Raw genomic sequence first — 60,895 nt, 5'->3', positions numbered from 1 at the left:
GGTCCCGAGGGCCTCGGGTGAGTTTCGGATGGTTAACGGATCAAGTATTGAACTAGAACAGCTGCTGCAATTTCCTTCTGTTGGAAATTTTGCTTCTGCCCAGAAATCGAAGCCCAGATCGGGCTCAGGATCGAGGGCCACGATCGAAGCCATGATTGAGCCCAGAGTCGAGGACCACTATCGAAGCTATGATCGAGCCCACGGTCGAGGGCCACGATCGAAGCCCGGGTCGAACTCATAATCGAAGGCCATGACCGAGGCCCATGATCGGACCCCATGATCGGACTCCCCATGATCGAGGCCAGGATCGAACTCCCATGATCGAGGTCCAGGATCGGACTCCACGATCGAGTTCAACCTGGACAGATCCGTAAGTTATAAAACAGGGGGGTTTCGCCCCATTCGCCATTTTTAACAACTTGGAGCTTGAGCAGAGGTGATTTTTGATATATCTTCAAGAAAAAACATTGGGGTAAGTGTTCTTAACTCAATCTTGGTTAGATTACCCGAATCCATCACTATTTTTAACACTTAATTAGTAATTTAAGTTGGAAAATTTTGAAAAAACCTCTTGGTTAGATTTGTCGATTTGAGGGTCGAATCGTTATAGGAATTTAGTCATTTTGGTATGGTTAGACTCGTGGTTGAATGAGCATTCATATTTCGTAACTTTCGTCGGATTCCAAGATGTGGGCCCCACGGGCCATTTTTGAATTAATTTCGGATTTTTATTGAAAAATATAGTATTTTCTTATAGAATTAATTCTATAATTTTTGTTGACTGTATTGAATTAATTATGACTAGATACGAGTCGACTAGAATCAGAAAAGCGAGGAAAAAATATACTACTTGATTAAATTTAAGCAAGTCGAGATAAGTGACTTGTCTAACCTTGTGTGGGGGAAATTTTCCCTATGATTGATATTAATGTGATTTTTAAATTGTGTTAAAAGTCATGTACACGAGGTGACGAGTGTGTACACGGGCTAAATTTGAAGAATTATATCTTTTAAATTGTGTAAATCATTGTTGTGCATTTATTTAAATATTCTATGTTTTTTATATTCTTCATCATTGATTAAATGTTTATATTTTAAATTTGTTTGATCTTCTCCTGCCAATTGTTTTATCTATTTAGTTGGAACTTGGTTTCTTTTATTCTGTGCATTATTTGAAGGTTGATTTTCTCTAAATTAAACATTATTAATTTGAAGTATTCGGCATTTTTAAACTTGATATTGAAGCAACGTGTTAAAGAATTTAAAATATTATTTTCCTGAATTATTTACTCCTGGATATTTTTGTAATATTTCCGTACTGATTGTGATGGAGCAGTGAGCTCTTTATTGTGGAAAAATATTGTTGTTGAATTATTTTGGCAAGTTAAATTATTGAGCACTTGAGGTGCAAATTGTGATATTGATACGCATGTGGTGGTATAAGGAAATGAGATATTGTGAATTTATTTATGATTTGGAACTACGAGGCGGTACCTCGGGAGTACCCTTGTTGATATTGATTTATGGCCATAGTTGCTTTCGATTAATTGTTGTGATTTTCATAAAGTTGAAGAAAATTCTGTTTTGAATCCACGAGATATTATTTGCAATTATTTAGTGTCATTAAATGTGACATACCATTTGATTCATTTCCAATGTCATTTTATTTTACTACATTGATAAACATTTTACCATGCCATTATTATATTCCAGTAGGGCCTCACCTGACCTCGTCACTACTCTACCGAGGTTAGGCTTGGCACTTACTGGGTACCGCTGTGGTGTACTCATACTACGCTTCTGCACATCTTTTTGTGCAGATCCAGGTACATTTTACCAGACTAGACGTCAGTGAGTTACCTGCGCACGAAGACTTCGAGGTATATCTGCCAGCGTCCACAGACTCCGGAGTTCCCTTCTATCATTTTATGTTGCTTCCTTATATTTTATTTAGACCTTGACTTATAGAGACATTGAGAATAAATTCTTAGAAGCTTGTGACTTATTTCTACCGGGCTTTGGGAGTTGTAATCATTTGAATTGTAGATTATTTATTTTCATATATTTATAATTATTCTGCATTGATAGGCTTACCTAGTCTTAGAAACTAGGTGCCATTACGACACCCTACGGAGGGAAATTTGGGGTCGTGACAAGTTGGTATCAGAGCACTAGGTTCATAGGTGTTATGAGTCACAAACAAGTTTAGTAGAGTCTTGCGGATCGGTACGGAGACGTCTGTACTTATCTTCGAGAGGCTATGGAAATGTTAGGAATTTTTCACTTCTTTGATTCCTTATCGTGCGCCTTTGTTGATTTCAAGGTTCTTAACAATTGTCTTTCTATTCTCTTACAGATGGTGAGGACACGCACAACTGGGTATGATGATCAGACACCCGCGCCCCCTGTTGGATTCGCAAGAGGCCAGGGTCGGGACAGAGGCCGAGCTAGAGGCCGAGGAAGACCACGTGGTGCAGCCAGAGCATCTGCACGAACTGCAGCACCAGAGCCACCAGTAGCTCCAGTTGGAGAGTAGGCACCTGAGACGCCTGTTACTACTCCTGCACTTCAGGAGACTCTTGCCCAATTTTTGAGCATGTTTGGCACTTTAGCTCAGGCAGGATTAATTCCACTTGCTTCTGCCACATCTCAGGCTGGGGGAGGAGCACAGACTCCTGCCGCCCATACTCCAGAGCCACATACCCAAGTTGACCATGCCCCAGAGGTTATACCAGTGCAGCCAGTTGTCCCAGTTTGGCCTGAGATTAGGACAGCAGTTTCAGAGGGAGAGCAGCTCAGGCTCGAGAGGTATAAGAAGTACCACCCTCCCACTTTTAGCGGTCTAGCTTCAGAGGATGCTTAGGGTTTTCTGGAGGAATGTCACCGTATCCTTCGTACTATGGGTATTGTGGATTCCAGTGGAGTTTCTTTCACGGCATTCCAGTTTAGAGGAGCAGCCTACCAGTGGTGGCGGGCATATGAGTTGGATAGTCCGGCTGAGGCAGCTTCACTTACTTGGACTCAATTTTCAGATATGTTCTTGAGGGAGTATGTTCCTCAGAGTCTTAGGGATGCTTGGCGCGCAGAGTTTGAGCAGCTGCGCCAGGGTTCTATGACCGTGTCAGAATATACGGTCCGATTCAGTGATTTGGCTAGGCATGCACCAGCCTTAGTTGCTACTGTTCGAGAGCGGGTTTGTTAGGTTTATTGAGGGTCTTCACCCTAGTATCAGATACAGTATGGCCCGAGAGCTAGAGATGGATATCACATACCAACAGGTGGTGTCAATTGCTAGAAGATTGGAAGGTATGCGGACTCGTGAGAGGGAAGAGAGGGAAGCTAAGAGACCCCGAGATTCTGGCACATATAATAATTCTCGTGCCCCAATTGCAGCCCGACATGGTAGAGGTTACGTGAGTCATCCTATTCATTCAGCACTTCCAGCTTCCGGTGGTATTCCGACTACTCCCAGACCTCAGGTTCCATATTATGCACCACCAGTGTCTTCTGTACCTCATGTATGGGCTGCTTTCAGCGGACAGTCTACTCGATCAGGCCTGAGCCAGTCCCAGCAGCCACGTCCTCCGAGGGCTTGTTTTGAGTGTGGTGACACTCGCCATATTATGAGAGATTGCCCCAGATTTAGGAGGGGTGCACCTCCACAGATTTCTCAGGCCCCACCTATTCCACAGGGTCCTCCGGCTTCTCAGGCCATGATTTCTGCACCAGTTGCCACTCCACCTGCACAGCCAGCTAGAGGTGGAGGTCGGACAGGTAGAGGTCGCCCTAGAGGGGTAGGCCAGGCCAGATATTATGCCCTTCCTGCTAGGACAGATGTTGTTGCATCTGATTCTGTTATCACATGTATTATTCCGGTCTGTCATAGAGATGCGTCAGTCTTATTTGATCCAGGCTCCACTTATTCTTATGTGTCATCTTATTTTACCCCGTATTTGGGCGTATCACGTGATTCCTTGAGTTCTTCTGTTTATGTATCTACACCCGTGGGTGAATCTATTATTATGGATCGTGTGTATCGGTCGTGTTTAATTATTATCAGTGGTTTTGATACCAGAGCTGATTTATTATTGCTCAGTATGGTGGATTTCGATATTATTTTGGGCATGGACTGGTTGTCGCCCTATCATACTATTCTTGATTGTTATGCCAAGACGGTGACGTTGGCTATGCCAGGTCTACCACAGCTAGAGTGGAGAGGTACCTCAGATCATGTTCCTAGCAGGGTTGTTTCATTTCTTAAAGCTCAACGAATGGTTGAGAAGGGGTGTGATATGTATCTAGCCTATGTGAGAGATGTTAGTATTGATACTCCTAATGTGGAGTCAGTTCCTGTAGTAATGGATTTTCCTGATGTATTTCCAGCGGATCTTCCGGGTATGCCGCCCGACAGGGATGTTGACTTTGGCATTGATTTGTTACCGGGCACTCAGCCCATTTCTATTCCACCATATCGTATGGCCCCAGCAGAGTTGAAAGAATTAAAAGAACAGTTACAGGAGTTGCTTGATAAGGGTTTCATTCGGCCCAGTGTATCGCCTTGGGGTGCTCCTGTCTTATTTGTAAAGAAGAAAGATGGTTCTATGCGGATGTGTATTGATTACCGCCAGTTGAACAAGATTATAGTGAAGAACGGGTATCCATTGCCACGTATTGATGACCTATTTGATCAGCTTCAGGGCAGAGTGTTTTCTAAGAATGACTTGCGTTCAGGCTATCATCAGTTGAAGATTCGGGAGCCAGATATCCCGAAAACTGCTTTCAGGACTCGGTACGGTCATTACGAGTTCCTTATAATATCTTTTGGGCTGCCAATGCCCCAGCAACATTTATGCACTTAATGAATAGTGTATTTCAGCCCTATCTTGATTCTTTCGTCATTGTGTTTATTGACGACATTCTGGTGTATTCCCGGAGTCGGGAAGATCATGAATAACACCTGAGGACTGTGCTTCAGATTTTGAGAGAAAAGAAGTTATATGCAAAATTTTCAAAGTGTGAATTCTGGCTTGATTCAGTGGGATTTTTGGGTCATATAGTTTCGTGCGAGGGGATCAAGGTAGATCCAAAGAAGATTGAAGCAGTGCAGAGTTGGTCCAGACCGTCCTCAGTTATGGAAATCCGGAGTTTCCTTGGTTTGGCAGGGTATTATCGCCGATTTGTAAAGGGTTTCTCTTCTATTGCTGCATCTATGACCAAATTGACCCAGAAGGGTGCTTCGTTCAGGTGGACTGAGGAATGTGAGGAAAGCTTCCAAAAGCTCATGACAGCTTTGACTACAGCCCCAGTATTGGTATTACCTACAGGTACAGGATCTTATACTGTGTATTGTGACCCGTCGCGTATTGGTCTCGGCACAGTGTTGATGCAAGACGGTAGGGTGATTGCTTACGCGTCTAGGCAGTTAATGGTGCATGAAAAGAATTATTCTGTACATGACCTGGAGTTAGCAGCTATTGTTCATGCCTTAAAAATTTGGCGGCATTATTTGTACGGTGTCCATTGTGAAATCTACACCGATCACCGGAGTCTACTGCATCTGTTTAAACAGAAGGATCTTAATTTGCAGCAGCGGAGATGGTTGGAGTTGCTTAAGGATTATGATATCACCATTCTCTATCATCCGGGGAAGGCCAATGTGGTGGCCGATGCCTTGAGTCGTAAGGCGGAGAGTTTGGGCAGCTTAGTATATTTACCGGTAGCAGAGAGGCCTTTAGCCATGGATGTTCAGGCCTTGGCCAACCAATTTGTTAGATTGGATGTTTCCGAGCCGATTCGGATTTTGGCTTGCGTGGTTTCCTAGTCTCCACTTTATGATCGTATCAGGGAACGTCAGTATGATGACCCCCATCTACTTGTCCTTAAGGATACAGTTCAGCATGGTGATGCCAAGGAAGTCACTATTGGAGAAGACTATGTACTACGGATACAGGGCAGGCTATGTGTGCCTAATATGGACGGCTTGCGTGAGTTGATTCTCCAGGAGGCTCACAGTTTGCGGTACTCCATTCATCCAGGTGCTGCGAAGATGTATGAGAACTTGAGACAGCACTATTGGTGGAGGCGGATGAAGAAGGACATAGTGAAGTATGTATCTCGGTGTTTAAATTGTCAACAGGTAAAATATGAGCATCAACGACCGGGTGGATTACTTCAGAAGTTAGAGATTCCAGAATGGAAATGGGAGCGGATCACTATGGATTTCGTTGTTGGGCTCCCACGGACTCAGCGGAAGTTGGACGCAGTTTGGGTGATTGTGGATAGGCTGACCAAATCAGCTCCTTTCATTCCTGTGATTACTACTTACTCTTCAGAGCAGCTGGCTCAGGTATATATTCGCGAGATTGTCAGACTTCACGGTGTACTAGTATCTATCATCTCTGACCGGGGTACACAGTTTACCTTACGGTTTTGGAGGGCAGTACAACGTGAGTTGGGTACTCGGGTAGAGTTGAGTATAGCATTTCACCCTCAGACGGACGGGCAGTCCGAACGCACTATTCAGATACTGGAGGATATGCTTCGTGCGTGTGTGATAGATTTTGGGGGTGCTTGGGATCAGTTCTTACCACTTGCGGAGTTTGCTTACAACAACAGTTACCAGTCAAGCATTCAGATGGCTCCGTATGAGGCCTTGTATGGTAGGCGGTGCCGGTCTCCAGTGGGTTGGTTCGAACCAGGCGAGGCTAGACTTTTGGGTACAGACTTGGTTCAGGATGCCTTGGAAAAGTTTAAGTTGATTCAGGATCGACTTCGTACAGCCCAATCTAGACAGAAGAGTTATGCGGATCGGAAGGTTCGTGATGTTGCATTCATGGTTGGTGAGCGGGTATTGCTCCGGATTTCGCCTATGAAGGGTGTGATGAGGTTCGGGAAGAAGGGCAAGTTGAGCCCTAGGTATATTAAGCTTTTGAGATTCTTGAGAGAGTTGGAGATGTGGCTTACAAACTTGCACTACCACCTAGTCTTTCTGCGGTTCATCCGGTATTCCATGTTTCTATGCTTCGGAAATATCACGGCGATCCGTCTCATGTGTTAGACTTCAGTTTGGTTCAGTTGGACAAGGATCTATCTTATGTTGAGGAACCAGTGGCTATTTTAGATAGGCAGGTTCGAAAGCTGAGGTCAAAGAATATTGCTTCCGTAAAGGTTCAGTGGAGGGGTCTTCTGGTCGAGGAGGCGACTTGAGAGGTCGAGAATGATTTACGTAGCTGTTATCCACACTTATTCACCAGCTCAGGTACTTTTTCTAACTCCGTTCGAGGACGAACGTTTGTTTTAGAGGTGGAGAATGTGATGAACCAAAATGTCATCTTTAAATTTAATGATTAATTATGTGATCTAAGCACTATTTACCATTACTCGACTTGCGTGTGCAGTCCGTAAAAACTTTCCGGAAAGTTTTCAGGTGAAAAATGGATTAAAATGTGAATTAGATGTTTAAAACATAATTGAGTTGACTTTGGTCAACATTTTGAGCAAACGAACTCGGATCAGTGTTTTGACACTTCTGGTAGGTCCATATCGTGAATTGGGACTTGGGCGTATGCCCGGAACCAAATTCCGAGGTCCCTAGCCTGAGATATGGAATTTTGATGAAAATTTTAAAGTTTGAGTTCAAATAGTGACCGGATGTCGAATTATATGCAAATGACCCCGGAATAGAATTTTGATGATTCCAACAGCTCCGTATAGTGATTTTGGACTTAGGAGCGTGATCGGAATTTCTTTTGGAAGTCCGTAGTGAAATTAGGCTTGAAATGGCTAAAATAGGAATTTAAAGTTTGAAAGTTTGACCGGGGAGTTGACTTTTTGATATCGGGGTCGGAATCCAGTTCTGAAAATTTTCACAGCTCCGTTATGTCATTTGTGACTTGGGTGCAAAATTTTAGGTCAATCGGACTTGATTTGATAGGTTCCGGTGTTGGTTGTAGAAATTAGAAATTTCAAAGTTCATTAGACTCGAATTGGGATGAAATTCATGGTTTTAACACTGTTTGAGGTGATTTGAGGATTCGACTAAGTTCGTATGATGTTTTAGGATTTGTTGGTATATTTGGTTGAGGTCCTGAGGGCCTCGGGTGAGTTTCGGATGGTTAACGGATCAAGTATTGAACTAGAACAGCTGTTGCAATTTCCTTCTGTTGGAAATTTTGCTTCTGCCCAGAAATCGAAGCCCAGATGGGGCTCAGGATCGAGGGCCACGATTGAAGGTACCGTTGTGGTGTACTCATACTATGCTTCTGCATATCTTTTTGTGCAGATCCAGGTACATTTTACCAGCCTAGACGTCAGTGAGTTACCTGCGCACGAAGATTTTGAGGCATATCTGCCAGCGTCCGCAGACTCCGGAGTCCCCTTCTATCATTTTATGTTGCTTTCTTATATTTTATTTAGACCTTTACTTATAGAGACATTGAGAATAAATTCTTAGAAGCTTGTGAGTTATTTCTACCGGGTTTTGGGAGTTGTAATCATTTGAATTGTAGATTATTTATTTTCAGATATTTATGATTATTCCGCATTGATAGGCTTACCTAGTCTTAGAAACTAGGTTCCATCACGACACCCTACGGAGGGAAATTTGGGGTCGTGACATAACCGAAATTCTAGATATTAGCCTTATAATCCTATTAGTTTTAGGACATAATACTACGTGTTAGGAATCCTACATGACTAACTTTAGGAATTCTATTAGTATAAATATTTTCGGGTTGTCTAATCCATATAAAATTCATATTACCAATTTAATTTAAAAACGTATTATAATGTCCTATTACTAATTTAATTTGAGAATGTATTATATTGTCCAAATCCATTAAGAAAAATGAGAGCATATATTATTATAAAAGCATAAATACAATATTAATATATCAAATTGTCCTAAAATATTAAACGGAAGAACTCATAAGGAAAGGACATAACTGCAATAATCTATTTTTTGGACTACAATATCTTCTATGCTAATTTTAATTTTCGGGTTGTCTAATCCATATAAAATTTCTATTACCAATTTAATTTAAAAATATATTATAATGTCCTATTACTAATTTAATTTGAGAACGTATTATATTGTCCAAATCCATTAAGAAAAATGAGAGCATATATTATTATAAAAGTATAAATATAATATTAATATATCAAATTACCCTAAAATATTAAACGGAAGAACTCATAAGGAAAGGACATAACTGCAATAACCTATGTTTTGGACTACAATATCTTCTATGCTAATTTTTAATATTTAAATTTTTAAAATTAATAAAATTTTGTCTATTAAATTCTTTTTAAAAATATGTAGGAAGGTTTAATAAAATCAATTTTATAAGAATCCTCCGTATTGGCAATACATTACCACTACATAATGTCCAATACGAAGAAAAAATAAAAGTAATATTAAATAGAACACATAAAGAGTTAAAATTGAGAGAAAAAAATACCCCCACGATAATATATTTATATATTATATTTGAACTATTTTTCTACTCAAATAATATTTTTTTTATCAATTTGTTATGTAATATTAAAAAATACTCAATTATTAAACAAAAATTAAGAAAATATTTCAGAATATAAATTTGTGAGAAAAAGAAAAAAATGGTTGGTAAGAGTCAATACCACTAATGATTCTATCAACATAAAGATCTAAAAGTGAAATGTCATATCAATTTTTTACTCTTTGAAAATAAAATTTATGGTGGATAATATTATAATTAAGATTAAATATTTAAAACAAGAGATGAACTAATATTAAGATCTGAATCAACATAGAATAAATTATTTTTTATGTTAATATCAAATAATTAAATCGTTGAATTAATTATTTAGCAAGAGAATCTAATTCAATTATTTTTTGAATTCATCATATGAGTAAAATTCTTATTCAAGTTAAAAAAAATCGCCGGGTACATAAATTTATTTCATAAAAAGAGTATTAGAACACAAAGTAAAAAATGTTAATATATTATTAAGAATCAAAATGATATACAAGTGTCTGAGGAAGCACAATCAAAGCTAAATCCTAAATAAGAACAAGTTTTCAAGACTATTTTATAAAGAGTTGACTCTAGTATAACTGGATTATTCTTTGAAGATGCCTCCGACGGAATAGAAAAAATATTTCTATGTCATGCATTACTTGCAAATATCATATCAACATGCATGAAACTGTTAGGAATAATAACAAGTGGTGTACAAACAATGATTTTATTGTGAGACCACCCACTTTAGATTTGATATATCTCTTCAAACAACATAAATAACCATCACAAATATATCAAAGCAGCGCAATTATGCTAAATTTATAAGGAAAGCAAAATTAATAATAAGGGATGAAGCACTTATAGTTAAGTGTCAAACGATCGAAATAATTGCATGGAGTTCTAGAGATATATTTGTGATGACCCAAAATATCATCTTTAAATTTAATAATTAATTATGTGTTCTAAGACCTCAAAAAGCACTATTTATCATTCCTCGACTTGCGTACGCAGACCGAAAAAATTTTCGGTAAGTCTTTATGTGAAAAATGGATTAAAATATGAATTAGAGCTTTAAAACTCAACTGAGTTGACTTTGGTCAACATTTTGAGCAAACGGACTCAGATCAGTGTTTTGACAGTTCCGGTAGGTCCGTATCATGAATTGGTACTTGGGCGTACGCCCAGAATCAAATTCTGAGGTCCCTAACCCGAGATATGGAATTTTGATAAAAAATTAAAAGTTTAAGTTCAAATAGTGACAGGATGTAGAATTACATGTAAACGACCCCGGAATAGAATTTTAATGATTCCAACAGCTCTGTATGGTGATTTTAAACTTAGGAGAGTGATCGGAATTTTATTTGGAAGTCCGTAGTGAAATTAGGCTTGAAACGGCAAATAGGAATTTAAAGTTTGGAAGTTTGACCGGGGAGTTGACTTTTTGATATCGGGGTCAGAATCCAGTTTTAAAAATTTTTACAGCTCCGATATGTCATTTATGACTTGTGTACAAAATTTGAGGTCAATCGGACTTGATTTGATAGGTTTCGATATCGAATGTAGAAGTTGGAAATTTTAAGTTTCATTAAGCTTGAATTGGAGCATAATTCGTGGTTTTAGCGTCGTTTTATGTGATTTTAGATTTCAAATAAGTTCGTATGATATTTTAGAACTTGTTGGTATATTTGGTTGAGTCCTGAGAGCCTCAGGTGAGTTTCGGTTGGTTAACGGATCAAAAATGGGACTTAAACAGCTACTGCAAAAAGCTGCTGCAAATTTTCTTCTGCTGTGCAATCGAGCCCAAAAATCGAAGGCCAGAAATCGAGCCCAGAAATCAAGCCCAAAAATCGAGCCGAGGATCGAAGGCAGGCTCGAGATCCATGATCGAAGGCAAGGCTCGAGGGCCATGATCGAAGGCAAGCTCGAAGGCCAGTGATCGAAAGCCACTGATCGAAGGCCCAGGATCGAGGGCTATGACCAAGGCCAGTGATCGAAGGCCATAAAGTTCGAATCCATGATCGATAGCCAGGATCGATGGCTGTGATCAAGCCCCAGGGTCGAGGGCCATGATCGAAGGCCATGACCGAGGTCCATGATCAAGGGCAATGATCGAGGACCATGATCGGACTCCCCATGATCGGACTCCTATGATCGAGGTCCAGGATCGGACTCCATGATCGAGGTCACCCTGGACAGATCTGTAAGTTATAAAAACAAGCGGGGGGAGGGGGGCTTCGTCCCCTTTCGCCATTTTTAACAACTTGGAGCTTGAGCATAAGCGATTTTTGACAGATTTTCAAGGAAAAATATTGGGATAAGTGTTCTTAACTCAATCTTGGTTAGATTACCCAAATCCATCACTGTTTTTAACATTTAATTGGTGATTTAAGTTGGAAAAATTTGAAAACCCTCTTGGATAGATTTGAGGATTTGAAGGTCGAATCGTTATTGGAATTTAGTCATTTTGGTATGGTTAGACTCATGGTTGAATGGGCATTCATATTTCGTAACTTTCGCCGGATTCCGAGACATGGGCCCCACGGGCCATTTTTGAGTTAATTTTGGATTTTTATTAAAAAATGTAGTATTTTCTTATAGAATTAATTCTATAATTTTTGTTGACTGTATCGAATTAATTATGACTAGATACGAGTCGACCGAAATCGAAAAATCGAGAAAAAAGCATACTACTTGGTTAAATTGGAGTAAGTCGAGGTAAGTGACATGTCTAACCTTGTGTGGGAAAAATTTTCCCTATGATTGGTATTAATTGTAATGTGATAAAAGTCGTGTACACGAGGTGACGAGTGTGTACACGGACTAAATGTGAAGGATTATGTTTTTAAATTATGAAGATCACTATTGCATATTAATTAAATTATTAAATCTTATTATATTCACCATCATTGATTTGATTTGTATACTTTAAATTTTCTTGACCTTTTCCTGCTAATTGTTTTATCTGTTTGGCTGAAACTTAGTTTTTTTTATTATGTGCATTATTTGAAATGGATTTTCTTTAAATTAAATATTATTAATATGAAGTATTTGACATTTTAAATTTGATATTGAAGCAACGTATTAAAGATTTTGAAATATTAATTTGCTAAATTATTTATTCCTGAATATTTTGTAAGATTTTTGTACTCATTGTGATGGAGCCGTGAGCTCTTTATTGTGAAAAAATATTATTGATGATTTATGTTGGCATGAGCCGTGAGCTCTTTATTGTGAAAATATATTATTGATGATTTATGTTGGCATGAGCCGTGAGCTCTTTATTGTGAAAAAATATCGTTGTTGATTTATTTTGGCAAATTAAAATATTTGGGCACTTGAGGTGCAAATTGTGATATATTGTGATATTGATACGCATGCGGTGGTATAAGGTCTGGGTTTTTAAACACATGCGATGAGATAAGAGTGGCTTGATACGCGTGGCTAGTAGGGGGAACTACTAGAAGTCATACGGTGTGATAAGGATGGCTAAAACGCGGGATGCTATTTCGGAAAAAATGATTTCTTTAAAATTAAATGTGAAGGCTCCCGCGGTGATATAAGAAAATGAGATATTGTGAATTTATTTATGATTTGGGACTACGAGGTGGTACCTCGGGAGTGCCCTTGTTGATATTGATTTATGGCCGTAGTTGCCTTTGATTATTTGTTGTGATTTTCTTGAAGTTGAAAGGAAAGTTTGTTTTGTTTCCACGAGATATTAATTGCAATTATTTGGTGTCATTAAATGTGACATACTATTTGATTCATTTCCATAGTCCTTTTATTTTATTATATTGTTAAACATTTTACCATGAAGTTATTATTTTCCAGTAGGGCTTGACCTGACCTCGTCACTACTCTACCGAGGTTAGGCTCGGCACTTATTGGGTACCGCTGTGGTGTACTCATACTATGCTTCTGCACATCTTTTTGTGCAGATCCAGTACATCTTACTAGCCTAGACGTCAGTGAGTTACCTGCACACAGAGACTTCGAGGTATATCTGCCAGCGTCCGTAGACTCCGGAGTCCCCTTCTATCATTTTTATGTTGCTTCCTTATTTTCTTTAGACTCTGTTATATAGAGATATTAAGGATAAATTCTTAGAAGCTTGTGACTTATTTCTACCGGGTTTTGGGAGTTGAAATTGTTTGAATTGAAGTTTATTTATTTCAGATGTTTATTATTACTCTGCATTGATAGGCTTACCTAGTCTTAGAGACTAGGTGCCATCACGACATCCTACGGAGGGAATTTGGGGTCGTGACAAGTTGGTATCAGAGCACTAGGTTCATAGGTGTTATGAGTCACAAGCCGGTTTAGTAGAGTCATATGGATCGGTACGGAGACGTCTGTACTTATCTTCGAGAAGCTATGAAACTGTTAGGAAATATTCATTTCTTTGATTCCTTATCGTGTGCATTTGTTGACTTCAAAGTTTTGAACCATTGCTTTTCTATTCTCTCACAGATGGTGAGGACACACACAACTGGATCCGATGATCAGACACCCGTGCCCATTGTTGGAGCCGCAAGAGGCCGGGGTCGGGGGAGAGGCCGAGCCAAAGGCCGAGGAAGACCACGTGATGCAGCCAGAGCACCTGCACGAGCTCCTGCACCAAAGCCACCAGTAGCTCCAGTTGGAGAGCAGGCACTTGAGACGCTTGTTACTACTCCTGCACTTCAGGAGACTCTTGCCCAGTTTTTGAGCATGTTTGGCACTCTAGCTCAGGCAGGGTTAATTCCACTTGCTCCTGCCACATCTCAGGCCGGGGGAGGAGCACAGACTCCCGCCACCCGTACTCTAGAACTACGAGCCCAAGTTGACCATGGCCCAGAGGTTATTCCAGTGCAGCCAGTTGTCCCAGTTCGACCTGAGATTAGGACAGCAGTTTCAGAAGGAGAGCGGCTCACGCTCGAGAGGTACTAGAAGTACTACCCTCCCACTTTCAGCGGTTTAGCTTCAGATGATGCTCAGGGTTTTCTGGAGAAATGTCACTGTATCCTTCGTACTATGGGTATTGTGGATTCTAGTGGGGTTTCTTTCATGACATTCTAGTTTAGAGGAGCAGCCTACCAGTGATGGCGGGCATATGAGTTGGATAGTCCCGCTGAGGCATCTTCACTCACTTGGACTCAATTTTTAGATATGTTCTTAAGGGAGTATGTTCTTCAGAGTCTTAGAGATACATGGCACGCAGAGTTTGAGTAGTTGCGCCAGGGTTCTATGACTGTGTCAGAATATGCGGTCCGATTCAGTGATTTGGCTAGGCATACACCAGCCTTAGTTGCTACTGTTCGAGAGCAAGTTCGCAAATTTATTGAGGGTCTTCACCCTAGTATCAGATACAGTATGGCCCGAGAGCTGTAGATGGACATCACATACCAACAAGTGGTGTTAATTGCTAGGAGATTGGAAGGTATGCAGACTCAGGAGAGGGAAGAGAGGGAAGCTAAGAGACCCCGAGATTCAGGCACATATAATAATTCTTGTGCCCCAGTTGCAGTCCGTCATGGTAGAGGTTATATGAGCCGTCCTATTCATTCAGCACTTCCAGCTTCCAGTGGTATTTCGGTTACTCCCAGACCTCAGGTTCCATATTATGCACCGCCAGTGTCTTCTGTACCTCCTGTACGGGGTTCTTTCAGCGGACAGTCTAATCGATTAGGCTTGAGCCAGTCCCAGCAGCCACGTCCTATGAGGGCTTGTTTTGAGTGTGGTGACACTCATCATATCATGAGGGATTGCCCCAGACTTAGGAGGGGTGCACCTCCACAGATTTCTCAGGCCCCACCTATTCCACAGGGTCCTCAGGCTTCTCAGGCCATGATTACTGCCCCAGTTGCCACTCCACCTGCACAGCCAGCTAGATGTGGAGATTGGACAGGTAGAGGTCGCCATAGAGGGGGAGACCAGGCCAGATATTATGCCTTTCCTGCTAGGACAGAGGCCGTTGCATCCGATTTTGTTATCATAAGTATTATTCTGGTCTGTCATAGGGATGCATCAGTCTTATTTTATCCAGGCTCCACTTATTCTTATGTGTCATCTTATTTTGCCCCGTATTTGGGCGTAGCACGTGATTCCTTGAGTTCTTATATTTATGTATCTACACCTGTAGGTGAATCTATTATTGTAGACTGTATGTATCGGTCGTGTTTAATTGTTATCAGTGGTTTTGAGACCAGAGCTGATTTATTATTGCTCAGTATGGTGGATTTCGATATTATTTTGGGCATGGACTGGTTGTCGCCCTATCATGCTATTCTTGATTGTTACGCCAAGACGGTGACGTTGGCTATGCCAGGTCTACCACGGCTAGAGTGGAGAGGTACCTCGGATCATATTCCTAGCAGGGTTGTTTCATTTCTTAAAGCTCAACGAATGGTTGAGAAGGGGTGTGATGCGTATCTGGCCTATGTGAGAGATGTTAGTATGGATACTCCTACTGTAGAGTTAGTTCCTGTAGTAAGGGATTTTCCTGATGTATTTCCAGCGGATCTTCCGAGTATGCCACCCGACAGGGATATTGACTTTGGCATTGATTTGTTACCGGGCACTCAACCCATTTCTATTCCACCATATCGTATGACCCCAGCAGAGTTGAAAAAATTAAAAATACAGTTACAGGAGTTGCTTGATAAGGGTTTCATTCGGCCCAGTGTATCGCCTTGGGGTGCTCCTGTCTTATTTGTAAAGAAGAAAGATGGTTCTATGCGGATGTGTATTGATTACCGCGAGCTGAACAAGGTTACAGTGAAGGACAGGTATCCATTGCCACATATTGATGACCTATTTGATCAGTTTCAGGGTGCCAGAGTGTTTTCTAAGAATGACTTGCGTTCAGGCTATCATCAGTTGAAGATTCGGGAGCCAGATATCCCGAAAACTGCTTTCAGGACTCGGTACGGTCATTACGAGTTCCTTATAATATCTTTTGGGCTGCCAATGCCCCAGCAACATTTATGCACTTAATGAATAGTGTATTTCAGCCCTATCTTGATTCTTTCGTCATTGTGTTTATTGACGACATTCTGGTGTATTCCCGGAGTCGGGAAGATCATGAATAACACTTGAGGACTGTGCTTCAGATTTTGAGAGAAAAGAAGTTATATGCAAAATTTTCAAAGTGTGAATTCTGGCTTGATTCAGTGGGATTTTTGGGTCATATAGTTTCATGCGAGGGAATCAAGGTAGATCCGAAGAAGATTGAAGCAGTGCAGAGTTGGTCCAGACCGTCCTTAGTTACGGAAATTCGGAGTTTTCCTTGGTTTGGTAGGGTATTATTGCCGATTTGTAAAGGGTTTCTCTTCTATTGTTGCATCTATGACCAAATTGACCCAGAAGGGTGCTCCGTTTAGGTGGACCGAAGAATGTGAGGAGAGCTTCCAAAAGCTCAAGACAGCTTTGACTACAGCCCCGGTATTGGTATTACCTATAGGTTCAGGGTCTTATACTGTGTATTATGACGCGTCGCGTATTGGTCTCGATGCAGTGTTGATGCAAGACGGTAGGGTAATTGCCTACGCGTCCAGACAGTTAACGGTGCATGAAAAGAATTATCATGTACATAACCTTGAATCAGCAGCTATTGTTCATGCCTTGAAGATTTGGCGGCATTACCTATACGGTATCCATTGCGAGGTCTACACCGATCACCGGAGTCTACAACATCTGTTTAAACAGAAGGATCTTAATTTGCGCCAGCGGAGATGGTTGGAGTTGCTTAAGGATTATGATATCACCATTCTCTATCATTCCGGGAAGGCCAATGTAGTGGCCGATGCCTTGAGTCGTAAGGCGGAGAGTTTGGGTAGCTTAGCATATTTACCAGTAGCAGAGAGGCCTTTAGCCTTGGATGTTTAGGCCTTGGCCAACCAGTTTGTTAGACTGGATGTTTCCGAGCCGAGCCGAGTTTTGGCTTGTGTGGTTTCTCAGTCTTCTCTTTATGATCGTATCAGGGAGCGTCAGTATGATGACCCCCATTTGCTTGTCCTTAAGGATACAGTTCAGCACGGTGATGCCAAGGAAGTCACTATTGGAGATGATGATGTATTACGAATGCAGGTGAGGCTATGTGTGCCTAATGTAGATGGTTTGCGTGAGTTGATTCTCTAAGAGGCTCGCAGTTCACGGTACTCCATTCATCCGGGTGCTGTAAAGATGTATCAGGACTTGAGACAACACTATTGGTGGAGGCGAATGAAGAAAGACATAGTGGGGTATGTATCTCGGTGTCTGAATTATCAACATGTAAAATATGAGCATCAACGATCGGGTGGATTGCTTCAGAAGTTAGAGATTTCAAAATGGAAATGGGAGCGGATCACTATGGATTTCGTTGTTGGGCTCCCACAGACTCAGAGAAAGCTCGATGCAGTTTGGGTGATTGTGGATAGATTGACCAAGTCAGCTCATTTCATTCCTGTGATTACTACTTACTCTTCAGAGCAGCTAGCTCAGGTATATATTCGCAAGATTGTCAGACTTCACGGTGTACCGGTATCTATCATCTCTGACCAGGGTACACAGTTTACCTCACAGTTTTGGAGGGCTGTACAGCGAGAGTTGGGTACTTGTGTGGAGTTGAGTACAGCATTTCACCTTCAGAAGGACGGGCAGTCCGAACAAACTATTCAGATACTGGAGGATATGCTTCATGCGTGTGTGATAGATTTTGGGGGTGCTTGGGATCAATTCTTACCACTTGCGGAGTTTGCTTACAACAATAGTTACCAGTCAGGAATTCAGATGGCTCCGTATGAGGCCTTGTATTGTAGGCGGTGCCAGTCTCCAGTGGGTTGGTTCAAACCGGGCGAGGCTAGACTATTGGGTACAGACTTGGTTCAGGACGCCTTGGAAAAAGTTAAGTTGATTCAGGATCGACTTTGTACAGCCCAATCTAGACAGAAGAGTTATGCGGATCGAAAGGTTCGTGATGTTGCATTTATGGTTGGTGAGCGGGTATTGCTTCGGGTTTCGCCTATGAAGGGTGTGATGAGGTTCGGGAAGAAGGGCAAGTTGAGCCCTAGGTATATTGGGCCTTTTGAGATTCTTGAGAGAGTTGGAGAGGTGGCTTACAGACTTGCACTACCACCTAGTCTTTCTGCGGTTCATCCAGTATTCCATATTTCTATGCTTCGGAAATATCACGGCGATCTGTCTCATGTGTTAGACTTAAGTTCAGTTCAGTTGGACAATGATCTATCTTATGTTGAGGAACCAGTGGCTATTTTAGATAGGCAGGTTCAAAAGCTGAGGTCAAAGAACATTGTTTCCGTGAAGGTTCAGTGGAGGGGTCATCCGGTCGAGGAGGCGACTTGGGAGACCGAGCATGATATGCGTAGCCGTTATCCGAACTTATTCACCAGCTCAGGTACTTTTTCTAACTCCGTTCGAGGACGAACGTTTGTTTTAGAGGTAGAGAATGTGATGACCTAAAATGTCATCTTTAAATTTAATAATTAATTGTGTGTTCTAAGATCTCAAAAAGCACTATTTATCATTCCTCGACTTGAGTGCGCAAATCGCAAAATTTCCCGAAAAGTCTTTATGTGAAAAATGGATTAAAATATGAATTAGAGCTTTAAAACTCAACTGGTAGGTCCGTATCGTGAATTGGTACTTGGGCGTACGCCCGGAATCAAATTCCGAGGTCCCTAACCCGAGATATGGAATTTTGATGAAAAATTAAAAGTTTAAGTTTAAATAGTGACAGGATGTAGAATTATGTGTAAACGACCCCGGAATAGAATTTTGATGATTCCAATAGCTCCGTATGGTGATTTTAAACTTAGGAGAGTGATCGAAATTTTATTTGGAAGTCCGTAGTGAAATTAGGCTTGAAACAGCAAATAGGAATTTAAAGTTTGGAAGTTTGACTGGGGAGTTGACTTTTTGATATCGGGGTCAGAATCCAGTTTTAAAATTTTTTACAGCTCCATTATGTCATTTATGACTTGTGTACAAAATTTGAGGTCAATCGGACTTGATTTGATAGGTTTCGACATCGAATGTAGAAGTTGGAAATTTTAAGTTTCATTAAGCTTGAATTGGAGCATAATTCGTGGTTTTAGCGTCGTTTTATGTGATTTTAGATTTCAAATAAGTTCGTATGATATTTTAGGACTTGTTGGTATATTTGGTTGAGGTCCTGAGAGCCTCAGGTGAGTTTCGGTTGGTTAACGGATCAAAAATGAGACTTAAACAGCTGCTACAAATTTTCTTCTGATGTGCAATCGAGCCCAGAAATCGAGCCGAGGATCGAAGGCAGGCTCGAGATCCATGATCGAAGGCAGGCTCGAGAGCCATGATCGAAGGCAAGGCTCGAGGGCCATGATCGAAGGCAAGCTCGAAGGCCAGTGATCGAAGTCCCAGGATCGAGGCCCAGGATCGAGGGTTATGACCAAGGCCAGTGATCGAAGGCCATAAATATCGAAGCCATGATCGATAGCCAGGATCGATGGCTGTCATCAAGCCTCAGGGTCGAGGGCCATGATCGAAGCTATGATCGAAGGCCATGACCGAGGTCCATGATCGAGGGCAATGATCAAGGACTATGATCGGACTCCCCATGATCGGACTCCTATGATCGAGGTCCAGGATCAGACTCCATGATCGAGGTCACCCTAGACAGATATGTAAGTTATAAAAACAGGGGGGCTTCGTCCCCTTTCACTAGATGTCATGCGGTGTGATAAGCATGGCTAAAACACGGGATGCTATTTCGAGAAAAATAATTTCTTTAAAATTAAATGTGAAGGCTCCCGCGGTGATATAAGGAAATGAGATATTGTGAATTTATTTATGATTTAGGACTACGAGGCGGTACCTCGAGAGTGCTCTTGTTGATATTGATTTATGGCCATAGTGGCCTTTGATTATTTGTTGTGATTTTCTTGAAGTTGAAAGGAAAGTTTGTGTTGTTTCCACGAGATATTAATTGCAATTATTTGGTGTCATTAAATGTGACATACTATTTGATTCATTTCCATAGTCATTTTATTTTATTATATTGTTAAATATTTTACCATGAAATTATTATTTTCCAGTAAGGCCTGACCTGACCTCATCACTACTCTACTGAGGTTAGGCTCGACACTTACTGGGCACCGCTGTGGTGTACTCATACTATACTTCTGCACATCTTTTTGTGCAGATCCAGGTACATCTTACCAGCCTAGACGTCAGTGAGTTACCTGTGCACGGAGACTTCGAGGTATACCTGCCAGCGTCTGCAGACTCCGGAGTCCCCTTCTATCATTTTTATGTTGCTTCCTTATTTTCTTTAGACTCTGTTATATAGAGACATTAAGGATAAATTCTTAGAAGCTTGTGACTTATTTCTACCGGGTTTTGGAGTTAAAATTATTTGAATTGTAGTTTATTTATTTCAGATATTTATTATTATTCCGCATTGATAGGCTTACCTAGTCTTAGAGACTAGGTGCCATCACGACATCCTACGGAGGGAATTTGGGGTCGTGACAATATTGGATATCAATGAACCGTTTGGTGAAAAATTAATAGTTTGGGAGATGATTTTGTCAAGTACTACCAGTAGTTCCAAAATCGACAAAAGCAGAGACTGTAAAAGCTAGCTTACCAAAGTTATACTTCTGGCCTCAACGAAAAAGATTCAACTGACAAGAAATATAAAGTAAGAACAGATCCAATATTCAGTATCTTCTTACTTCGTGTCGGAAACGAAGAAGATCATCCAATAAAAGATGATTTGGTTCTTCCTGAACACTTGGTTATCAATCTCAATGGTAATAGTAGTACATTTAATAAGAGAAATATTTCTATTATTAGATTAAAATATAATTTATGCAAATCGCATGATAGAATTAAAAAGATATCATAGCTAACAAAAATGAATATGTTGATCAACTAAATAAAAGGTTGATTGTAAAATTTTATAGTAAAAACAAAATATTTTTCAGTTTTTGACTCAGCAGAAAATGATACTAATAATTAGTAGCAAGAAGAATACTTAAATACTTTAATACCGAATAACCTTCTACCATATATGTTTGTTGTCAAGTTTCTTATTTATTATTTATGTTAGTGCCACCGTATATATAGTAGACTAAGTTAAAATTGATCTTCCATTGTATATATAGGTTAATTTTGAAGAAAAATAAGCTTGTCATGCTACTGAAAAACTTAGATACGCCGAATAGCTTATGTAATAGCACACATATGGTATATAGAAGTTTTGACAATGACGTCATACATGCAAAAATTATAATACTGATTAATATGTTTCTAAGTATATTCTTATCCCTGAATTCAACTTTCATCTTCCGAAACTAAGGAATGTCCTTTTAAATTTGTGTGAAAATAGTTTTTAGTATGTTTATGTTTTGTAAATATAATAAATAGCATAAGGACAAACATTCTAATTATTGGACTATATTTACTACAATATGTTTTCTTGCACGAACAACTGTATGTTGCACTTTCAAAAGGGATATAAAGATCGACAACAAGAGTTTTGATTAAAGCAGAGCAACCAACGCATTAGGAGGAAACATACACAAAAAAATATTATCCACAAAAAAGTGTTCATTAAGTCACTATCACATTAAATACTTTTAAACTATAATATATAATTATCTAACTAACATGACAAATTGATCATTTGTGTAAGTTTTGATGATATCCTTTTATTTTAAATTCATGTATTATGCTAATGTAAGAATATTTTTCGGTATTTAGATGATTGTTATAATATTATACATAAAATTTCTCTCATTAATTAAATTTTATTGTTCTTCGTATAAATAAATATTTAAATCGTCACGTGCCATTATTAACGTGCAACGCACATTCATAGATATTAGTATAATGAAATGTTGGAATAACTTTCGTTATATTTTATGCTTTATCTTAAAATTATTTTTGTCTGTATATATCTTTCCTATTATTTGTTTTATTTTTAACTTCAATCTCCCCCAGCTGGCTTGTTAACCATGGTCTCTTTATATTGTATTTGGAATGAATTTATATGATCGCGCATAGCGCGAGCAAGTTAACTTGTTTCCTATAAAACCATTAAGAAACAAATCAACAAAAATAAACTTGCACACCTAATATTATAATCAAAATATAAGTATGATTTATAGCATATTTGGCCGTACTTCTAAATCAGCTTATTTTGATAAGTTATTTTCTCAAAATTGCTTTTCAAAAAAAATATTTTTGGTGAAAGCAGTTTATGTTTGACTAATCAATCTGAAAAGCACCTTTGAGCAACAATTAGTATTTATGTCAAGATTTTAAAAAGTACTTCGAAGCGTATCTTTCTCAAAAATGTCTTTTAGGGAGAAGTTATTTTTTTCTGCTTCTCAAAAACTATTTATGCTTCTAATCATAAGCTTTTTTTCTCTTCTAAAAGGTTTGTCAAACACCTTAACTTTGAGGAAAAGGCACTTTTGACCCCAAAAAAAAGAAAAAAAAGAAGAAGCACTTTTGGCCAACAAGAAGCACGAACGAACATGCTATTAGAGTGAATAGGTTAAAGACGCCAAAAACTATTACCATTTTGAGAGTTTCATACCTAAATTATTGGGTATTTCACATAACTCCCCTGAACTATGAACTCATATTAAAATACCCCTAGAGGAATATGATCTACTATGTGAACATCACGCTCCAAAAACTCTTCCAAAGAGTTTCAAGTGGCAGTACATGTGGAATAAAAGTTTGCGTCAATAGGTTAAAATTCCCTTAAACTATCACTTTTTTGCAAGCTTCATACCTAAACTACTGCGTATTCACAAAACTCGTGTTAGAAATGGTTAGGTGGACTCTTTTTTAAGCTCTCACGCGCCTCTCAGCGAGTTATCTCAATTTTTTTACCTCATATTCAATCAGGTAGTTTTTAATCTAAAGAGAGTAATAGTCCATGGGGTAACGTAAACACCAAATAATTTAGGTATGAAACTCGCAAAATGGTGATTGTTTAGAGGAGTTTTAACCATTCACTCTATGATTAGTACTAGTTGATTCTTTTACGTCCATATACCAAGAATCAAATGTTATACTTTGTGACCTGTGCACATATCGATTGCCTGACAAGCTTCTTTTGTTGAGCAGACACATTCAAGAAGTTTGACACTTTTGTGAGAGAATCAATGGTAATCGATTCCCTCTCTCTAGCTTTACATTAATACATGGGTTGGTCGCTTTGTGCATCAGCTAATGATTCCATCACATTTTTCTTCATCATTTCTTGCATTGACGGACACCCAACAAAGGTCCTAGACAATGATTTAAAAGTAGACATCTTTTGTTTCAAGCTCTCATCATAAACTCTTGCGCGGTCATTAATATTGACTAGCTTACCATCAACTAAGTCCACATGCTTTAGTAAGTGGCTCATTTTTGTTAATTTTGAGAAAGCTTTTTCATTGCCATTGTATGAGGTATAAGGTTCTTCATACTACTCAATGCCATTGTAAGGCCAACTTAAAGTAAAAATAAACAATGCAATTTAATCGACTGAGACTGCTCTGTTTTCTGCTTATGCCGATTGGGTCCTCCATTATACAATTAAAAACAAACCTGGATCCGAAATTCAAGATATACAGTCCAAATCTTTTTGTGCAGCATTTCCTCGATCAGCTTGTGAGCATATATCTCTTTCAATCACCGGGAAACTGACGAGAAATCAAATATAAGATTACAAATCATGCCGAATAGCATAAGTTTTCAACCATACAGTAGGTAATTGCAAGACTGCTGAAGAAGGAGAAGAACAAAAGAAGAAAAGGAGAGTGAAATGTATTTTGAGGGGAAAAAGAGTGATGCACGTACCACATCGAAAATAAAGAGTAAAACCAGACTTTGTTACAATATAAAAAGGGAGGCACTGACTGTTGTAAAACTCACTCAGCCACGCAGTGAGCACGCGAACTATTCTTTCGCCTTTTACTAAAGAATACCGTGTGCGCGCTGTATTCAGTGGCATAAGCCTATTTTTGGAGGGGTTCTCTTCTTTGAGTACCCCCTACAATTCTAGTTTCAGTCTTGCGTATGTTTAACTCTTTTCAGTATTAAAGTAGCACACAGCCTGTTTAGATTAGTTGAAAATAACTTATTTAAATTCTAAATTAATCTCATCCAGCTTCTTTCTAGCTTTCTTTCCTCTCTTAGTTATATGTGTTTTTCGTCAAATTGTGTGAAAAAAAAGGAAGCTATAGTTTTTACGATTAAGCTCGCCAATCATCTCTACATCTCACACAGCCTTGCGATGAGTTAACTGTTCTTTTGCCGTTCACTAAAGAATATTGCAGTTTTCCCTTGGGTTTCTTAACTGAGTGTCCCATCAATTTTAGTTTCAATCTTGTACACGAATGATAAGACAGAACATTGCGCATCTAATAAGTGGTTGAGTGGTGGACTATGAAGACTAGTACTGACTTAAACAAACATGATAATCCGTCAATAAAAAATCAAAACATAAATACTTAGGAATAACAATGAAAAAACATTGTTGATGAAATTGCAGTCTCAGAACTGTACAATGCCAGTCTCACGGCCCTGTTTCCATATGCCATAGCCACATATCAATGCAACTCCTATATTTAAGAAAAAAGACGTAGGATCTTAGCATTTAGCAGAGCGAATTCCATAAAAAATTAGTACTGTGTTTTGGAAAACATAGGATCTTTGCAATGTGGTTAGGGGATTGCACCAAATGCTATAATTCCATAAGTTTTGACATCTGGTATGAAAGATTAATGTAAATCCTGCATATGTCTGCAAAGAGGAGGCACTGATCAAAGCCAAAATCCACTTTGAACTGTAAAATCAATTGATCAGTAACCCCTACTTAAAGATAGAAAATTGATGTAAATACCTTAATTTTTATGTCAAAAGAGAAAACTGTGAACCCAATGATAAAACGCTCACTTCTCCATAGCTACACCAAAATCCACATGGTTAGTATACTGGCAATAGAGGACTTAAAAGAACTGAGTTTGTATCACTAGGATCTAAACACTGCTTATCCTATTCAAAGAGAAGATAGCTTACGCACAAGATGTCCCATATCGGCTAACACAAAGAAAACCAAGAGCTGGAGGGATATAAAATCATAGGGAGGAGCATCAAGGGAACATACTTACCTGGACGGGGTCAATGGGTGATCAATAAGAGCCATGGCCTAGGTTGGTGACCTCCATTGCACTTTGGAGGGGTGCCCGCCTAAGGTCGGCCCTAGTGGTCGAGCCTACGTCATAATTTGTGGCAGTGGGGGCCTGCGTTCGCGCGGCCCCTATCTAAGTCATCAACAAAAGTGTTTCACTCAAGGCATGAATATTGTGTCCTTGTGAATTCGTTGAGTTCCCCTTACAATTCTATGCCAATATTTGTAATTTTATTGTACTTGTTAAATAAATGAGAGTTTTGTCGAACTCCAATTTGTTAATTTAGATTTGCATGACATTAGTAACTCTAAGTTGTTTGCCTTTCTATATTTGGGCGTGAGGACTGAGGATGGAATTACTTAGTCTACTGTTGAAATTTATTCTAATTACTTTTAGCCTTTTCCTTCCCATTATTCACGTCTTTGAGAGAATCTCATGTTTTTTTTGGACCAAACAGTTATGGCACAACCCAACTCTATGTCTTGTTCATAGGTATGGTGAAATACCACTTAGACAAAATGCCTTTCACTAAAAACCATGATGTCAATGAGACACATTGCACATCAACTATTTGGTTGACTATGAAGACTAGTACACGATTTGGATAAAAATGACAAGTTTGAGAAATTATCTAGAAAACAAAAAACATTATCAAGAAAACAGAAAACAGTTGGAGAGTAACTTTTATGCATCCGGAGATCAACATCTATAAACCATAATGAAAAAAAACTATTGTTGATCACATTAACAATCTCTCCCAATCCCTCCTTCCATAGGCCATAGCTATATTTCAATCAGGTTGCATATTCATGTAGGCGGATCTAGAATTTGAATTTATAATGGGTTCTAGATTCAAGAAAAGATAGTTTAATGGGTTCTGAATAATTATTTATATATATTTAGTAGATTTCTTAACACAAATACATAGTTTTGGCGGAAGCTACTGGTTCTAACGAATCGTAACTAGAACTCCAACTCCGCCCGAATGATGAGGAGGAAATGGCCTGTAGGATCTTTGCATTGACCTATGCGAATTCCACCAAATACTTTACTCCCAAAGTTCCATAAAATGTAAGATCTTTGCGTTGAGCTAAGGAACTCCACCAAATGCTACAATTCCATAATCTTACATTTGCTCAGAAAGATTAGCTAGTGCAAATACTGCAAAGAAGAAGCACCAAAAACATCAGTTTGACCTGTGGATCGGTTGATTAACAATGTCTCCTTAAAGATAGTAAATTAATGTAAGCACCCGTTTATGTCCAAAAAAAGAGAGAAGTATGAACTGATCATACGGGAAACACTCCAATAGGAATATGGGAAAGTTTTTCTGCTCCATTGTTCTTAATCAGAACTTGGAAAAGCTAATTTAGCTAAAACAGATTTCTAAGCCGCACAGCATAGTTTCTTTTTACTAAAGTCGCCCACGTTTTGACTTTTGAACCAAATGATAAGATGATCACTTCCCTTCACCAAACTGGTTATATTAGTTGCAGTAGTGGACTCAAAAGAACATGAGCACAAAGTTATGATGCATTATATTGTCATATGTGGTGCGCCAAGAATGCTGAGAGCAAAATAATGACTTCCAGAAATCACCATATCAGCCACCACTGCAAGTGAATATTGTGGCAGAAATGCCCTGGCTTGCAACGAAAGGAGTCGTTCAGACGACACTCAGTGCCCTAAGAAGAAGAAAGCAAGTTACGGGTTATAAGATATGATAATGCAGAGGCGAATTTTCATACTAAAAGTAGTCAGAACAGAACCTTCCAACAAGTCCATAGCCTATTACAACTTTGTCCATCTTACAAAAAAAACAAGAAATTGTGAACTTGAGTTCATCACCAAACTCTGCAGCTGTCAACCCATCTTTACTGGCTTGCAGAATCTTAGCTCCTTACATAGTTCAATGCCATATTGACGCCAACGCAAAGAATCAGCTGCTTTGTTTTCTTATTCAGCCAATTGGTCCTTTATTATAAGCTTAATAACTAAACCTGCATTGGAAATTCAGTATATAAAGTACAACACCATTCTATGGACATTTCGTCGATAAGATTGTCAGCATGTACTTCTTCAGAATCACCAAAAACTGAAGCAATACATAGCTTAAATGAATCGAAAAAATGAAAGAGATGGAAGGCAGAAGTCAGTTCTATTTTGTTTTTTGGTAACATTGTGAATTACCATTCATATCATTCAAACAGTTACAAACTAAAGAGCACCTCCTCACAAGAAACTGTGAGTAATGGCCTCAACATATCTGAACTATACAGCTATTGCTTGCAAAAAACCTCTGCATTTCCGTGCTTTCCTTGAGTTCCTACTTACTTCCAGCCTATCTATTACTTATTTTTTAATTTGTACAATTGTAACCTCAGTATTTACATTAGTTCCTCTAAAAATTTTGAAACAGTAGATTGTCACATATCAAAAGCGAAGGAATGGTGGAGCAACTGAAGAAGAGGAAGAAGAAGAAGAAGTATATTTTGATGCCTCAAAGTTCAATAGAACCAGATGGAGGAAAAGGAGTGAGTTGAGTCCCACATCGAAAGTGGAAGAGTAAGCCAGAACTTGCTGTGACATATAAAATGGCAGATGCGAAGAGCAGTGAAACTCACGCAGCCACGCAGTGAGCACAAAGCGAACTATTCTTTCGCCTTTTACTAAAGAATACTGTGTGTGCGCTGCATTCAGTGGCATACGCCTATTTTTGGAGGGGTTCTCTTCTTTGAGTTCCCCCTACAATTCTAGTGTCAACCTTTAATGAGTTGTTTGATAGGCATACTATCTGAAGAACCAAGTGTGAATGATTTGGGTCTCTTCCTAAGTTAATTTCTCAGAATGGAAATGAACATCACTTATCAAACTGAACCATGGACCAAAGACGGAAATGAAGCCCTAGAAAGAGAGGGCACCTGCACCGTTTTTGTTTATAAAAACAGGCATCACTGAAGATGTAATTATGTTTTATTTTTCTGATATAATGTGAGCAAATGTATTACCTCAATTAATTCATTATTTTACTCGTTCTAGAAAGTTTATTTATTCTCGATTCCAGCTTCAGTAAGATAAAAGTTAAATTGGCAGTGCTGATTTTTTGTAACATTTCAAAAATAAGAGTACTTTTCCCCTGAATAAGAGAGTATTGGATATGATGTCTAATTTCACACAATTCTACTTGAGGATGGGGAATTATAGTAAATCTATCTGCTCCAAATTGTGACGTTCTAACAAAAAAAAGGCAGAACTCATACTGAATTATTAGAATGTAATTAGCTACAATCTTAAAATAAAACCATATTTGAGAGACTTGTTATTAATAATATAACTCAGAAAGAGGTAATAAGTGGCTGAGTATATTCAGATGGTGGAGTGCAGTTCCACTGCTTTAAAATTTGCATATTTCAAATTTTCTGACCAAATATGACAATACAAAAACCGTTTACCGTTCAGTTCTATTTATACTTAGGTTAAGTTTCCACATAGCAGAATGCCGTTCTTCAAGAATTTTGATATCAATAGCGGACATCGGATCAAATAAATGGTTTAGTTGACTGTTGGATAATGAAAACCAGCATTGATTTGAAACAATATAATTTTAGCACTCACTATTTACATAGGTAAGACACTATGACATCCATCACGATCACATCCTACCATTGATTGTGGCCAGAATTTGGCTAGAAATTATGACGATCAGCATAACTTGCTAAAATTTTGGCGATAGTCAGTAGAGGCTTTAAAATTCTGGCGCCGTACTTTTTCCAAAAACTTCTGTACCTGGGTCAAAAATCAATAGTGCCTCAAAAGTATCTTATTTGTGTTATTCTCCTCAATCTCAATAGTTTTGAATTCTTATTTACTGTAAACATCATTAACATTCCCCATTGCATCATCTTTTCAAGCGCGTACAACAGCCTGAGATTCATCATATTTTCCAAACCTCAAATATATGAATGGGTAGATAAGCGCGTCCTTGTCATAAGCAGCAAGTAAAAAATCACCAACTAAGTTGAAGGAGTTCAGCAGTGAGCAGCATCACAAATTTACCAAAACTTGGTGGAATATGGCAGCAAGTCTTTTCTTATAATGACCCTTTTCAAGATAAGATTGGTCCAGCCTGTGCAAGTTGAAGAAAAAAAAGGAGGAATATCTAACATTTAATTGTCCTATAACATCATAAACCAAGGCAAGTACACTACAATGGATTAAAACTTCTGTACCGGGGATAAAAATGTAGTTTCTGACTAGACCATCTGCAACAAAACAGATGAATTGATGATTGCGTTGTAACTCAGACAATAAAGTTTCCCCATCATAACTAACATCCTGAAAATGATATGACAGAGGAGAAGCATTTTTTATGGCAGCAAATAGTTGATCACATACTAACCTACGATACAAGTCCGGCATCAGCAACTAATAGAATGCAGCAAGAACATAGTGTTTCTATAGGTAAATGACTTATTCTCCGCACCAATGCACCACAAATGTCCTTGTACTTCTAGGTCGCCTTTCATTCCTGCTGTTTCCCATACAAACTTGAAAAGCCCCAGAACTCTGCTTAGCTGCTTTACCCCACTCTGCAGTATATTCTGCTCATTGGATGTTAAGATCTTTCCCATGCACAGACGGAATTTATCCCCGCGACCAATTGCATAAAGTCCTCCACAAACTTCAACTTCAATATCCCATATGTTGCCATAAATATAATAAAGAAGAAGTGTGAACACACATCGTGATGAGTGACCCAATGTTTTACTCAACTTCTTGTGCACTAAACTCTCCTGGTGGCGAGTTTCCTTATATCCAATGCTTTTGTCTATCAGAACATCCCTAATCTGATAAAGCCCTTCTTTCATGACCTCAAGCTTCTTAACCTCCGAAGTTAATTTAGTCTCTTCACACAAGCAATTAATAAGGTCGAGAAACATTTCAAGAACATCTTCCCACTTGTGAGAAGTGGGTAACTCCGCGCCTTTGGCAGGTGCGAGGCGCATCCATGAAGTGGATTCAGGGTCATAAGAAGTGGCACTTTCTAAAAACTTTTGACAAGTTGCAACTATTTGCTGCGCCATTTTAATTTCTTTACTCGGACACCTACTATTTAGAAAATCTATCTCAGATTTCAGTCCAGTCAATATCTTCCCGAGTGCTCTGTCCATATCGGGTACTTTGTGACCTGTGCACATACTGATTGCCTGACAAGCTTCTTTTGTTGAGCAGACGCATTCAAGAAGTTTGACACTTTTGTGAGGGAATCAATTGTAATCGATTCCCTCTCGCTAGCTTTACTGAAATACACGGGCTGGTCGTATTGTGAATCAGCTAATGCTTCCATCACATTCTTCTTCATCCTTTCTTGCATTGACGGACACCCAACAAAGGTCCTAGCCAGTGATTTAAAAGTACACATCTTTTGTTCCAAGCTCTCATCATAAACTCTCACGCGGTCATTAACATTGACTAGCTTACCATCAACTAAGTCCACATTCTTTAGCAAGTGACTCAATTTTGTTAATTTTGAGAAAGCTTTCTCATACCATTCAGAAGGCAAAGACTCCTCATGGAATTCTTCTGGGCCGTGATAAAACCTCATCATTCCACTTTTACTGGCTATCAATATCTTAGCTCGAGGTATAACGTTCCTCATACTACTCAACGCCATTGTACGGCTAACCTAAAGTAAGCATAAACCATGCAATTTAAACGACCGAGAACTGCTTTGTGATCTATTTTTGCCAATTGAGTCCTCCATTATACAATTAACAACCAACCTGGATCTGAAATTCAATATATTTAGCCCAAATCATTCTGTGCAGCATTTCGTCGATCAGCTTGTGAGCATATATATATATATCTCTTCACAATCACCTAGAAACTGAAGCGAAATCGAATATTAGATTACAAATGATGCAGAACCACAAAAGTTGTTTTTATTTTGAAAAACCTGTAAATTCCAACCATATAGTAATTGCAGGACCGGTGAAGAAGGAGAAGAACAAGAAGAAGACGGAAAGAGTAATATACTTTGAAGCCTCAAGGGGAAAAAGAGTGATGCACGTACCACATCGAAAAGAAAGAGTAAATCCAGACTTTGTTACAACATAAAAAGGGAAGCACTGGCTATTGTAAAGCTCACGCAGCCATGCAGTGAGCACAAAGCGAACTATTCTTTCGCCTTTTACTAAAGAATACCGTGTGCGCGCTGCATCTAGTGGCATACGCCTATTTTTGGAGGGGACCTCTTTACTGAGTTTCCCCGACAATTCTAGTTTCAACTATGTTTATGATTGTTAGCTTTTTTTTATATTTTCCCATCAGAAAAATCGTGTTATAAGGGTGGTGAAACATTCAAAATTATACTCCAGTGAACGAAGGGAGTACTGGGAAAACACGTGGGGTTAATCTTATTGTATAGGTAAATAGTCTGGGGAAACAAATAAATAAAAGTAAAATTCGTAAAAGGAAAGAAATATGATTGACATAATTTTTGTATAGCAAATTTGTCCGAATTTCCTCTAAAAAAATAAGAGAAGACTAGTTTAAAACAAACCAAACGAGAAAAGAGATCTAAACTAGAACCATAGCAGTAACTATTCCAAACCAACTTTGAGTGGTCGTTTGGTAATCAGGATAAGGATGTTTGGTTATCAAGATAAGGATTATAATCTCGAACCTTGAGATTTGATTGGGATAAGGATTATAATCTTGAACCTTGAGACTTGATAATATTGTCAATATTATAGATAAAAGAGAGGACTTTTAGCTTCTGTCATTGATCCTAATGGTCTTTTATCTGCGATACTGACATAGGCTACTAAAAAAGTTCTCTATGTCAATATTGACATAGACTACCGAGAGGAGCTACTTAATATGGGGATTGCATGGCTAGTTAAATCCTTAAGCTTCAAATGCACGAATTAAGACTGAAGCGAACCTCTACTTAGAGTCGAGTGATCTAAACACAGTTTGCATGTAGTAAAGGAATTAGATAGAAATCCCTCAATTATAACATTCCTAGTTTGTGGTTCTCACCATCTAAATGCAACCATACAACGATAATTTACTACTCATAATCACGATACGCCAACGGAGGACAAACTAATATTTTGGGGAGTTGGCTGTAAATTAGTAGTGCCACTCCGATAGTCCCAAATTGGGTTACAGCTTTACAAGGTTCCACTAAAACACACATGCATAAAATGATTACTCCAAAAGAAAGGACGTTTTACCCCGAGCTCCCTGCAACAATAACTTCGGTGGAAAATGCTCTTTCCAGAGCCACTGAACACTTTGATGAATTTGAACTTTCATGTGAAAGAATTCTATCAGTTACATCGGCTAATCAAGATAAAAAGGAATGTGAGAATGAACCCAAGTTACAAAAATTACAAAATGGCAGGGGGCCGATGCAGGTCCCCACAAACTACAAAAAGGTATCCTCCTATCCAACAACTAAATCTTAATGATACAATTTTCTTCCCTTCTTTTTCACATTTTCATTTTCCCCTTTTCCATAATTTGCACTAATTGTCCGTTCCCCCCATTTACAGGTACAACAATTTCTTTTTTTCTTTTTCTCCCAAACTTCTTTTTCCTCTCATCTGATGGATTTTCTAGGGTAATGCTGTGTCAAAAACTCCTATACCTTCACGACTCAGTAAATCACAACTCGAAGAAGCCCAGGTTGTGGCTCAGAGTAATCAAGGCCCTCCTCTAGCAGGTAACGCTGGACAGAAATGGGAAGCCTAGCAGGAGTCCGCGAACCCTTTGTATGGTGTCCTGTTCCAACGCAAATGTAAACCTGTATTCGCTGGTCTGCTGATCTGGCAGCATTTCTCAACACAGACAGCTCACGCTTAAGGACATGAATAGCTTCACTAACATGAAGCCCATGCAGGTCTATGATTCTCTCTTGTCCTCTCCCATTTCCCTGCATCTCTGGACTGACTGGATTCCTGTAAAGAATTTTAAGTACATAAAGAGACACCTAAATATTCTTTACATTAAAAAAATTCGTTGAAAAAGAGATTTTATCAAAAATTTTTAATTTTTTTTGGGGGGGGGAGTGGAGGGACTGATGCACGGAACTTCTTCAGCAGGAGGTTTTGTGTTGACTGCTTAAAAGCTCAAGTAGCATGAATATACAGTTCAGCACTGGCATCCTCTCTGACATTTTGTGTCATTGCACAGTGAGAAGCTGAAATGCACAGCACCTGACGATTGTAAAAGCTACCTAAGCAGCACATGCATGAAAATTGAAAAATGCTGGAAATCAACAGAAAGATAATTTGACTTTGTGCGAAGCAGAAGAATTAGAAAATCGCTGCCTGAGTGAGATTAAGATTGTGAAAATTCTAGAGTCTCAAATTCTGGTTAAAGGACATCACCAGCATATAAAAACATTAATATTAAGAGTTTAGGGTGCCAGACAATACACGTGGAGAAAAAAACAGACCTTAGGCGATATATAGATTCTTGAGCCTTCCCATGAGCTGCCTTCATCTGCATGTTGTGCAGCTGTCCTTTGACACTCAGTTCTTTGGCCAAAGCCTTGTTACCAATAAGGTATGCCTGACGAGCCTACTCATAGACAAAGTTACAAAGGTTAAGGATCTGGTAGTGCTGCGTAAGAGAGCCAAGTTTACATGACATGATCATATTGGAATAAATTCCTGCCGCAATGATACTTAATCCTAAAAAGAATTCGTGATGGAGTGAAGCTAAATATCAAATGTTACATAGGTGCAACAGCCAACACATTAATTTTGGAAGTTGAGCAACAGCCAACTCATTATGATCATCCTACAATAAGATGGCCTTAGCAATTTGCAACAGCCGTAGTAGCATTATGATGAAATAGGAAGTGCAGACAATCACTTCTAATCTTAAAGTCCCAGGGCTTTGGTTCAATGGTAAAGGTGCAAGCATAAGATTTGAGGGTTAAGGCGCACGTCACAGTTCGAATCCAGCCGTAAACAAAGCCTGCTGGAAGGAGGGTCGAACCAGAACCCATAGAGGATTTCTTCGATATTAAAGAAAGAAAAAAAATCACTTCTAACTTCACCATCAGCACCCTTTAAGAACTTTCCAAGGGTCATCATCAATTATTGGTCCCAATTCCAGGTTAACTTCCCTTAACAAGTAAATTATACATGTTTCATGGCATTCTTTCTTCTTTCTCTTGCGGAGTTTCGGGAAGAAGAGGGCTAAAGTACTATCCCTTGTGGCTTTACATACTAATACGAATGCAAATTTAAGTGAGTTCACATTTACACGTCTATCCACCTTTGCAATCATTATGTATACCACATACCTGTTCAAAGTATGCATTACGTAAGCGTGCATGGTCACGAGCCTCTTCCCGCATTTCAGAATATACATTTGCTGCAATCTCGACAAAGTTAAAGGACATAGACGTGCAGAAATTATTTTCCTCAATGAACATTCAAAAATTATATTGGCTGCTTTAGGAAAACATTACCAACTGCTTCTCCAGTTTCAAGCCAAACGGGAGCTGCACGCGTGGAACCTCGGCTCTGCAACCTATCACCATAAACTCCCCTGTTCTGCCCACCAGTGTAAGAACTAGCCAAGACAGATGAATTTCTACTTGATCCAACAGTAGCATCAGCTACTCCAGTCCTATCATACTTCCATATGCTAGAATCCTGAGAGGCCATCTTCCTGACAGCAGATGCAAAATCTGTAGCACCTCGTGAAGGGATGGAAGATCCAGATCTAAACAGAAGGGTGTTTTCTTTTTCAGAAGACCTATAGGGGTTGACATTTTGTTGAACATCATTGCCAGAGTACTTTAGGCTGCTGTTTTGACTTTCTGCCACACAGAGAGCAGGGAAATCCAGAGCACTAAGATTTGGAGCAGATACGGCTTTTGAATTCATATTTTGATTCAACCCACAGTCAACTTGAAGCTGTATAAAGTGTGTTGAGCTATTAGTACGTAATCGAACGTTCCTAAGAACAGAGTCTTCACTGGAAATTCAATCTCCAAAACTATCAGATAGATGATGACGAGAAGTTTCAACATTCCCTATATTGTGTCCATTACCAATATTCTGTTCAGTGCAACTAATTTGACTGAACATCTAACTATTTAGTATAATCTAAACAATTATTTGCTTTTGACTCGAGACAATCTAACAAACACAAAAATGACATAGACTACTAGGACACTGGGACTCAATGATGACAGCTAATTGATTAAACTTTTTTGTTTTATAAGTAGCTGCTTGACTAACTTACCACACTTAGTGTAGAATTTTCTAGACAATTATAAGCATAAAAGACTTAAACATCACGTGGAGAAAAATCTGGATTCCTCTATTTAACAAGACACGGGGCTCAGATAATTCTAATCCCTGATCAATACTTCCCAAAAGTTGGATACACTCAGAGGAAATAAATAAATAATAATCAACCAGTAGGCCATATAGACAATCAAATCCCAGCCTATACTGGTTAACAGAACTGCAGTACTTTAAGGTAACAGATCAAGTCATGAAGATTAGAAAGGCAATTGCCTTTTTGAAGTAAATACAATTGTATGCTACTGTATCCATTAAGATTAAGAAAGTGAACCATACCTCAAGCTGAGTAAGCATTTCAATTGTCAGATTCAAGTCACCTCCATTGGCATAGTACACCTCTGCAACACTTTCAGCAGCAAAACCAGGAAATTGGGAGGCCAAAAATTCAAGAGGGTTTACATCTGCTTCAAAAAATGGTTGCTCATTCGTCATGTCCGCAAAGAAGCTGTTTCCTGAATTCCCGTTATAATGAGGCCCCTCCCTAATATTGCCGAAAGGCTGGTCATTGGTCAGAGATGGCTTGTCCCAGGGTTTAGCAGGCAGATGAAAACTAGTTGGGGATGCATCTTCGTTGAAAGATGTAATAGGATATCCTGTCTTTTCAGCAAAGCTGGTCCCATTAACCCGAGGAGAGAATTCCTGCTGGTCCTTCAGCATAAAGCCACTGCCAGTTGAGGCAGGGAATATTGAAGCTTCATTGACATCACTTATTGATAATCTAGAAAATGGAAGACTGCTGACTCCATGAGAATCTTCTTCTCCCACGAAATTGAAGTCCGGCGTAATATCATCCGGGAGCTGGCGACGCCAGTACTGGTGGGCTTCATCATCTGAGTTATTCGAAACAGATGACTCTGATCTATCTAGTACAGCTTTTCCCGGAGTTGTGGTGGAGTTAGAAAGCTTTGCCGCATCTATACTGCTAGTGCTACCTGAGGGTGATCTGAGTGCAAAGGGAACAAATTCTGCAGCATTTGGATTCAAGCTGGTCGCTTTTGCTAAGGTTAGCTTTTTGTCACTAGTAGGAGTCCCTTTTCCTGTAAAGCTCATTCTTTTCTTTTCGTTACTTTTTATTTCCTCTTTCTTGTTTCAACTAGGTTAAGAAAATAAAGGGTATCTATGTGCTTAATTAAACTTGTAATTACAGGAAGATGCAACTATGCAATCCTTGTCACCCAAACCCTGCCAAAAAGAAAGAAAAAAGATTCAAAAACTTAACTACTCTATCAACATCTTTAAGTCCAAAATTCAAGATAAAAATAATCGTAAAACAACTATGACCACTTTTCATAGGCCAAAAGCTGAGAAGAAATGATCAACAACAGTTTTACCTTATCACAACAACAACAATCAGATATTAATCATATAAACAAACACATATAGAGTTTAAAGCTGGAATACATGGTCAATGAAGTGGATGAAAACTATGAGAAACCAAGGTTCAAATCCATGTTGGACAAAAGACACTAGTGAATTCTTCCAATCTGCCTAAGCCATAGCGGGCAGAGTTACTCGATGACTCAATAACTTTGTTGGTGGGAGGTGGCATGTACCCGGTGGATTAATCGAATTGCACAAAAGTTGGATCGGACACCACGTCAACACCATTGTATAAAAAAGGGAAAACAGAAAGGAACAAACACAAGTATGAACACATAGCTTTAGGTGGTCCGATAATAACTAACTCATTGCATGTTGTGTATAGATTCATCTAAATTTCGAGTTCAGTATATATTAAGTTACTTCAATCAGAAAACTCATCATCCGCCAAGTCTTGCATTATGTTCACATTAGACATGAATAACATCTATAATCAATCAACTACGCTCTGATCGTCGGGTCAGCTGTATGAATCCCTGTATCCAACCCACTGTATTTCATATCCATATCATTCCAGTACTAAATAATTTCGCTAATAATATCTAAGACTACGAGCATAAAGTGCAAATTATAAACCACAATTAGCAAAGCTTGATGTCAATTGTACTTGCACATCTCCATATTTAAACATAATAACATTAAATCCTAATCATACAAACAAATAATTCAATAAACCTTATCATTTTACCAAACTATTTCAACAAACTAGTGATACTTAACTGTGATAAATTCTATTCATGCAAAGCAAGAATTTTACTAAACCTCACTTTACCAAACTATTTCAACAAACAACAAGAATCACCACTAAAATAGACTTAATTTTTATATATATCAAATAAACAATAATAAAACTAAAAACAAAAAATTCACTGCTCCAAGACCAATAATATCCAGGGATCTCCATGAATCTCAACAGAATTTGAAATTTAACACAAAAAACAGAAACAAAACAAATAATTCAACCAGGAAGTGTAAAAATCATAAGATCTGAGAGAGATATAAGAATATACCTTTACGAAGCTCGATTATGGACGAAACATAATCGAATGGATCCATTAGCTGCAGATGTTGACGATAAGGTTTTTCAGATTCAACGATAACACAGCAGAAAAAAATATTAGAAAAAAATATTGAAGAAACAAAGAGAGTCAAAAAGAGTACATAACAGAAAAAATACAAAGGCAAAATGATATGAGAATTCTTCTGCTCCGCTGTTGTTCTTGGATGTCTTAGCTGAGAGAGAGAAAGAGACAGAGAGAGAGAGAGAGAGGGTTTTAATTTTAATTTTTTATTTTTGTGTGTTTTTTCTATCTCAATATATCTAAACATCTATCAGTATGTTTATCTATCTGCTATTCTACTGCTCTACTAATTCTAGCTTTGCGTTTTTCTTTTTCCTTTTTTCTATTTCTTTCTCCTTTTTTTCTGCCTGATAATTTCATTTTTCCCTTTTCTTTGTTATTTTTTTAGCTTTTAGAAAATCCATTCTTTGTGACCACATAATAAAAGGTCAAGTGAAACCTCAACCCTGCGCCACTCAATATCAACCCACCTACCCTTTAGTACTTCCCCAAGCCGCCATCTCTTTACGTTAGGAAAAAAATAATAGATGCATTAGTTTTTGTATTATCCTATATATAATTAATAATTTATTATGACATTAGTAATATTATAATTTTTAATATATAAATAAGTATATATATACACATATGCAATGCATGTTATTTTTTAATATATCAAACCAAATAGTAAATAAAAAATAATCTCAGCAATCCCAGCATTACGAATCCTATCATTACTAATATACCTTATTCAATAGTATTCTTATACACCCTACCAAACGACCTCTGATACTACTATGATACTATGTTTATACATATGAGAGTAATAAAAAAGTTCGGGTTATTTTTTGCAGATAGTTATTGAACTTTACTGTTAAAAAATATTGTCATAAAATTATTTTTTATTTTATTGAAAATAGTTGAGCTATATTTGAATTGCTCAAAAAATAAAAATGATCAAAAATTAAAATCCTTAATACAAGATTATGAGACTCGCTCGCAAGTCTCAATGCCATTAATTTTTGCATTATGTATTCACTCTAGAAAGATCATCACTGGTATAATTTTTTTAATATAACTTTTGTATATATTCTCTTAATATACTAAAACAATAACAACCCAATAAAATTTTACAAGTGGGGTCTGGGAGGGTAGAGTGTACGCAGACCTTACCCCTACCCCGAGGGAGTAGAGAGGTTATTTCCGTTAGACCCTCGGCTCAAGAAGACGACAAGAGAAATAATATATCAGTACTCTCAACAAACAATAATAGAAATAATGACAGCAACATAAGAACCAAAGAATAGATGCAAAGCACTAACAATAATCAGTAGATAAGGTTCGGCACAAAGAAAAACTGTAGAATAGTGTGAACACAACATGAACCACTAGCAGTCTAAGACAAAACCCTATCAGACTAGCCTCACACCTATACAAAGTAGAACAATGCTCAACCACCTCCTAACCCACAACCATAATGCTCGACCTCCACACATTCCTATCAAGGGTTGTGTCCTCGAAAATCTGAAGCCACACCATGTTCTGTCTGATCACTTCTCCCCAATACTTCTTAGGCCACCATCTACCTCTTCTCGTACCCGTCAAAATAGCCCATTAACACCTCCTTACTAGGGCATCTGGACTTCTCCTCCGAATGTGTCCGGACCATCTGAGCCTCGCTTCCCGCATCTTGTCATCCATAGTAGCTACGCCCACCTTCTCCCGAATATTTCTATTCCTAATCTTATCCATCCTAGTATGCCCGCACATCCACCTCAACATCTTCATTTCTACTACTTTCATCTTGTGGATATGTGAGTGCTTAACTGGCCAATACTCAGTCCCATACAATATGTACGGTCTAACCACCGCTCTATAAAACTTATCTTTAAATGACAGAGGCACTTTCTTGTCACACAGTACTCCAGATGTTAGCCTCCATTTCATCCACCCTACCCATATACGGTGTATAACATCCTCGTCTATCTCACCCATCCCCTTGGATAACTGACCTAAGGTACTTGAAACTGTCTCACTTGGGGATGACTTGTGATTCAAGCCTCACTTTCGTGCTTGCTTTTCTCGGCTTCGCGGCGAACTTGCACTTCAGGTATTCCGTCTTAGTCTCTGTCTCCAAACCTCTAGACTCAAGGGACTGTCTCCAAACATCCAATATCTCGTTAACGCCACCTCACGTCTCATCGATCAGAACTATGCCATCATCGAATAACATACACCATGGCACCTCCCATTAAATGTGGTGTGTCAGTGCGTCCATAACCAAGGCAAATAAGAACGGGCAAGCGCAGATCCTTGGTGTAACCCCATAACAACCGAAAAATACTTTGAGTTGCCTCCCACTGTCATAACTCGAGTCTTAGCTCCATCATACGTGTCCTTAATTACCCTAATGTAGGCAACCGACACACCTTTAGCCTCTAAGCATCTCCAAAGAACCTCTCTAGGGACCTTGTCATACACTTTCTCCAGGTCAATAAATACTATGTGCAAATTCATCTTCCTATCCCTGTACTGCTCCACCAACCCCCTAATAAGGTGAATAGCCTCCGTAGTTAAATGACCCGGCATGAACCCGAACTGGTTATCGAATATAGACACCGTCCTCCTTACCCTCACTACTACCACCATCTCCCAAACTTTCATGGTATGATTTAGTAACTTGATACCCCTATATTTGTTATAACTCTGGATATCACCTTTGTTCTTGTACAACGGAACCACTGTGCTCCATCTCCATTTATCTAGTATCCACTTCATCCTGAAAATAACATTAAACCCAGTCAGCCACTCCAAGTTTGCTCTACCTACACACCTCCAAAATTCTACTGGGATTTCGTCTGATATGGTTGGTCTACCCTTACTCATCTTACGAATGGCCCCCATGACCTCCTCGACCTTAATGCGCCTGTAGTACCTAAAGTCTCGGTGACTCTCAGAGTGCCCCAATTCACCTAGCACAATGTCCCGACCCCCCTCTTCATTTAGAAGTTTATGAAAGTAAGTATGTCGTCTCCTATTAATCTGCTCCTCTCCCATCAATACTCTACCGTCTCGTTTTTTATGCACCTCACCTGATCCAGATCCCGAGCCTTCCTCTCTCTCGCCTTGGCCAGTCGAAATAACTTCTTCTCTCCGTATTTGTCCCCCAGTTCCTCGTATAGATGACCAAATACCGCAGTCTTAACCTCTGTGATCGCCAACTTCGCCTCCTTCCTAACTACCTTATACCTCTATATTTGCTCTTCTCTCCTCCTCTCCTCCTCGCTTATGCTCTCTATTAACTTCAGGTATGCCACTTTCTTCGCTTCCACTTTACCCTGGACCACTTCATTCCACCACCAATCGCCTTTGTGCTGGCCAGAGTAACCTTTCGAGACCCCTAATACCTCTCTCATTGCCTCCCTTATACAGCACGCCATCGTCGTCTACATAGAGCTCGCGTCCCTACTACTCTTTCAGGCTCCTATATCCGATAACCTCACCCTAACTCCTAGGCTTTATCCTTAGTCAAGGTTCCCCACCTAATCCTCGATTGACCTCGTACAAACCTCTTCTTCCTCTTTATCATGATACTGACGTCCATCGCCAAGAGTCTATATTGCGTCGCGAGGGTCTTGCCTAGTATAACTTTGCAATCCCTGCACAGCCTTCTATCACACCTCCTGAGGAGGAGATAATCAATTTGCGTCTTCACCACCGCACTTTGGAAAGTAAACAAATGCTCATCCCTCTTTTGAAAACTAGAGTTCGCAATCACTATCTCAAAAGCCTTTGCGGAATCCAACAGCGAAGTACCTCCTCCGTTCCTATCCCCAAAATCGAAGTCGCCATACACCTTGCCATAGCCGCCCACAGTCGACAGAATATGTCCATTGAAATTCCCTCCTATAAATAAACTCTCAGCATGCGAAATACCATGCACAATCTCATCCAATCCCTCCCAAAAGCACCTTTTAACCTCCTCATCCAAGCCCGCTTACAGTGCGTAGGCGCTAACAACATTGATGGTGTACTCTCCGACTAGGGGTGTTCATAAAAAACTGAAAAATCGAACCAAACCGAAAACCGAACCAAACCGACTAAAAAAATCGATACTTTTTAGGTTTGGTTTGGTTTTGATTTTAAATTTTAAAAACCGATCAAATTTGGTTTGGTTTTGATTTTAATAAAAAAAATAACCGAACCAAACCGACTATAAAAGTAGCTATTTAAATTTATTATTACACCTATATATATGTATATTTTTATATAAAATTTCTAAAATTTTATGGTACATATTAGTCATTTGTATTTTTGGTCTAGTTCTTTGCTATTATAATAATCTAATTCTTTGTATTCTAGTTTGATTGGTAGTTTTCTTTTGCTAAGTACAAGAATTTATTTCATGTTAAAAATAATCGATTTTTAATTGAGTACTTAAATTATTCATCACTATTTGATTCAATTATCATCAATATATCTTGGTAAATGATAGATTTCTCAAAGAGCAATTAGTTTGATAGTGTTACGTTGAAAATGTAGTCGCCGGAATATGCGTTTTGCAGTGTATGCATTATATTTAAGAAAAAACCAATAAATAACCGAAAAAACCGAAAAACCGACAAAACCCGACAAAAACCGAATCTATAAAAAACCCACTTAATTGGTTTGGTTTGGTTCCAATATTTAAAAAACTGACTTACTTGGTTTGGTTTCTTTTTAGGAAAAAACCGACCCAAACCGAACCATGAACACCCCTATCTCCAACCTCTAACTTGATAGTCATTAATCTATCATTCACCCGCCTGACCTCTACCACAGACTCTCTGAGATCCCTATCCACCAAAATACCCACTCCACTCTTACCCTTCAAAACTCCAAAGTACCACAGCTTATACCCGTCCACATCCCTCGCCTTCGCTCCTACCCACTTTATCTCCCTGACACACGCTATATTGACCTTCCTCATCTGGAGAATCTTCGCCAACTCTATAGACTTACCCGTTAAAGTACCTATGTTCCATGACCAAATTCTCAACCTACAAGCTCCCTTGATCTGCTTACCTCCCTTGCCCCCCGTCTCACCCCGTGCCCCACCCTCCCCTCACACCCTGAGGACATGACCTTACTTTACCATCATAGACCACAACCACTATACCTATGATAAACTAAGGAAACCTACTAACACAGAACATGCAACGGACCAAACTGGAAGAGGACAAGTTGTAACTACGTCACGCTTCTAATATGACTAAACTAATGCAAACTAAAATGGGCACAAGTTAACTAACACACAGAAGGGAACCAGAAAACGGGAGGTACCAATTCTCGAGAGTAGGACCTGGAAATTTGACTCGGTGCACACCCGAGGTCACAGACACTGGTGTGCTGATAAGTGGGGATTTTGACTACTTATTTGCGCCTTTTGACTTTCGTTTTAGTTTTAAAATGCTTAAAGGTATTCCCGAAAACTGATAAAATATGCTTACTTACAGGAGTATTGGAAAATGAGCCAAAGTGATAAAATTCCACTCAAGAAGGAGTGATTTTGAACAAGGACAAAAATCAAGCAAAAAGGTTAAAGTGCGGACCGCAGAATTTTGTGTGCGGCCGTAGAACAAGAAGAAAATTTGACAATGCTGCAATGCAAAGTGCGAACCGCACAATAATTGTGCGGCCGCAGAAGTTAAGGTTCAGAGAGTTGGGAATTCAAGACAATCAAGATCTGCGGACCGCACTATAATTGTGCGACCGCAGAAATCAAATGTGCGGCCGCACCCAAAAATATGCGGTCCGCAGAACTCAAGATGTGCAGCCGCACCCAGAATTGTACAGTCCGCAGAACTCAAGAAGCGCGGCAGAAGTTCAGAATTTTACGGTCGCAGAAACCACTCATGTCAAGAGCTGCAGCAAAGTGCGGACCGCACACAGAATTGTGCGGCCGCAGAACCTCCTAAATGGCAATTTTGTCCAAAAAAGGCAATTTTGTCCAAAAATTCCAGCTTTGTATAAATAGACTACTTTCATGAAATTAGGTTAAGTTTTGAACATCTGAAAGTTGGTAGCCGTTTTTCTTTACTGTTTTAGGAAACTTTATCATAGCTTGTCAATTTTACATTAGGTTTTCATCTATTTATCATTAAATATGAGTTTAATCATCTTTTCTTTTTTATTTTCTTCATCACCCACTATGAGTAGCCAAATTTCTAGCTAGGGTTGGGACCCAACCCTAGTGTGGGTACCTAATAGATGTTTGATTTAGGGCTTGTTTATGGTTGGGTGTGTAATATTTAACATAGTTTTTGTTATAATACTAGAATTAATAGTTGCAAACATTGATTCAAGCATATTTGACTTAGTCTCTACTTGAGAAAGAGAGACTTAGTCTAGGAAAACTTGGCCAATAAGAAATTGGGATGAACTCAAGAAATTGATAGTCCCAATTAAAGGGTTGAATCTAGAGATAGTAAAACCCGACTGGAGCATTTATCAACTGTTTTGTGCATTACCCATTTGGACTTGAGAAAGCTAAATTGGGCAAAACCACTCTATTACCGAGAGGTATTGAGTGGGTAAGTGTGTGTTGATTGATATAATACACTCTGACCAACAAAACCCGCTCTAAAGCCCACAACCCGTTAGGCAAACACCTAGGTGGAAGTCACAACCCTAGATCTTTTACAAACTTGAAAAACAACACCAAAAATATTATTCTCTAGCTTTATATTTGCAAACCGTAGCATAATTTAGGAGTAGAATCAAAACACAGTTTGTGGAAGTGCATCTTAGACACTTTACGTGCTTAGTCCGAATATAGCATCTTAGACACTTTACGTGCTTAGTCCGAATATATACATAATCCCATTTACGCTCCCTGTGGATTCGATCCCGACTCCTAGTTGGGTATTATTATTGCAATAGACCGCTTCACAACCCCAAACTGAGGTGTGATTTGGGCGAGATCAATTTTTGGCGCCGTTGCCGGGGAGCATAAAAGACGGATTTAGCTATATATTTGGTTTTGTGTGTGAATTGTCTTCTTTTCCTTCCGTGTTACTAATCTTTTTGGTGAAACAATGGCTCTCAACAACAATGATCCTCTCGGAAACATGCCTTTGGGGGATGTGGACGTGGAAGATGACCAAGTTGAAGAGGTTCCTCCTGAATCTCAAGCAAATAGACGAGGCCGACCGCCTCAAGAAAATATTCCCCTTCCACCCCCACTTCCACCAAAAGCGGCTCAACACCGGTAGTTGCCGAATGAAGGGTATGCAAGTGCCATAGTCCGGCCCCGCATTAGGGCGGGCAACTTTCAAATCACAAATATTATGCTCACATTGCTAGAGCAACGGGGATTCTTCACCGGGGCTCTGAATCAAAATGCGTACAAACACTTGAAAGAATTTGTGGACACTTGCTGGGGGAGTAAACAGACAAATGTCTCTGAGGATGCTTTAAGGTTGAGGCTATTTCCTTTCTCACTATGGGGGAAAGCCTTGGATTGGTTAGAAAGGTTGCCAAACCATTCCATCCATACATGGGATGCATTGGCGTAGAAATTTATTTCCAAGTTCTTTTCTCCAGGGCATATGGCTACTCTTAGAGACGAGATTCTAGCATTAAAACAAGAACCCAATAAGCCTTTGCATGAGATATGGGAAAGGTACCGAACTATGGTGAAAGAGTGCCCGAACAATGACATGACTGAGGCTATGATTCAACAAACTTTCTATAAAGGGATCAATATTACCAATCAATGCGTGGTCAACCAACTTGCCGGTAGAAATTTCATGACAACCCTATATGTCGAAGCTTGTGAGATCTTAGATAAAATGATGGATACTTCATCGGCATGGAAAAGTAGAGCAAATGTTCCTCAAGGTGATCCAAATGTGATTCACCTACATAAAGAATTATATGATCACGGGCAAGCAATTGCCGAGTTGACCACTACAATAAATCAATTAGCCAAAGCTCAACTTTAACAAGTTCAGGGTCCTAAGCAAGTAATTCAATGGAAGGAGTAAATATGATGGTGAACAACCGAAGACAAAAAGGTCAACGAGTGCAAAACCGTGCGGAACAATATGTGCAAGAAGATAGTGGGTTTGACCAAGATGAATCTTACAATGAACAAGAGGAGTAATTACAATATGTGAACAACTTCCAAGGGCAAAGAAACAACTCTCAAGGACCGAATCAACAACAATGGCGATCTCAAGGTAATCAAGGGAATTGGAACAATCAAAACAACCAAAGCAATTGAGGTGGCAATAGTCAAGGATATTAGGGAGGCAACAACCAAGGGGGATGGAACAATAATCAAGGGAATCGGGGGTCAGGTTTTCAAAGGCCCCCGATGTATCAAGAACCAAGCAACTCGCCTCCTTATCCTTCCCCCCAACAATGAGATGGGGCGAATTGAGAAAATGTTTAAACAAATGATGGAGAAGAATGCTAACTCCGATGCTCAACTAGCTACTCACAACACTTCAATTCATAATTTGGAAGTTTAATTAGGGCAAATCTCGCAAGCTTTAAACACTCGTCCTAAGGGGGCACTACCAAGTGACACGGTGGTGAACTCGAAGGGTGGTAACAACACGAGACATGCCATGGCCGTGACTATAAGGAGTGGAAAAGGTGGGGATGTAACCACCTCAAGTCAAAGAAAAATTGTGGATGATAAACAAGTGATTCAAGAAGATGAGATTCCAAATAGTGTGGTGCAAGCAAATGACGAAGGGAGAATTGATATTGATGAAAATATGGAGGATACTCAAGAAGAAGTGAATCTGTCTAGGGAACACATTGTTGACATATCGGAACCGGTAGTGTCAAAGGCTAAGGCACTAATGCCAAGGCCTCCTCCTCCATGCCCTCAAAGGCTTGCCAAGCAAAATAGCTAGAACCAATTCAAAAAGTTCATTAACATGATGAAGAGCTTATCTATTAATGTGCCATTGGTTGAGGCTTTGGAGAAATTACCCAGATATGCAAAGTTCATGAAGGATTTGGTGGCAAAGAAGATATCGATGAATTGTGAGACTATAAAGATGACACATCAAGTGAGCGTAATTGTGCACTCAATGGCTTCTAAATTGGAAGATTCCGGAGCTTTCACAATCCCTTGCACCATTGGAAGCGACGACTTTGCCAAAGCTCTTTGTGATCTAGGGGCGAGTATTAACTTGATGCCCTACTCGGTTTTTAAAACGTTGGGGATTGGGCAACCAAGATCCACCTCTATAAGGCTACAAATGGCGGATCGTACTATGAAGATACCATTGGGTATTATTGATGATGTGTTGATTCGAGTTGATAAGTTCATCCTCCCGGTAGACTTTGTGATTCTTTATTGTGAAGTGGACAATGAGGTGCCTATTATTTTGGGTAGACCTTTCCTTGCTACGGGGAAGGCACTTATTGATGTGGAAGCCGGCGAGCTCACCTTCCGGGTGGGTGATGAAAAGGTGCTTTTCTATGTGTGCAAATCTATGAGGCGACCGAATAGCAATGAAGTTTGTTCATTTGTGGACTTAGTGACCGAGGTGATTGTTGATGATGCTAGTGCCATGATGAATGTTGATGATACTTTGGAGGTCGTATTGCTTAACCATGATGATGATGAGAAGGATTGCTATGTGGAATGTGTGAATGCATTGCAAGGAATGGGGTCGTACACTTATTAACCCCGCAAATTGTCCTTAGATCTTGAAAACTGGAAGACTCCTCTAACAAAAGCCCTCAATCGAGGAGCCTCTCACTTAAGAGTTAAAGCCATTACCTCCACATCCCAGGTATGAATTCCTTGGCCCGTGTTCTACTTTACTGATTATTCTTTCTTCTTGTTTGACTAACGTGCAGGTAGACTCTACTTTGGCGGTGCTACAAAAGAGGAAGAAAGCTATCGGATGGACATTGGCGGATATTCGGGGTATAAGCCCCGCCTTTTGCATGCACAAGATTATTTTGGAGGAGGATTCCAAACCCTCCATTGAACATCAAAGAAGACTAAATAAAGCAATGCAAGAGGTGATGAAGAATGAGATCATAAAGTGGTTGGATGTCAGGGTTGTTTACCCCATTTCCGCTAGCTCGTGGATCTCTCCGGTGCAATATGTCCCAAAGAAAGGGGGCATGACTGTGGTAACCAATGATAAGAACGAGTTGATTCCTACAAGAACGGTGACCGGGTGGAGAGTGTGTATGGACTATCGCAAGCTCAACAAAGTCACAAGGAAAGATCATTTACCACTTCCCTTCCTTGATCAAATGCTTGATAGGTTGCCCTGCCGTGCTTTCTATTGTTTCCTTGATGGATATTCCGGCTACAATCAAATTCTTATTACTCCAGAGGACCAAGAGAAAACTACTGTCGCATGTCCCTATGGTACTTTCGCATTCTCGCGGATGCCATTTGGGTTATGCAATTCACTAACAACTTTTCAACTGTGTATGATGTCTATCTTTACCGACATGGTGGAGGATTTTCTTGAGGTCTTCATGGATGATTTTTTTGTGGTTGGGAATTCCTTTGATGATTGCTTGAAAAACTTGAATAAGGTCTTGGCAATATGTGAGGAGAAAAATATGGTGCTCAATTGGGAGAAGTGTCATTTCATGGTCGAGAAAGGCATTGTCCTTGGCTACAAAATTTCAAAGAATGGTATTGAGGTCGACAAGGCCAAAATAGAAGTGATTTCTAAACTCCCACCCCCTACATCTGTGAAGGGAGTGAGGGGCTTCTTGGGTCATGCGAGGTTCTATTGCCGTTTCATCAAGGATTTTTCCAAAGTGGTGAACCCCTTGTGTAAGCTTTTGGAGAAGGATGCCAAATTCCATTTCATCGAGGATTGCATGAAGGCATTCAAATTTCTTAAGTTCAAATTGACTACTACTCCTATTATCACCGCACCAAATTAGAGCTTGCCTTTTGAGCTCATGTGTGGCGCAAGTGATGTGGCGGTCGGAGCATTTTTGGGGCAACGTATCAATAAAATCTTCCATACGGTCTACTATGCTAGTAAGACTATAAACAATGCCCAAGTCAATTACACGGTAACCGAAAAAGAGCTCTTTGCTATTGTCTTTGCTATGGAGAAGTTTCGCCCGTACTTGATGGGTACAAAGGTAATTGTCCACACCGATCATGCAGTGCTTCTGTACCTAATGAGCAAAAAGGATTCAAATGCGAGGTTAATGCGGTGGGTGCTTTTATTGCAAGAGTTCGATCTCGAAATCCAAAATCGCAAAGGCAGTGAAAACCAAGTGACAGACCACTTATCTCGCTTGGAGGAGGAGGGGAGGCCACATGACGACCTTGATATTAATGACTCCTTCCCCGACGAGCAACTTTTAGCCATTTCAATGACTGAGATGCCATGGTTCGCCGACTTAGCAAATTATCTTATGAGTGGTATTTGTACCGAATGAGTTCTCTTCAAACCAAAGGAAGAGGCTCAAACGGGATTGCCTTGACTATTATTGGGATGAACCATATCTCTTCTGGATTTGTACTAATGGTATGATTCGACGATGTGTGCCGAAGGAAGAACAAGTGGAAATTCTTGAGGCTTGCCACTCTTCACCATATGGTGGTCACCATGGTGGAGCGAGAACAACGACAAAAGTGTTGAGTTGTGGATTCTATTGGGGTACCCTCTACAAGGACGCTAGTGATCTAGTCAAGCGTTGTGATGAATGTCAAAGGGCTGGTGGGATTTCTAAGAAAAATGAGATGCCCCTCACCCCCATCTTGGAAATTGACATTTTTGATGTGTGGGGGATTAATTTCATGGGACAGTTCGTAAGCTCCTGTGGGAACACATATATTTTGGTAGCTGTGGACTATGTGTCAAAGTGGATTGAGGCCGTTGCTCTACCCAGCAATGAAGCTCGAAGTGTTGTGGCATTTTTGAAAAAGAATATCTTTATAAGATTTGGCACTCCAAGGGCCATTATAAGTGATGGGGGATCGCACTTTTGCAATAAAACTTTTGATACCTTACTCACCAAGTATGGTGTCACTCACAAAGTCTCGACCCCCTATCATCCTCAAGCAAGCATACAAGTGGAAGTCTCCAACTGGGAGATCAAGAGTATTTTGTTAATGACCGTGAATGCCAACCGGACGGATTGGTCGAAGAAATTTGATTATGCTCTATGGGCTTATAGGACGGCTTACAAAATACCAATTGGGATGTCTCCATACCGGTTGGTGTTCGGGAAAGCTTGTCACCTTCCGGTGGAACTTGAGCACAAGGCTATATGGGCATTGAAGAAGCTTAATCTTGAGTGGGATGTCGCCGCTAACCTGAGGGTGGCACAATTGAATGAGCTTGATGAATTCCGGTACCATGCATATACAAGTTCTTCCTTATACAAGGAGAAGATAAAGTACCTCCATAACAAGTACATCCGGAACAAGGAGTTCAAAGAAGGTGATCTTGTGTTATTGTTCATTTCTCGGTTACGGATGTTTTCGGGAAAGTTAAAGTCTAAGTGGAGTGGTCCGTTTGAAGTTGTGAAGGTGACACCCTTTGGTGCATTAGACTTGAAGAATAAAAATGATGAAGTGTTTAGAGTCAATGGTCACCGGGTGAAGCATTATCTTGGAAAAGTTAATGATGGCCATGTCGTGGCATTAATTTATTTCAAGTGATTGATGGTAATCTGCGTCGTGCCACGATGTTAGATGAGGCGCTTCTTGGGAGGCAACTCATGTTTCTTTTTATTTCTCCTTTTCTTCTTTTTAGATAGGTTCTGTTTTGTGCTAACTGGTTTTGAAGTGAATTGCAGGAATGAGTATGCTTTGCACGAACTGTGCTCGAAAAAATGGCTAAGTGTTGAAAAAGTGCGGACCGCACAATCTTGTATGCCACAACAGAAAGGAGTTTGCGGCCGCACAATTCTTTGTGCGGTTGCACAACTGGAGACCCAAAAATGCAACTCTCTGAAGTTTGAAATTGCAGAAAATTGGCCAATCTGCAGCCGCACTTGAAATTGTGCGGTCCGCACAAATATCTGCAGCCGCACCCAATTTTTTGCGGACCACAGATCTTCAGAGGGACCAGGTAAAGAGTGTGGACCGCACACAAAATTGTGCGGCCGCACTCAGCTGCACATTTTGACCTATAAATAGGCCCTCCTCTCACTGTTCCAAACTTTTCGCACTTTGAACTCGTAACACCAAAGCAAGCACAGTACACAAAAATTGTTTCAAACATCACACTCATTTCATCATCCTAGATTCTCCCCTGCATCCTTCATCACTAGTATGTTCAATTCGTGTTTAAATTTTTCAAAATTTTCTTAATTTTTGTTCTTAATTAATATAGTTATTTTTAGGCCTAAATGTGAGATGATTCATCATGTGTGCTTAAAATTGTGTGGGTAATTTCATATGTACTCATTGGGGGTTGGGAAAATCATGTATCGTGTCTATTTTGCCATTACCATGTCTAAATTGTGCAAAAAATTGAAAAAATCTAAGTTCAGTGCCCTATAATTTTGAATTGTGCGGCCGCACATGAAATTGTGCGGTCCGCAGATCCTTAGTTTTAGGGCAAGTCCATGCATTCAATGTGCGGACCGCACTCAAAATTGTGCGGTCCGCAGAAAATGATCTGCGGCCGTAAAAATATTTGTGCGACCGTATATCCAAACTTCAGAGAACTGGTTTTACTAGACCTGGAATTGTGCGGCCGCACTCACAATTGTGCGGTCCGCACTTCAAAATTGTGCGGTCCGCACAAGGCAGTCTGTGGCCGCACTTAAAATTGTGCGGACCGCACTTCCCCCTCTTGCCCACTGTTTTATCTGCAACTGTTTTATAGTCTATTTTTGAACTTTAACTGACTCATGTTGCTATGTATTGCAGAAAATGGTTAGATCAAGAGGATGTGGTGACACTTCCAAAGGGAGGGGTGAACCCTCCCGAGGCCGAGGCAGGGGTACCCTACCACTCTCCGTGCAAAGAGTGATTAGTAAGAAGGCAACAATAGGACGAGGTAGACAACCAGAGCCCTCCGAATCAAGTTCATATGCCCCTTCTAGGGAAGCATCGGAGGGTGACGCAGTGCAAAGGTAGCCTGTTGTGCCATCACAGCCACAAATTCCCCTGGACAGATACCGACTAAGAGACGAGCCTACCTCTTCTAAGAGTAATTTTGAGGGATCAGAAGGAAACAGTCAGTCTACGGAGCCCTAATCTACTCATGCCCCCACCGCACCAGTCACAGTTGATGATGATGATATTCCGGATGACGGTCGGGGGGTGATACCAAAGTTACAGGCCTAGAGAGGTCAAAGAAGAAGGAAGTTTGGAAAGATAGGTTTGTGAACCTGACTACATTCAATAGGTTCCAAGAGTGGTGGCCATAGAGATCGCTCACTCTTGAGCGGCAGTTTGTGTTGAAAGATCTGGATAGATACAACCCGAATGTGTTAAGACAATTTCGGGAAAGAAAAGGGTGGAAATGGTTCACGAAAAGCGTATTGGATGCCAAGAAGCACTTAGTCTGGGAGTTCTATGCCAATGTGGCGCACATCAAGAAGGTGACTAAGGTGCAGAACTTGAAAGTACGATTTGATCAGAGCACCCTGAATACTTATTTAGAGTTCGAGGATATGGAGCCGGTGCAGTATTTATAGAAGTTCGCACTTGGTGATGCAGCTCGCCCTTAGCTAGCTGAGATACTGGCAGCTCCAGGACCACCACCACCATGGATCACAGTAGGGGTTCCTATTCTGCGTAATACCCTCAACATTGAAGCAAACGGGTGGCAAACATTTGTATGTAGTCACATAGACCCAAGACGGAATGCAAACAACCTTCCAATCCCCCGGACAATCTTAGTTGCATCTATCATGGCCGGGTACCCAATTAATACGGGTGCCATCATGCCGGCCAACATGTCTCTGGTTGTCAGGCAGGGTGAAAGCTCTTATCTGTATCCCAACACTATCATTGAGTATCTCACGGATGTAGGGGTAGAGCCCAAGAGCTTTGATACGAAGGTAAGGGCTAAGCAACCCTTCTCCTGGTACTATCTGAAGGACCCAAGTAACTCGAAAAACAAGGGTAAGTCGACTACTACCGTAGGCCAGTCTAATAAGCCATCAGTGGTAGTTGCAGATTCTGCTGCTATGCCTTCTACAACTTTCGTGCCTTCCACAACAGTCGGGCCATCCACCGAGACAGCTGCCATGCCACCACCTCCATCCTTCAGGGCCATGAGCATCGGTATCAGTGCCTTCCTCCTCAACTTATCCACTCTATGTGCTGCGAGTCTCCCATACGCTGGCGAGTCTCAACAACTGGATGCAGACAGCTACTGCAAAGTTGTCTGACCTATCCAGTGTTGTTGCAGCTCAGACCTCTACCTCAGCACCCCAGATTCCTCCATCAGTGGAGGAAATATTGAAGAAGATTTTGGACAATTAGAATACTATCATGGATACATTGGTGGCACATGGGGGAGATATTGAGGAGTTGGGTAAACATGTGAAGAAGATGAGGAAATCACAGGCCTAAAAAAAATCAGTGGACAAGTTGAGACAAGAAGTGACCAAGATAAACAACCGCTGAGGATCTTCCATTTGACTTACTGATGGAGACTCATCCATCAGTACCAGTAGACCCAACAACATCAGTGGCACTACCTGGCCAGTCTGAGGAGCCAGACATCGTTACCCACACTGCTGAGGAGGTGCTACAGATGTTCACCAACCCAGTTGCTCCCCGAGCAGAGGATGATGAGATCCAGTAGGAGGAGCCTGATGGAGGTGATGCTGCTATGGATACCGAGACCACATAGGGAGTCCTCTCTACTCTTTCCCCTCCTTTTTTTGATTTTTGTTAAGCATTGAGGACAACGCTTATTCTTATTCAGGGGGTGGTCTATTTTTGATTTGATATGACATTTGACATTAGCCTGTAATAACTATAATACTCTTTTTTTATCTTTATTTTCTTTTTCATTATGTATATATTCCTCCCTCTCTATTAATGTATATATTCTTTTTCCCATTCTCGGCTTGTATATTCATTTTTGCTTTCAGTAGTTACTTCATAACTTCTTTATTTTGTTTCTTAGTAGTTTAGCTTCTTATTTACTTTAATAGCTTCTTGTTGATTTGATAGCTTCTTTTTATGTTTAAGTGATCAATAAGCCTTTTATTTTCTTAATGCCACGGTTCTTTCCAAAGGTGGTTTTTGTGTGAACCGGGTAGCTCTTCCCAACGATGGATGGCGTGACAATCTTCTTAAGGGATTGAGTCCGTTTTTGACGATTAGGTAAAAATAGTAGTAATAATGAATGAGAGGGTCAATCATACTTCACTTGGTACCAACACACTTAACTACACGCTTATGGTTAAAAACAAGTTCTTGGAAAGAAATGGCTCTAGTTAGTAAACTTGTGACTCTTGTGTTGACTTTGGCAATCATCGAGTGGTTTAGTTGAACCATTAGCGATTTTCAATCATGAATACGGTTGTTGTGGGCTCTCGCCTCTATCCTTCTGAACAATCCAGCTATGTGAGAGGTTAGATGTTTTGTTACAAGTCCAAGTACCCATGCGAATGGTCTAGAACTTGCCCCGAATGTGTTTCTAGGCAAAATTCTAAGTTTTGCTTGACTTGAGAAGTGATTGTAGGCACTCCTTGGCCCATTTTAAAATTTTCCATGTCCCACCAATAATGTTATTCCTAATCAACCCTTTTGAGCCTAAAGCCTTTCTTATTTGATAACCATGTTACAAGTCTTTACCCGTTTTATAGTGACCCTCTCTTGGCACCCTAGTTTTTCTTAACACTCATGAAAAGCAAATTGGCAAAAACATAAGTTTGGGGGAGAGACGAGGAGTTTGAAAGTGGTATCAAAGTACAAAAAGAGAAAAGAAAGGAAGAAAAATAAAGAACAAAAGAAAAACACAAAAAGAAAATGAATAAATTAAAGAGTTGAAGGGATTTAAAGAAAAGCAAAAGTGCAAAGCATGGAGAAACAAAGAAGGAGAAAATGAATATCATGAACAAGAAAGAGTGATGTCAAGTCTCTCTAGTTCCCCTAAAAAAAAATGTCTCAAAGAATCGGCAAAGCATGAGCCAAAAAGAGGAAATGGAGTGTTTAAGGAAAGATGAACCCGTTCTATTCCAACATTTCCTACCTTAGTCCAAAAGCCTTCATTACTTGCCGAAAAAGCCCTACGTGATTTCAAGCCGAGTGAGCTTATATTAGTGGTGATTTACATGAGGGGCAAGCATATGGTACTTAGAATCATATTTGTGACATTCTTTTGAAAGTGATGAGCGAACTTTTCATAATTCATTGAAGTGAGTGCTACATTCTTAAGTGAGATGAGCTAAGGAGAGTATAGGAGGAGGAGTTTGGGATCCACAGTGAACTACATGAAAGTGCGAACTTCCTTGAAGAGTAAAGTCAACTCTTGATGCTCAAGTGTCACATTAGAACTATTTGTGCTTTAACCTTCAAAATATTGCCTTGTTGATGATTCATGAGTGTGTGGGTAATTGTTGGTCCCAATTGATGTGTGTTTGATTCACCTTAGCTTAGCTGGAATAGCTCTTTTCTTGTGGAGGTAGGAATTGCCTTATTTGTTTGAGGACAAGCAAAAGTTTAAATTTGGGGGAGTTAATAAGTGGGGATTTTGACTACTTCTTTGCGCCTTTTAACTTTCGTTTTAGTTCAAAAATACTTAAAGGTATTCCCGAAAACTGATAAAATATGCTTACTTGCAGGAGTATTGGAAAATGAGCCAAAGTGATAAAATTCTACTCAAGAAGGAGTGTTTTTGAACAAGGACAAAAATCATGCAAAAAGGCTAAAGTGCGGACCGCAGAATTTTGTCTGCGGCCGCAGAACAAGAAGAAAATTTGACAGTGTTGTAATGCAAAGTGCGGACTGCACAATAATTGTGCGGCCGCAGAAGTCAAGGTTCAGAGAGTTGGGAATTCAAGACAATCAAGATCTGCGGACCACACTATAATTGTGCGGTCGTACCCAAAATTGTGCGGTCCGCAGAACTCAAGATGTGCGGCCGCACCCAGAATTATGCGGTCCGCAAAACTCAAGAAGTGCGGCCGCAGTTCAGAATTGTGCGACCGTAGAAACCACTCCTGTCAAGAGCTGCAGCAAAGTACGGACCGCACACACAATTGTATGACCGCAGAACCTCTTAAAGGGCAATTTTGTCCGAAAATTTCAGCTTTGTATAAATAGACTACTTTTAACGAAATTTGGTTAAGTTTTGAATATCTGAAAGTTGGTAGCCATTTTTCTTTACTGTTTTAGGAAACTTTATCATAGCTTGTCAATTTTACATTGTATTTTCATCTATTTATCATTAAATATAAGTTTAATCATCTTTTCTTCATCACCCACTATGAGTCGCCAAATTTCTAGCTAGGGTTGTGACCCAACCCTAGTCTGGGTACCTAATGGGTGTTTGATTTAGGGCTTATTTATGGTTGGGTGTGTAATATTTAGCCTAGTTCTTGCTATAATTGTATAATTAATAGTTGCAAACATTGATTCAAGCCTATTTGACTTAGTCTCTACTTGAGAAAGAGAGACTTAGTCTAGGAAAACTTGGCCAACAAGAAATTGGGATGAACTCAAGAAATTGATAGTCCCAATTAAAGGGTTGAATCTAGAGATAGTAAAACCCGACTTGAACATCTATCAACTGTTTTGTGCATTACACATTTGGACTTGAGAAAGCCAAATTGGGCAAAATCACTCTATTACCGAGAGGTATTGAGTGGGTACGTTTGTTTTGATTGGTATAATATACCCCAACCAATAAAACCCGCTTTAAAGCCCACAACCCTTTAGGCAAATACCTAGGTGGAAGTCACAACCCTAGATCTTTTACATACTTGAAAAACAACACCAAAAATATTATTCTCTAGCTTTACATTTGCAAACCATAGCATAATTTAGGAGTAAAATCAAAACACAGTTTGTGAAAGTGCATCTTAGACACTTTACGTGCTTAGTCCGAATTTATACGTAATCCCATCTACGCTCCCTGTGGATTCGATCCCGACTCCTAGTTGGGCATTATTATTATAATCGACAGCTTCACAACCCCAAACTGAGGTGTGATTTGGGCGAGATCACGTGCTTCCTTCCAACTCCTACCGGTCTTTGTAAATACCAACCAAGGCTACTCCGTGCTTCTCGCTCGTACGCCTCACACTCATCATCAACTACCGTGGCTAACAGCCTAAAAAATCACAACACGCCAACCACGAAACCAACAGGGGATGGGGCTGCCAACTTGTCACCGCTGCACTGGTGTTTAATTCTATGGCAGCGAGGAGGGTCGAAGAACTGAAGAATCAAACACAAAAAAAGGGGAAAAAGGGGGTGTGGAGCTGCCTGCTAGGGTTTCCAGAAGCAGGGAACACAAAAAGGGGGAGGGAAGAGAGTGGAAAGAGAAGAGAGAATAAGGAGGAGATAAAAAAGAGGAAAGAAGAGAGGGGTCGCCGGCGGGGACTGGGGTAAAAGCAGGGGAGAAAGAAGAAATGGGGGAGGGGGTAGTGAGAAGAAAGAGGGAGGAGAGAGGACGGGAGAGTGGGTTGCTTACCTGCATTTGGTCATTGGCGGTCTCGCCGGTAGGTGAGGCTGATCGACAGAGAAGAAAGGGGGTCGAAGAGAGAGAGGGAGAAAGAGAGGGAGAAAAGTAGCCGTTTGAAGAGAGAGGGAGGAGAGAGAGAGAGAGAGAGAGAGAGAGAGAGAGAGAGAGAGAGAGAGAGAGAGAGGCCAAATGTGTATGTATGTATGTTAGCCTAGTAAACACTTGTACTTGTTTCGGTTTGACATCCCGGTCCTTCTATTTCACTTTTTTCATCCAAACCCTTCTACTTGATCAAAAGCTATACTTTGAAACCTTGTTACGATGTGTGTCTCACAATCGCGCAATATCAGAATCCACATGAGATAAAATATTCCATGTCATTTTTATTTTACAAAAAATAAAAACTAACCCTTTTGACTTGTTGCTTTTCTTTTTTGACTTTATCTTCAATTTTTTCCTACTCCACCCTTTCGTTCTCCCAATTTTTATTAAAATCTCGAGATCACTTTTCATTCTCCATTGGTTTCCTATTATTGACAACAACACACTTCATTCCTAGATAAACTGAACAAATTTTTCTTTTTCAAAAAAACAGATTCACTTCTCCATTAAAATCGAACAACCCTCCTTTGCTCCCTAAAAAAATGTTATCTGGAAATTAGAATGGTTTTTGTCTGTTGGTGAGAATAGGTTCAAGGCAAAATGGTTTTTGGGTGAAAATTGGGAGAGGGAGAACGGGAAGGGTGGGTGCAGGTTGGGGGGGGGGGAGAACGGGTAGGGGAAGAAAGAGAAAAAGAAATAGAAATGGGAGATGGGTTTTGGGGAAGAACGGGAAGGGGGGTTAGTGTTTTTCCTTTAAATTTTACTGTTTTTTTCATTTTTATTATTTTTTTCTTCTTAGTTCAATCATTTATTAGGCCAATCATTTATGTTCATGCTTGGCCATAATATCGCCACATATGATTGGTCTAACGATCAAAGGGTTTAAAATATAGGTTTTGATTAAGTAAAAGAGTATGGATAAAAACAATAAGTAGAAGGACCGGGATGTCAAACTGGAATAAGTTTAGGGGTCTACTAGTCTCTCTCTCTCTCTATATATATATATATATATATATATATATATATATATATATATATATATATATATATATATATATATATATATAATAAAAAATTGATTACGCATATTTTATAGAAGAAAATGAGTTCTATATTGTACTCGGTTTATTTTATTTCACTTAATTTAATTTTTTTTTATGTATGATAGTCAAAATTCTACATGGTGAATTTTTAAATTTTTTGACATGAAATTTACATATACAAAGCATTGAGAAATAACGTGTTGTATTCCAGCATAAAATTTTTGCATTTCTATTCATTTATATTTTATGAGTAATTCACGCATTGTTTATTGTTATAATTGAAGTTTAATAATCAAAAAACAAAATTAACTATATAAAGGTCTTTTTGTCTCAAACGTCTAATATAATTAGCCTTTCATGTTAAATGTATTAGTAAAAAATAAATATTATACGTGAAATTATATGAGGATGACAGGGCAAGATACGTGGATCACTAAGAGGATGACAGCTGGAGTGTCGCATTAAAAGATTCACGATTTACAACAGGTACGAGCAACTCACTCACGAGACGAAAGGGTACGGTTGCTCGAGCCTAAATTACTCAGTTAAGAGACACAGGCAGGATGAATCAAGACAGTAAAGAGGGAAGATTCATGAACCTCTAATTAATGTGGAAGAAGAATCAGAACCGTTACAGAATCTTCATGAACAGTTACGGTTGCTAATTATAACGTTTCATTAATGTCATTAATGCTCATAATGATTCGGTCATAAAAGGGAAGAAACGTTATATTTGTAAATTTCTATATAAGGGAAGGGAATTTCACTTGTAAAGACACGCTCTGATTATTATTGGAATATAACTACTTTCTTGTGCTTCCTATCGATTACTTTGTCATTTCTTATTCTAATTTCCTTTCTTATTTCTGAGAGAATATTGAATTTCTTGATTATCAGTAACCCGAGTACTTCTAAAAATATATTTTGACTGAGAATCTAATTCTTTGGTTAAACATTAAATTTATTAATTTTCATGACCAACTTGATTACACCTCGGCAATTCACCGGACAACTTGTTATAAAATCACAAGCAAAGAAGTCATGTAATGTCCACCTAGATTAAAAGTATAGGGCCTCACATTGAGTGTTGTAGTTGATATTCAAATAATGTTATTTGTTAATTTGAATTTGATTCAGCAAAAGAACAAAACAAATTATGAATGCAAATGTTGCTTGCTCAGATCATTGACTAATAATATTCTTAGAACAGGGAGATTACGTTAATGAGATTAAGATTTTTTGCTATAAATATACTGAAATTTCTTACGAAAGATTTTGATGTAAGTTGTTTACTGCAAATTGCTACTTCGGAAAGTTAATGAAAAACTTAATGATTGTGTACTTGTGCTGAGTTGTGCATGGGTTGCTCTAGTGGTGAGCACCCTCCATTTCCAACCAAGAGGTTGTGAGTTCGAGTCACCCCAAGAGCAAGGTGGGGAGTTCTTGGAGGGAGGGAGCCGAGGGTCTATCGAAAATGGCCTCTCTACCCAGGGTAGGGGTAATGTTTGCATACAAACTACCCTCCCCAGACCCCACTAGTGAGATTATACTGATTGTTGTTGTTGTGCATACAATTTGCACCGAGTTAACAAAAAATCTGGCTGTAATCCCTTCGATGGTTCCTCTTAAAGAGCCATATAACCAGTTGCCTAATTGAAATCTTGAGATGACTACATATTTTTTTAATAGTAACACTTATATGCTC

General features: G+C 39.5%; 1 protein-coding gene, 1 long non-coding RNA gene and 4 other non-coding genes across 8 annotated transcripts; 4 read left to right on the top strand and 2 right to left on the bottom strand.

Annotated features, from left to right (window-relative positions):
* Positions 1 to 24,400: 24,400 nt before the first annotated feature.
* On the top strand, positions 24,401 to 24,514 carry LOC142177698 (U5 spliceosomal RNA). The gene has a single exon (XR_012706265.1). It is a non-coding gene; the product is annotated as a U5 spliceosomal RNA (small nuclear RNA).
* Positions 24,515 to 25,628: 1,114 nt separating this feature from the next.
* On the top strand, positions 25,629 to 25,789 carry LOC142177773 (U1 spliceosomal RNA). Its single transcript, XR_012706329.1, has one exon. It is a non-coding gene; the product is annotated as a U1 spliceosomal RNA (small nuclear RNA).
* A 2,494-nt stretch (positions 25,790 to 28,283) lies between these two features.
* LOC142177690 (U5 spliceosomal RNA) lies at positions 28,284 to 28,400 on the top strand. Its single transcript, XR_012706258.1, has one exon. It is a non-coding gene; the product is annotated as a U5 spliceosomal RNA (small nuclear RNA).
* A 1,415-nt stretch (positions 28,401 to 29,815) lies between these two features.
* Positions 29,816 to 32,336, bottom strand: LOC107795303 (uncharacterized). The gene is made up of 2 exons (XR_012705788.1): positions 31,731 to 32,336; positions 29,816 to 31,544 (listed from the first exon to the last, which is right to left on the bottom strand). It is a non-coding gene; the product is annotated as an uncharacterized LOC107795303 (long non-coding RNA).
* Positions 31,808 to 31,923, top strand: LOC142177689 (U5 spliceosomal RNA). The gene has a single exon (XR_012706257.1). It is a non-coding gene; the product is annotated as a U5 spliceosomal RNA (small nuclear RNA).
* Positions 32,337 to 32,921: 585 nt separating the features above from the next.
* On the bottom strand, positions 32,922 to 38,754 carry LOC107795304 (polyadenylate-binding protein-interacting protein 7). 3 transcript variants are annotated; one of them, XM_016617913.2, is made up of 7 exons: positions 38,539 to 38,754; positions 38,388 to 38,436; positions 36,274 to 37,179; positions 35,151 to 35,601; positions 34,983 to 35,053; positions 34,125 to 34,249; positions 32,922 to 33,624 (listed from the first exon to the last, which is right to left on the bottom strand). In XM_016617913.2, exons 3-7 carry the CDS (start codon positions 37,045 to 37,047, stop codon positions 33,324 to 33,326), a joined length of 1,722 nt encoding a protein of 573 aa, XP_016473399.1. In that variant the 5' UTR covers positions 37,048 to 37,179; positions 38,388 to 38,436; positions 38,539 to 38,754; the 3' UTR covers positions 32,922 to 33,323. The 3 variants fall into 3 exon arrangements, with proteins under 3 accessions (XP_016473399.1, XP_075101433.1, XP_075101434.1); XM_075245332.1 differs by having other exon boundaries at positions 38,544 to 38,754; XM_075245333.1 differs by having other exon boundaries at positions 38,555 to 38,720.
* Between the last annotated feature and the right edge of the window lie 22,141 nt (positions 38,755 to 60,895).

Source organism: Nicotiana tabacum, chromosome 23 (genome assembly GCF_000715075.1).
Source record: "Nicotiana tabacum cultivar K326 chromosome 23, ASM71507v2, whole genome shotgun sequence".
Classification (NCBI taxonomy): Eukaryota; Viridiplantae; Streptophyta; class Magnoliopsida; order Solanales; family Solanaceae; genus Nicotiana; species Nicotiana tabacum.
This window is presented reverse-complemented; position numbering and strand designations above follow the sequence as displayed.

What these genes read in the sequence shown, in the direction of transcription:
- LOC107795304 (XM_016617913.2), bottom strand. Translation starts at nt 37,047, where the DNA reads ATGAGCTTTACAGGAAAAGGGACTCCTACTAGTGACAAAAAGCTAACC. An exon ending in AAATGCTTACTCAGCTTGAG is followed by an intron (nt 35,602 to 36,273) that starts GTATGGTTCACT and finishes CACTTTATACAG; the next exon opens with CTTCAAGTTGACTGTGGGTT. An exon ending in GTAATGCATACTTTGAACAG is followed by an intron (nt 34,250 to 34,982) that starts GTATGTGGTATA and finishes GTCTATGAGTAG; the next exon opens with GCTCGTCAGGCATACCTTAT.